This window comes from Coffea arabica, chromosome 6c (genome assembly GCF_036785885.1).
Source record: "Coffea arabica cultivar ET-39 chromosome 6c, Coffea Arabica ET-39 HiFi, whole genome shotgun sequence".
Classification (NCBI taxonomy): domain Eukaryota; kingdom Viridiplantae; phylum Streptophyta; class Magnoliopsida; order Gentianales; family Rubiaceae; genus Coffea; species Coffea arabica.
The window spans coordinates 52,058,405-52,130,493 of record NC_092320.1 but is presented as its reverse complement, the minus strand read 5'-3'; the positions used below and the strand labels follow the sequence as shown (position 1 = coordinate 52,130,493).

Sequence of the window (72,089 nt, the reverse complement as noted above, 5' to 3'; positions counted from 1 at the left end):
ACTGGAGCTACGTTTATTAGATTGGGGTACACTTTATACCATTTCGAATCTAAGACAAAGGGTTACAACTTTCATGAAAACAAGTCAACCCAGTTCACATTTGATCTAGGTCGAATTTGCAGATTATAGAACCAGAATTTCAATGTCAGTCTGATTGTCAGCACTGGATTTGAATGATAATAACTGAAACTACAAATTTCCAATTGAGGCATTTTTAGATGCGTTGGAAAGCTGAAACATAGGGCTAAAATTTTCATGTTTTGACCAAATACTGATTTGATACGGATCAAAGTGAAAAATGAAGCCAAAAATGTGAAATCTCAAAACTGTCCGCAAAACAGTACATTTGGCAGTCAAGGGTATTTTTATCTTATTACATGATACAGTGCTTAGAAAGAGCTAAAATTTTAGATGAAGCTATATAACACCATTTCCTACAACTTTCATGTTTTGACCTAAGTCTGATTCGGCCTCTAACATGGATGAATTAAACAGGTCAGAAGCAGGACAGTTTCAATCTTAAAGTTGGAAATTTGGTGAATTCAAGGTTTAAAATTCCCATTCATGTCTTGAACTACTATCCCAACTCCCTATCCAAGATTATAAACATCATATGCTATATAAACAACAAGAAATACAACTGAACAACTTAAACCCTAGTTCAAAAATCCACCACATCCATCAAAACTACTTAAATAACCATTCTTAGCCAAGAGTATGAGTTGCTAGCCAAACTTAAACAAGATTAAGGGAGAGAAATAGAAAAGACAGCCATAATACCTCACCAAGATGCTTGCAAGAGAAATCCACAACCTTTCCTTCCAAAACTTTGCCATACAAAGCTTTAATCTTCCCTAAAGAGCAACTTATATGGAGTGGTTTGCAAGATTTGTGGTTAGAGTTCAAGATTGAAGCAAGAAAGGATGGTGCAAGATGAAGTCTTTCCTCTCTTCTCTCTTCTCTATGGTTCAGCCAAGCAAGGATGAAAAATGGAGGAATTTTGGTCAAATTTTTGTTTTAGGAAAGTTAAAACAAGTTGGTCAAATTCCAACTTCCATAGGTGTCACGACACTTGTTTTTCTTCTGGACTTTTCTTTCATTTCTTTTGGTCAAATATTGTGGCTGATTTAAGAGATATTTTTAGGGTTAATTAGCTGAAATAAAATGAGAAAACTAAGGTAATAAAGTAGTGGTCAAGTGGTGTACTCACTCGGTAACAAACGGTACACTTCGATTCACATCGTTTTTCATTAATTCGCACGTACTAGGGTTTTCACTTATAAATCACTAACTTATTATTATTATTTCCAATCATATACTTTTTCTAATCTAAAACTCACTCTTAACTACCAAATTTAGTACACACTCCATACCGAATAATCACCCACCGAAAGACGTAAAAGCCCTAGTTTACCCTAACGATGAAAGTAAATGGGAAACTCTTCATTCTATTCTTTATTCCAACTATTGGGGGAGTAAATAAGTAGTAAATATATTATAAAGTCATTTAATCAAAATAAGAGGGAATTTTAAGAAAATATGTGCGAATTTTCCAGTCGTCACAAATATAGTCAATCTTACTCTATTAGGAACATTAGACACGAGGGGAGGAATTCTATCCCTCTTTCTTTTCTCTATTTTATATTTTTTTTAATGTGTTATGTGTTATTTATCAATTGAACTAACCTTTCTTTGTTTTCTCTTTTCTTACATTCGTGAGTCCTAGAAACAAGAGTCCTGGTGTAGTACTCTTTTAAGGGCCCACCTAATTAGATAGGTTATCACACGTTTAAATTATAATTTATTGCATTCGTGTCCTAATAATTACACATCATTTTTAAACGTATTCTAGCATATCAAAGGGGTTCTTTTAGGTCATATTTAATTTTTGTTATTGCATATTTACTCGTTTTGATAAACTGGCATCACGTATTAACCATAGAGGGAATGCCACTTAAGAAATCCCGTATTAGTAATAAACTATCCTTTTTTCTCGGATATATAATTCAATAAGACTTGCATGTTAATATTTTTTGTACCATCCAAAGGGATAGTGCACAAGGTAAGGTAGGAGCCTATCTTTTCTCTTGTAATGGCATTGAAAATTATAAAGCAGTTTTTGCACATTAGAATATGAGTCTCTAATATTCACTTTTTGGCCATTTTATCAAAATTGGTAAAATTTTGTACATAAAGATACTAAGTTGAAGAAATTGACAAATGAGTCATCATCATTGAGATAATGAATATATCAAAGCCAAATCTTGATTTTAGAAGACGCATAGACTAATGCATTACAATAAAAATTGTGAGGTTTGAAATAACAAATGGGTGGCCAATCCAGTCAAGTTTCGAGTAAACCATCAATTTTATCCAACCCATTTGACTAGTTTATTCTCTTTTAAGGTTTCGATCCATGTTTCATTGAAGAAACTAGTCGAGACATTGAAATCCTTTCAAGAGCAGAATTTTTTGACTTTTAACATCTTTTCATGTGCCAACTGAAGCATTCAATCCATTTGGATTTTGTCCTCATTTTGTTAGGTAATATTTCTCCTGCAATTCCAATTAGACAAATTTTCAAATTACTTTTTAGTCGAATGTCAATAAATTGATCGGATCCATTAAGTATTGTATGATGCATACCCTAGAGAATTGCATGTTTTCATCCTAAGCCAACCCTTGGTATAAAAAAGCTCCCCCATAGGACATGCATATCTAATTTGCAGTTTTACTTACTAACTTTGGGCATTTTTTTTCTTTTTCCCCCTCCCTTGCATTCATAAAAGATATTTCATTTCAATAAAACATAGATGATTTTTTTTCATATTTGACAACAATTTTGGTTTGATAAAGTTTAAAAAATTAGAAGTATTACTTGATTCTTGAATAGATCTTACAATGCAAAATATGTAGAATTTATTTACAAGCTCCAATTTAGAGCATCTAAGAGATTTCATGATGTAGTTGTTTGTCAAAAAAAAAAAAGAAACGCAAAAAAACCCTTGTCTGTTGTTTCTAACACGTTTTGTCTTAAAAGAAGAGAGAGAGAGAGAGAGAGAGAGAGAGAGAGAGAGAGAGAGAGAGAGGTGTGTGTGAAGGGGAATTTCTTAGACATTTTTCTTTTCTCATTTGTATTATAGTTGAGCAAACTTTTTGTTTCAAACATTTGCAATAATCAAGTTCTTCATATAAACTATTTTAGTTTGCAGTTTTGTATGTATTTATGTGCATTTCATTCTTTTTTCACTTATACGGATACTTCATGATGGATCTCAAGAAACAAAACTAGGTTGAATTTTCCAATTTTGTCATCTCTTGCACAAAATTCACATGTGTGTATTTAGCTTTCTAAAATCTCCACATGCACTAGATTTGTGGCCAAAACAATTCAATGAGAGTATTTGAAATCAAAATCAAAAGGGGTCAGTCGAACTTGTTAGTTTGTTTTAAGAGACCAAGTATAATGACTTTTCTGTTTAATTGGTGCTATGCACATTTTCCTAACTCTATCAAGCGTCTAGAAACAATCACCTTGATTGATAAATTTCAAAATAAAGCCATTTTTACTTTTGAAAGATCCAATGTGTTTAAACGGATTCAATCGACATCTAGTTGAAAGTAAAAATGTTCATTACACTTATTTGTTTCGAGAATTTGGGATGATACTTTGGTATTTGTTTCTCTATCTATACAGATTTTATCATTTGCACTCCCATTTGAGCCATCAAAAGTACAATTTCATTTTAAATAAGAGCCTTGGCGATCACAACCCCACAAATAGGGAAATTTTCAAACGTAAAATGGGAATAAATTCTCCTACTAAGTTATTCTTTACTTTGGTTGTCATGTAATGTAAGAATGATGCTTTAGCCATCTTTTCTACTATCTAAACACTGTTTATCTTTCGTATTTTCATTTGAACTTAAATTGGTGGTTCATTTCAATCGTACACCACACTAGGGAAGGAGATTTTCAATAATAGCAAAGATGCTAAATTTTTGGAAGAGAAGTGAAGTACTCAAAAAAAAGAAAAGGAAAAAGGGCATCTATCTTCTAAAAGTTAAGGGTTTTTTATTTTACCATTGATACTTGGATTTCAGTGTTGAGAAAAAAGAAAGAAAGAAAAAGTATGCAAAAAAAAAGAGGAAACAGAGAAAAAAAATGGAAAAGAAAAGAGAAAATTCAAAACCAAAATCCCCCCAATGATTGATGATAAAAGTCGAAATGGAATCTAAGGTCTTTGAGCCCAAACTGGAACAATAAGTGGAACATTCTTGAAAATCATATTTTAGCTATCGTTTTCAAGTCACATTACAAGTTCATAAAGTTCATTGCTGACTTATCTTTCATGACAACTTGAAGTGAGGATCAAGCTTTTAAGAGATCTACCAATCACTCAGGATCATAAGGTCATAATTTGTTTCAGTGTGTTCATCCATCTCTTCTACCTATACATTTACAAGCCCAAAGAACTTATATGTTTACTAAGTTTTCATAAGAAATAAGGGTGACAAACTATTTGCTTTCATCAACACGTAGTATTAAATGGGTTAAATGCAATCTGGGTACAAAAACAAGACAAATCCTAATATACCATCTTTAACTATCATTTCTCTTAGCCACCTGAAAATCAGGAATAATGTCCACTCGATTGGTCCTATAGGATGAATTAACGAGAAAAAGTGATCATTTTCCCTAAACACCGATCCTAAATGAGGAATAAATCTATTGCAATTTGGTCATATTTTGAGAGATTCATCATGCAGTCTTCTACATGAGTTCAAATATGACATTTTTTTCTTAGTTTAGTTTCTTTTTCATTTGAACAATGCAATTCCATTGTACACTAATGCACATTGCATGTTAACATGTGACTATTTTCTAAATTTTAGGAAGTACAATTCTCTTGTTTTATTAAATAAATGGAAAGTCGTCCAAGCAAAATTTTTGCAATTAAATGGGCTAAATTGATGCAATTTTTCTAATACATTTGTAGGGTCTGCTCAAGGGTCAAGTAGACTTCAAATCTGTTGTTCAAATTTTGATCTCGATAAGTCAACACTTTGCATTAGCATTAATTATTCATGAAAAATTTGAGTGCATATTATACTTTGACAAATCCCCTCTGTGCAGGTGTTTATGGTTGAAGACAAACAAATTCAAGTGAAAATCTTACAAATTTGAAAGTCAATCACGAATAAAAAGGGACAATAATGCTGCATTGCAAAGTGGAGGATTGGCTCATCCATTGAGAACAAGTACATACTTCAAAAAAGGGGGGGAGAAAAGGAAAAAAAAAATCGAGTTAAAATTACACTGTGGCAAATTTTGAAAATTATGATTTCAAACCCGTTATATGATTTGCTTTCAAACATTAACCTTCCTTATTACGATCTCCATTTTTTGCAATATTTTGAGGAAAATTTTTCTTAATTAAGTGGCAAATAATGTGAACACACATTCACCAGTTTTGCAAGGGAAGGATTGTCTCACTGATATCAGCAAATCTTGAAACAAATTTCTAAATTGATAGAGGTTGTCATTAAGGTTGTTCATTAGGTTAAAATCCGAAAGGGCACCTTTTCAAAAAAGAAAAGAGAGGGAAAAAAAAGAATCTTTCGCAAACAACATTTTGGGTCTTGTATTTCATTTCCTTATGGCAATCTAGGCTTTTCATTTTATCCCACCACTTTTGGAAATATTTTTGTTTTTTTTTTGTGTGAGGACCTGAATTTTTCCTACTTTAAATTCTATTTTACTAGCTTATTTAATTATTTATTCAACCATTTTTTCGAATAATTTATTTCAACCATTTTAAATCCATTTTCATGGAACAATATCTCACTTATATTTTTACCGTTAGCAAATTTAATTTTTCTGCGACTCGTCTAGTAAGGAATAGTGAAGACATGTTTTTCGAAACAATATTCGATCCGAGAGTGCAATTATCTTGGAGAATAAAGGATGATCAATAGTAGACTAAGAAAAGTTAATTGAGAGATTAGATGTGAGTTAGTTAATTATATTTTAGTTGCGTGAATTGCCCTTAAATTTCACTTTATTGCGCGCGAGTCGAAAGTTTCCATAAGTGGAGATTTGAGAAATTAATACTAGACTACTAAGAGTGAATAATTATAGTGTTAAAGGAAGTTCCTTGAAGAATTAATGCATGAGTGTATCAAAACCGAGAGAAAACGGTGGTACGAAACCCGCGCGCGACAACTATTCAAAGTTGACTTTTTGCTAAACTTAATCCTTACTTTTTCCTCCAAGCTTCCAAGACAAGCCAAAAACTATCACACACTCTCTCTCTTACCTCTCCATTCGGCCGAACACACCCAAGGAGGAAGGAGGAAGAAAACTCCATTGTTCTAGCTTCATTTCACCCACAAAACTTCCACCAAATCCCAAACTACTTGGAGTAACACTTCATCTTGGAGCAAGGAGCAATTGTGTGGTTTTTCTTGAAGAGTTGTTGGTGGAAAAATCTGGTTCCATCTAGGGTTTAGGAGGTAACCTTCATTTCCTTTAATCTTTCCAATTTCTTCAAGATTGAAGTTTAGTTTTCAAGGGTTTACAACCCTAAGCAAGAAAATAGATTAGAGGACTTGAGGAAACCATTTATTTCGCTTTAAATCATAGGCTAGGGGACTTGATGAGACCTCTAGATAGCTGACTTGGGGCTTGATTGTTTGGTTGTGGTTGTTTATGTGATATATAGCTTGATTACGGTTAGAAAGAGGAGAGAAATCAAAGGAAAACTTGGAAAGGAAGCTGGCCGAAAATTCTGTCCATGTTGTCCTGTCTTTATTTCGAAATTTTGATACTTGGTTGACTGTGAAATTTTTGTATATATGTTGTATATTGTGTGTACAAAGTGCCTTCGAAAAATCGTGTTTAATGGTTGTGCAAAACTTGTGTTTTTTGGTAGAGGTTCGAATCTGGAAAACGTATAACAGTGCACTCGGACAGTTCTTCTTTGTCCGAATGTAACTCTTTGCACAAAAGTCAAAATTGAATGCTGTTTGTGGCATTCAAAACTAAACATTTATAGCTTTCCAACGGTATCAAAATCCCCTACTGGTTCATTTTGAGTGAACCGTAGTGAGTCGGCAAATTTGGCTGTTCTGTTTTGACCGGCTGTTTGAATGAAACTGGGAAGCTGCAGTTTGTGGCTTGATTTTGTCCCACTTGTGAAAACATTTTCAAAATGATGTCTTCTAATAAATTGTAACATTTGGAACCTAGTTTCCAATGCCATCAACCATTCTCAATTTGGAGTTGTATAGAGTTAGATACGGCTTGATTTCGAAAACGCGACCAAGCTGGAAACTGGAAACTTTTCCCTTTCTTGCTGACCGAATGGTCAAATCTGTTTTGGGATATTATATTTTGAAAATTTTAGTGTCATTTAACCATCAATTGCTTATTAAATGTTTATGGAACATTGGTTTCAAAAATGGAGCGAATTGGGGCTGATTTCGTCGGACAAAACGTTTGAGAAAGGAAGAGAACTACGGATGGCAGATTAGCTTTGAAATTTTCCCAAATTTTGGTCATTTTGTTAACTGTCTTTCTGTGTGAATTTTTATCTAAATTTTGATAGAGAGGTAGTTCATGTATGGAAGTTTAAGTGTACCAAATTTGGTGTGATTTCAATACCATTTCGATATCCAAATGATGCCCCAAAGATTGCTCTTCAAATCTGGAAATTCACTGGTCAGATTACAAAAATCAACCGACTTCAAACTGTTGTATCTTGTTGCTCAAACCTCCAAATTTAGTCCCGCTTGTTGTGTTTGAAACTTTGTTTGGGACTCTTACTGTGTTATAAATTTCAGAGACTGATTTATTTTCGGTGAATTTTGCCGAATTTTCAAATATTGCCAAAAACCAAGACAGGTTCTGTCTCACCTTTTTCAATCAGCAACTTTGAGCTGAAAAATGAATGTTTTCCGTTTAGAATCTTGGAAAAGTGTTTTCTAGGAACTTCTAGTACTTTAGATCTAGTTTCCAACGGTATAATGTTTTCCATTTTTGGAATACGAAACTCAAGATCTGATTTTACCAAATTTGTCGCGCAAGCTGAAATTCTTGATTTTTTAAGAAATGAACTTTTAAGAACTTTCCATCCTCCGTTGCAATTGTTGGACGGTTTTAGGTGTAATTTCATGGTGGGATACACGGTTCCATTAGAACTTTAAACATTTATTTCAAATCTTGGTTTCCAAAGGTTAAGCCTCTCTTAATGCGTTTTCTTGGTTGTTCCACTTTCTTGATTAATGACACCTTATTTTATACTTGAACCTTGGAACCTTAGCTTTGATATTTTTTTCTATGAAATGAGTGAAATGTTGGATATGTTTGAAAAAATGTGAATACTCTTTACCTTCCAAAGTTTGGACATGAGATTTAAAGTTTTGGGAAACGAGAACCATTTACTCTTTTCTCGATTTTCGTGTTGAGAGTGAATATTGTACTTTCTTTTGGAATTGAGATTTACTTACCACGACTTGAATCAAAAAATGACTTTTGAGTTCTCTTTGAGCATTACTCCAATGTTTTAGCTAGAAAGCTTCTCTAACTTGACCTGACTTGAATGAATGCATTCTTAGATATTTTCAAATGCTACCCTCGTGGATTAAGTAGTAAGTAATATTTACATTCGATTTGAACACGTTATCTCTTGTGTGAGTGTAGCGGGAATATTACTAGAGCTTGGCTGAATACCTAGGTAATTGGTAATTATACATGTCTCAGGTGATCAAGTGGATCCTGAGGAGCTCATTTGATCTTGTCTTGGTCTTGCTTTACATATTTGATTTTGGTGAGTGTCAAGTGCATGACTTGTTGTCTAATACTTGAAATGCTTCTAGTTGAATATATGAATTTGACTTGTCGAGATGAGTGTGCACTTTATCGCACTCGCTCTCCTTACTGGACTCGTTACTTGATTTACTCGACTAGCTACTTGACTTGCTCATACTTGAAACTATACTTATGTGTGACTCAGTGTCGATTGGGGCGATGTCTCATCGACCACTCCTACTCGTGGGGGATGCCCAAACTCATCGGCTAACTTTGCGAATCGAGCCAGCATGGGTTTGGTCGAGAAGTTTTGTAAACCATGAGCAAACACGAAACTTGATCTATTGGAGAGATCTTGCTTGGCATACTCGCATAGTATTGCCACGATATACTCGAGTAATATCAAAACCTTGACGAGCGGGCCCGGTAAGGGGGTGTAACGCTGAACGGGTCTGGGGAAAGTGAAATCTCTACGGATTTGATACTTATTTGGTTGACGGAGTGTCAACATGGAATTTGATCAAGACCTTGACCCTGCTACGTGGAATTTAGCTCCTAAGAGCTACAGTATCCTTGAATTGTTTTTACTTACTTTTCCTATTTGAAATGTTAATTACTCGAACTTTACAGTTTTACTTACTGCATAAAGATTATTGCTACTTGGACTATATGTTTGCATGTGTGTTTCTTGGCCTCACTGAACATTCCCTCACCCCATTAGTTTGTTTTCCTTAACGGGAGCTCGGAATGGAAAGAATTTTGAGGAAAATCGACTTGTTTACTTTTGATTAGAATTTTGGGATGCAATCGACTAGTTGACTCATAATGGTTATGTGGCGGTCCCACTTCTCCCTAAGGCGAACCAGAAGGTTGGCGGGTCGCCTGCCCAACTCTCGCCAGGACTCACGCAAGCAAACCGACTAAAAATCCACGTATAACTTAAAACCAAAACACAATTTGTCATTCAGACATGCCAAACCTTTAAATGACTGGAATACTAAAACACATTAATTTCAGAGATAGCATTACCAATGAACATCCAACCGTTCACTCTTAAATATATCTCCGACTAGTTCAACACAAACTACAAATATACATTACCAACCACACAGTAAATTCATAAAGCTCAAATAAATTCATACAAGCCAAAACTTAGGGTTTGCACTTTTCCAACTTCAAGTGACAACCCAACACAAAGATACAAGGACAATCCGAAACAATATTTACAACAACGAAAAGACAAACTTCAAGTCTCTCAGTTTCCAGAACCTGTTAAGGAAAACAAATATCGTGTGGTGAGCTAAAGCTCAGTGGTGCCCAAAACATGTAATCATATAAACAAATAGCAAATAATAGTTCCAATCTTAAATTCACAAGTAGAAAAGCATATAACAACACAAGGTAGGATACAGGGGCTCTCAGGAGCCATTCTCCTCGCTTGATCAAAATTTATCGTAGCTGACCCTCCGTCAACTTTCACTACCTAAAGTCCATGTAGATCTTTTTATTTTTCTTATCTCCAACCAACTTATCATACCCCTGTACCGGACCCGCACGCCAAACAAGAGAGTGGTAATACTCGAGTATACCTTTATAGACTAGTCGAGGGATTCACCCAACGACGTTGCGTCCAACAAGTAGTTATCATAGACTGGTCGAGGGATTCACCCAATGACGTTGCATCCAATAAGTGGTTACCAGGTCAGGGTAAGAGGCCTTCCCACCCTAAGGTGTAGTACACTCCCCTGCCTGGTAGATTGGTTGACGAGTCCACGCTCCAGTCAACAATTGCAAGATATTCAAGAAAACATTTCAAGCAAGTCACCACTCGAAAGGCTAGTGCGATAAAGTACACACTGCCACTTCGATGGTTCAGGAAAAATCACTTTCCAACTATCACATAACAAGTCAAGAAAGCACTTTAACACGTTTATCATGGAATAAGCAGGACACTCACCAAGAGTGAAGCTCAAAAGTCAAGCTAGGAATCGAAGTCCACGTCCTCGCTAAACCCTAAAAATCCAAGTTTTAAAAATTATAAGTTTTACTAAACAAATCTTTGGTTTATATCTATAAAAGATTATCTTGTATGAAACCAGTTTAATTCCTCGAAACAAATCAATAAATCTCTTAGAATCAAGACTAGTAAAGGAATAAAATGTTTCTTGTGGTTTCTTTTAAAGATATTTCCTTTCTAGAAGCAAACTAGAACCAAAATAGTTTAAACAAGGTTTCTTGCCGAACAAGTTTTCTATGTCTTTTATTTGAAATTATTCAAATCTAGTGCTTTTAACCAATTCCCTCTAAAACAACTAGTCGAGGATAATTTTATGAAAAACTTAAAGTTTGGAAGTTAATGCAATTATTCCCTGAAGGTAATAAAACTAGTTTAAGTAAAGAAAAGAGTTAACTAGTCGGCAAGGTTTTAAAAGTCCCGGTATCTAAATTTTAATATTAACGTACTATACATAATTTTTATAACTTGATATTAAGATAAAATATTTCCACAAGGCTTGATTTAAAAATACTTGAATTCAAAAGACTAAAATGGACTTCTCGATTCCAATTCATTTGCACATTGTATTCCAAGTTGCTAATATAGCAAAAACACAATTCAAATATCAATTTCACTAGGGCTTCATCAATCATTAGCCCTAGGTCTCAACATATTCGATTCTAAACAAAATTCAATAAAGGAAGTCCAAGGTATCAAGACAATCCAAAATGCAAACCATGGACCTTCCAAGCACATTTCAGCCAACCACTTGAACAATTTACTAAAATTAAATTCTTGCAAAAACTACTCAAATGACCAAGAGCTTCATCAATCATTAGCTCTTGACGACAAACAATCATTCCTTGCAACAACCAACTAGAAATTTAACTCAAGCATAGATGATAAGTCACGGCTAGCTTGCACTCAAATAACTCTAGAAATTCAGATTTTCCTTTCTTGCTTTGGTAATCAAGAAAAATTCTAGCAAATGTCAATTCAAGATGTCTATTAAATCCTCATCTTTTACTTGCGAGATACACCAAACATATAGCTTATAATCTGTCCAAACTGAGCTAAGGTAAAAAAAATGCACGAATCCGGAAAATGAACTCACCAAAAGTCCCAACCAATTCGGCCATGATGGAAAATATTTTCCTTCAGAAATTGCTTTAGTTCATGTTCCAATACACCAGTTTTTCAAGTGTTACAATCAATAAGATAAACATGAAACTAGCACAAGATGTTATAAGACATTTTACTTAGTATTATAGCCAATTATCAAGAACATTTTCCAAAGCAATATAAGAATTTCAGCTCCTTTCTCATTCGGTCATTAACCAAGTTTTCCAGCAATAAAACTTCGACCTTTTACACTCCCAGCTTACCATGCAAATGGTCATTATTATGCTTACGAGGAATCTTAATCAACAACATGAATTTTACAGCTTGTAACATAATTTTAGAACCCAAAATTCGCAAAAGAAAACTGAAAAATTCTTTTCTTCTTCACTCGGCTACACTGGAAAAATTTCAGCAGCTTAGTCTATCATTAATCCGAATTTTCCTCTGCCAAATCACTGAATTATGCACTCAAAGCTAACATGCATGACTAATAAATGAAGTTACTATCAAATCCAGTCCAAAACAGGGTCGGTCACCAACAACATTCATCCGAAATTCCAGAATTTGTTCAACTATTTACGGATGACCTGCATGCAGCTGATTTTTGTTTCATTCAATTTCCTGATTTACACACAGCTAATTAATCTCATGCAGGGCTTAATCATCCATTATTTAATTAGCTAAACACACAACCAAGAGGGAATCACGCACTTTCCAGCAAATTACATACCAAAATGTCCATGCAACTCCTAAAATAACTCCATCGGCTAAGCTGGAAAATTGGTTTAACAGTCAAACAACTTCCAATAAAAATTTCCGACATATCAAGAGTTTCACGGCCATATAGCTTACAAGACTTAAGACACACGTATTTCAGACATTTCTAAACATCATTTCCAAAGAAAATTTCCAGAAACAAGCTGCAATACCAGTTTCACTCCCTAGGCACAATCAGAAATTTTTCCGGCACTTGGTTGGTCGTAATCCAGCTTTTTCTTACGGCCAAAACCTTGTATTTGGCATTCAAATCCAGCATGCAACTCCTTAACTAATTAATTAACGTTTCTAGTTCAAAATCAGATTCGGACAACAGCCACCTCCATCCAAAACTCTAGAAATTTGTTCAGCCCTTCTCGGCTAATCTTGCATGCAACAGAATTTATTCCATTTTTTTTATTTTTCTGGCTTAATCCGAGCTAACTAACCTCATGCAAGACTTAATCACTTAGTTATTAGTTAGCTAATCACATTCATGAGCTCAGATTACTTCAGAGAAACAAGATTAAAGCGGCAGTTCCATTTCAGCTTCTCGGCAAACCCATTCCTTTCAAAATCAGATTTTCCTCTTATTCAATTCATCATCCGAACACCTAAACTGCACATGCATGGCCATAAACAATTTAATCTACCTCTAATCAACTCATCTTAGCTCAGAGATTACCTCAAGTTGAAGCTTATACATGCGACAAGAAAGCTGTCAAATTCTCCTCCTCTCGGCTCACACAAAGACTGAAGGTGTTGGTCCTGGTTGCGGATGGTTGCCACTGTGGTTTTGATGACTGGAGCTGATGAAGGTGGTGATGATCAGCAGCTCACGCAACTGCCTCTTGCTCTCTCTCTCTCTCTCTTTCTCACTTAACTTTCTCGGACAGAACAGAAAGGTTGCAGCTCGTGCGACTTCCTTCCTTTTCTTTCCTCTCGGCTTGCAGAGTGTAGCTCTCTCTCTCTCTCTCTCTCTCTCTCACACTCCTCGTCGATGATAACAAGGCAAAGGAGAATGTTGTTGTGGGTTTGAGGTGTGGTAGTGTGGAGAGGAAATGGAGGGAAACCGTGGCGAGGTTGATGGAGTGTGTGGGTGGAGGTAAGAAATGTAATCCGGCAGAAGGGAGATGTTAGTGGTTTCAAAGGGTTGGCCAATGGATATTTGGTGGTTGCATGGTGATTTCCGAGATAGTGGGGCTATTTTAGTCTTTTCTCATTTCCTCCAAAATTTCCACTTAAATCCTCAATTCTAGTCTAATTCCAAAATTTTTCCCAAATATAATTTGAACGCCTAATAATTTACTAATCTCGCAAAGATTCAATTATCTAGATTTTAACGTCCTAAGTGTACCCAGGGTACTTGTAACGGTTTAGCTAAAATATGTCGATTTCGTCTTAATTCTAGGGTTCCCATTAACACTTAATATTATTAACGCTTAAAATTAGCTATCGGAATCAAAGAATTAAAATAAAAACAATGACACACTCAACGTCAAGAAATATTAACTTAACTTGGCAAAAACTCAAATAATCTAATAATCTAATATTTACACAATTGAATTATTCGTAGTCTAAAACAAATTATTTTTGCACACTTATTTAAGATCAAATAATAATAAAGTTTATTAAAAGTCTAAAATGCACATGCAACACGTACATACTTGTATACATGTATGTCTATACTTTTCAAGGTTCTCACAGGTTATATTTGGGGAAGATTGATGTAATTTTGAGAACTTGTGATGTAAGATTAGAAAGTTTATTTACGGGAGAGACTTTCCCTTATTTTGACTTTTATTTATTGGTCGTGTATCTTTAAGTTTGTAATTGACTTGTATCGAGTCCTGGCGAGAGTTGGGTAGACGTTCCACGGATACCCTTGCATTCGCCCTTGGGAGAAGTGGGGGCGTCACATTTTGTTCCTTCTAATCCAGTGGCATGGATGTTACAATTTTACTTTCTCAAGATTAGTAATCTGCATTTTCATATAACCTATTAGTTGTTTGGGTTTGGATCTAATCCCGGCAACTATCTAGATTTGAGATGCATTTTCGTTTCTCATATTATTTAATGAGTTCGAATTTTATCACAAAAATCTATTATTTATTGGATTCAGATTTTATCCCACCAATCTGTCATTTAATTGAATTCTAATTTTAACCCACTAATCTATCATTTAATTCAGATTTTACCCATCAATTTGTCATTTAATTGGATTCGGGTTTTATCCTACCCATGTGCCATTTAATTGGGTTCGGGTTGTATTCCATCAATCTGTCATTTAATTGGGTTAGAAGTTTATCGGATTTTATCCCATCAATTTGTTATTTTATTGGGTTCGAAGTTTATTGGATTTTATCCCATCAATTTGTTATTTAATTGGATTCGAGTTTTATCCCACCAATATATCATTTAATTGGGTTCGAGGTTTTTCTCACCAATCTATCATTTAATTGGATTCAAATTTTATCCCACCAATCTGGTGGTTGTTAGGGTTTGAGTTGACTCCGACTGATCAATCCAGTTTTGAAATAAATTTTCAAATTTTCACTAGTTGTTTGGGTTTGGATTTGATCCTACTGATCAATCTAGTTTTAGAATGATATTTCAATTTTTCGCTAGTTGTTTGGGTTTGAATTTAATCCCACTAATAATTGGCATTTGGAAGCATATTTTAGTTGATTGGGTTTGAGTTTAATCCCACCAATAGATATCAACTTGCAATTTAATACATGTATTCTCTTATTATTTACTCTGCTCATTTGCTTTCTGATTTTTCTTCGTTTCATTTTGTTTCCAACATGAATTTCATTCTACCTCATATTTAGACTACGTTTGATGCGGCGGGAGACATAAATAAATCCTTGCATATTTCTATCTTGCTTAAAATGTTCACTTTTGTTTGTTTTGATACAGTTGTAACCAAAGAAATTAGGAAAATAATTTGGTGTCTACGTCTTTATTTTAATTTTTTTCAAAACTCAGTCAAAGAGGGGTGAGTTGTAAACACTAAATTTTTTATTTTTTGTTAATTTTTATTGTATCTTTATTTTATATTATTGATTGAGTAATCATTTTTATTTTTTCGTTATTTTGTAGGAAAAAGGAGAAAAGAAAAAAAGTAGAGTTTTTTTTTTGTTTCCAAACCTATGAAAACCCTAGAAATTTTGTGTAAGTTTTGCGTGTATTATTTTTATTTTGCCATTAGAAATAATAATTGGTCGATTAAATGTCTAAATTTAAATTTTACAACAAAAATCGAGAATTATAAAATACTTTGCAATGATGTAAAAATATATATAACAAAAGTTGGGAGTTAATGTGTGAATTAATAGAAATTGCAGCCCTTGGTAAGCAATTAAGTGGATATCAAATGACCTAATTAACCTCTCATCTTAACTAATTCACCATGCGACCAGCTAGCTATCAGATTATTAGAAGCAAGAGTTGAGTGGAGAGCTTCGGTATTGTCTCCACCGACTGAAGAGGAGTGGGAGTGATCAGTTATTTAGGTAGTATCAACCGAGAGAAAAGAAATAAAGAAAACAGGGAGTGAAGCTTTCTTTCTGCTTCATACTTGGAACTGTGAGAAATAGTGAGAGTGGAGGAGCATTTCTAGTTCCTTCCCACCACAACCGAGTGAGTAAGAGAGTTGAGTGAGTGATCAGAGGAAGAGCTAACTTACAACTTCGCATATCAGCTACCATAGGGAGGAGAAACCGAAGCAAGGAGCAGGAGCAATCTGCCATTATTAAAAACTAACAGGGAAGGTAAGAATCTTGTAACCACCCTCTTATTTCTTGAATATAACTGAGAATATGGGCTGCATGTTAGTTTTAGCAAGGAATAATAAGATTTAACAGTGGGGAATTCTGATAAGGAGGAAAAAAATGGGAGCTAGGCTGAAGATGTAGGAATCGAGTGTAAGTTGCATGAGTTGCAGCCTGTGATCTTTGTAAAATGGAAACTAATGACAGGAAATGCATGTAATACGTTAGCTTTATGTATTATGGGTAGTTTAGTTGAAGAAACTTGGGAAAAGATGGAATTTTGGGTTGAGACCGTAGGAAGAAACCTGATGGAATTTTTCCAGTTTCATCCGAGAGCAAGAAACGTGAAGTACTAGTTTTCTTCTTGTGAACTGATTCTAAAATTCTGTATTAAGTTGTAGAATATTGTATAACACCTTAATTTCTTGATGCATGAAAGATTTGAACATAAACTGAAAGGATTGTTGGAGAGATTTGTGCTAAAAAGCTGAGTTGCTGCCAAAAACTGTTCCAGCATGACCGAGAGAGGGAATTAAACTTCAGATCAGCTTGGCCTTCGAATTTTGGCTGTAAATTTTTATATTGATGATCAAGATTACTCTGTGGCATGATAGCTATCTTTTACAAGTTGAGTTGGGTTGAAAACTGAAGAAAATTATGGAAAAATTACCGCATAGTAAACTGTTTATTGCCGAATGTGGTAGCTAGCTGATGTCAGATTGTTGTGCGTGGCTTTTGGGTTGAATAATTTGTTGAAACTAGATGCTCTTTGTCTTGATTTATGTTGGACTGAATGTACTTTAAATATTTAGAGCTTTAAGCAAGTGAAAGAATAGAGTTTTCGCCGAAAGCTTGAAGTAACGTTACTAGTTTTGGTTGCTGTCTGAGAAAATGAAACAGATTGTGCTTCTGACCGTCCCCTTTTGGCCTTGAAAACGCGAGAACTGGATGTCGATGTCTTCATAGGAAATGTAGGTTTAGGTCTTAGCTTCGACACACTTTAAAATTTGCCTCAATCCAATAAATGTAGCTCTAATTATGATCAAAACACCCGAGAATGGCAAAGCTGCCTTTCCTTTTGTTCCCGAATGCACTTTGCTAAGATGCTAATCATGAGGAACCAACTTTTAACCAGCATTTCCTCTAATTTTCAACTTTGTAAGCTTTCAAAAAATGATAGCTACGGTTAGTCTGAGATTTAATAGCTATATATAGCTCCACAAGTAGAGTTAAACTAAAGCAAATGACAAAAAACTCATGATAATTATGTACCTAAATTGGCTTCTAATTATTTAATATTGTCTTCACAAATATTTTAAAAACTATAAAATTTGAGGGACTGGTGTAGTGGAATAAAATTTAATTTACAAATAACCTACAGTTTAATTAATTAAAAAGGGGACCAATGGAGTACTCCTAAGCTATAATCTTAGAATCTTGAGTGGAAAGTGATTTAATATTAAAATAAATATTTTATAAATTATTAACTTGAAGAATACGTATGTTCTTGTTTTAAAATAATAAAGTTAATAAGTCTCGAAATAAATTGGGGAATAAATATTTAGTATATTTTGTATTTTAAGGTCAAACTTGATTTTAATAGTTTAAACGATAAAATAGAATAAATATTGAATAGGTTATATTTTATATTTTAAAGCCAAACCTAATTTGAATAATTTAACTAATAGGTGAACATCTACAAATTGTAAATTTACCATAGAATTATATATTTATCTCAGGAAGTAGCTGCGAGCCAGGAAACAAACCCGAGGCTGGAGAGTAAATTATTTGGATAATTGGTGAGTGTTTTCCGAATTTATGTGTTTAACTGTTTATGTGTATCTAAGTGAAATTATGTAACAAATGTGCTTATCATGAATTATTGCTAAATGATTTCTTGTGAAGTGTATCTCAATTGTCCCTCGCCTTCTAAGTCGAAAGTGTACTTTATCGCACTCGGTTTAGTTAAGCTTGAAGGTTGATAATTGACTGAATGTTACTGTAAGTTTACCATGGAATTATATGTGACGCCCCCACTTCTCCCTAAGGCGAACCAAAGGGTATCTGCGGGACGCCTGCCCAACTCTCGACAGGACTCACGCAAAACATTCAAACTTGTTACTAATCTAAATGTCATAAGTACAACAACATAAATATAATGATGCGGAAGCGTTCAAGTTAACCATGGTCATCCATTATCCACCCCGTACATCGGGTGTTCAAAATACAACCTTAAACCCAAATTTACCTCATGCCCAAGTACTACATTCCAATTACAAAAGTACAACCCAAAACCAGGAGTCATAGTCAAAAAGATGATAGAAACCCTAAACAAAAGTACATCAGGAGGGTTTCTCCAATACGTCCCCGGATCCAGTCCTGTTAAGGAAAACAAATCTACAGGGTGAGCAAAACGCTCGTGAGGCCAAGAACACACATGCAAGCACATTGTTCAAATAACAATCTCAATTTACAAGTCAAGCAATCATATTTTCGTAATTAACAATTTACTGGAAATATAACCAGAAACAATTCAAGGATACTAGAGCTCTCAGGAGCTATATTCCACTTGCACATTCAATAACCTCCACGAATTGACACTCCGTCAATCGGGTAGGTTTAGTCCGTAGAACTTCATTTAACCTGTCCCCTTTCACCTTACATACCCCTGTATCGGGCCCGCCTGTCATTTGTTAGTGGCGATACTACTCGAGTATGCCAAGCAAGACCTCTCATTAGGTCAAGCTTATATATCTCATGGCTCGCCAAGGTTCCTGACCAAGCCCATGCCGGCTCGAGTCCAAGGTCGGCCAATGAGATTTGGGCGTCCCCATATGCACTTGTGTGTCGAGGAGATTCACTCCAACGACGTATGCAGCTATAGCATACCATTACATTTCAATTATTCATTCAATGCATTTCAATCATTCATTCAATATATTTCAATCATTAAAATTTCATTTCTAATGAGAACGAGTGTGGTAAAGTACACACTCGACTCCACTTTCAAGATTTCCAATCATTAATAACAATTAAACATGTAACAAGTTTACATACACCTGGCACTCACCAAGTATTAGGTGTAAGTAAGGTCAAAGAAAGTTCAAGCGTCCACCGTGGGATCCTCTTGAAGGTCCTCGTGTGCGTCTGAGCAAATAATAGTGAATTATCATTCATATCCCAATTATCGAGAAATAATTCATTCACTAGTATTAATCTAGGGAATTCCGTGAAACTGAACCTCAATTACTCGTAAATCGAGATTCGAGTGGGGTTTGATAACATTTAAAGTTTTTAAGTCTTTATCTAGGAAATCGGGGATAAGACGTTTAGATAATATCAAAAGAATAAAGAGTTCTTGAAAAACTCTATTTCCTTGAAAGTTGGAAAATTTCAGTTTTATTATGAATCTTTGAAAAATTGTAACTCACTCGGCATAAGTCAAGAATTGGAAAACTTTATACCGTTGGAAACCTCTCAGAAAGTACTACAAGTTTTTAGAAAACACTTTTCCATGAATCGAAGTGAAAAGTGCTCAAAAATGAGCTTGAAGGTACTGACTCGGTTCACAAGGCAGAATGAAGTTGGATTTTGGCCAACTTTGAAAATTCGGCACGATTCACACGTTGCGAATCGGCCCCTGAAATTTGTAACTCAATTAGAGTTACAAGTGAGGTTTATAGCAGAGCAAGCGGATCAAGAATCGGAGTTTCGAGTACCGAAATACGGTAGCTCGAAGTTGGAGAAAATTCAAGACTGGAGAAGAATTTCCAGATTTGAACTTCCAATACTAGAAGTTTTGTTAGGTATCGAAACGAACTTGGATTGGTACCAAAATTGGCAGTATTTTACTCTTATATGAAGGGTATCTCTCTATCAAATTTTGTGGAAAAATACCTTCGGAAAGGTGGTTAACCAACCAACCAAAGTTTGGAAAAATTCTTAAGGCAATTTGCCTTTAATCCTTTTCTTCCCAAATCCAATCGTTTGGCTAAGAAAATCCTCCAATCATGGTTTATATGTGAAAGGAAAGTGTAAGGATCATTTATGGTACATTTGGTAGGTGTTTAACACCAAGAATTTCATTTAGTAAGACCACAACAAGTCTCATCTCAAATCTGTCCAAAACTAGGTTTTTCCAAAACAGAGCAGTGTTCTTGTTTTGATCACAATTTAGTCGACCTAACTCGAAATTGAGCATGGTTTACTGCGTTAGAAAATAAATTCATAGGGATAAAAATTCACAGAAGGAAACGTTCTGAAATTTGGCAAACAACCAGATCGAAATTGAGTCTCAAGTTGCTACCTCTACAAATCATTCCAGCCGGACCGAGAAACAGGACAGCTATCTTAAAACGAATGGTCCGGCTCCTACACATGGAATCAGACTACGCATTTTATACTGTTAGAAAGGTATGGATGTCTAGTTTCAAATGCCACCGACGTCACTCAATTTTAACGTCGGAGGACAAAGTTATGGTCAAAATACTACCACTGGACAGGGTTATCCGAAAACAGTTTTCCAGCTTGACTAGTTCACAAATAAATTCATTTGCCCATCCAAACGTTAATGTTTTCTAATGAAAATTTTTACACATCTAATACAACATATAAACATCAGGTCCAAGCCATTAGATCATCAAAAATTGGCCTTATTATGGCCGAACAAAGTAGGGGCAGTTTCGGAAATTTTTGTCATGACCTCTACTTTGAGTTTCCAACAATAATACTCCATAAATCTGTCATTTTAACCACTAAACTACCATTAAATCCAACATTAAACCTCTTATTAGCAACAACCCAAGAGTGGGAATTCATAGAGCCAACTTTTCAAATTCCAACAATATCAAGTCATCCATATACATGCAATTGCTTAGAGATGCACTTCTACTACCATAAACCAAGCTTAAGGTGTTGGATGATGTCATACCTCCTTAGTGCTTTAGATCAGAAATTTTCGGTCCTCAAAAGGCTCCAAGAAACCGTGAAATGCAGCCCTTTAGTTAGCTAGGTCCAATCTCCAAGTAGTTTGCTAGTTGGTCTACAAATTTGGTGAAGATTGGTTGGAGTTTTGTGGTTGATTTGGTGAAGAAATTTTTGAAACAATGGAGTTAGAGAGGGAGAAGGCTGGCCGGCTGTAGGAGAGAGAAGAAAGAGTGAAATTTGATCAAGGTTAGCTTCCAAGAGAAGATTAAAATGAGTGGTGTAAATTCACTCCAAGGTCAACTCTCATTAGGGCTCGTTTGGTGCGTTTAGGACTCGATTTTCTCTCGCGTTTGGTTCACTAGTGCACTAAACCTCTAATGCACTTATGTCCATATAAATATTATTCGCTCTTAATTGTCCCGAAATAAGGGTCTAAAGTCTCTCAAATAAAGTCGCGCGTGTGAAAACGCATACCGTCAATTTTAACGCTATAACGCGGAACCTCCGAGAAATTCTTGTAACGATAATACTATTAACTATCACTTAAGTATTTAAATCTAAAATTACCTATTTTAAAACCGTTGTACATGTCTCAAATTTTTCCGGGCTAATTGTACTATTTATTGGCAAAAATTTTTCAAACGCGTTTTCACCTTTTCACTAAACAAGTTCCTAAGAAATAAAATTTTTTTTTTTGAAACGAGACATTTTAAAAATATAACGAAACTATAAAACCATGTACTTAGGTTTAATGAGGCTAGAAAATAATAATCGGGCAAATATTTGAATAAATAATTAAATGAGCAAAAATTAGGGGTCGAAAAATAATAACAATTTTACGAGTCCTCACATCTTCTCCCCCTTAAGAAATTTCGTTCTCGAAATTTACCTTAATTGGCGAACAGGTCTGGATACTTTTCCCGAATTGCTTCTTTGACCTCCCAAGTTGTTTCCTCCAACCCATGGTTCTTGCAAAGGACTTTTACTAATGGTATCTGTTTATTCCTCAATTCCTCCACCTTTCTATCCAGAAGCTTAACCGGTTTTTCCTCATAGGTCAAAGTCTCATCAATCTCAACATTTTCCGGTTGCAAGACGTGAGAAGGGTCCAGATGATACTTCTTGAGCATAGATACATGGAACACATTATGGATTCGAGACAAATTCAGCGGTAATTCCAACTTATAGGATACACTCCCTACACGTTGGATAACCTTGTAAGGCCCTACAAATCTTGGCTGTAACTTCTTTTCTTTTCCAGACATCAAACTTGCTTTCAAAGGTGTAATCTTGAGAAACACCAAATCTCCAACAGTAAATTTCAAATCTTTTCTTCGATTATCGGCATAACTCTTTTGGCGGCTCTGAGCGGTCTGAATTCTTTGGCGTACCAACTTTATTTTCTCACTAGCTTCTTCAATCCAAGATACTGTGGTCGGATCTAAAATTTTCCGTTCACCTATTTCATCCCAACAAATTGGAGACCTACATCTCCGACCATAAAGTGCCTCATACGGAGCCATCTGAATAGAACGTGGAAACTATTATTGTAGGCAAACTCCACTAAAGTCAAAAACTTACTCCAACTCTCTCCAAAGTCCAGAACACAAGTCCGTAACATGTTCTCAAGAGTTTGAATTGTCCTCTCCGACTGTCCATCCGTTTGGGGATGATAAGTGGTACTAAAGTTCAATTTAGTCCCTAACACTTCTTGCATCTTTTGCCAGAATCTCAAAACAAATCTTGGATCTCTATCCGATACGATACTAACAGGTATTCCATGCAACCTAATGATCTCATCTAAATACAACCTGACTAACTTCTCCAATGGGTATTTCATATTAATCGGCAGAAAATGAGTTGATTTGGTCAATCTATCCACGATTACCCAAATCGCATCATGGCCTCTCTGTGTTCTTGGTAACCCCGATACAAAATCCATAGTGATATTCTCTCATTTCCACTCAGGTATTTCTAAAGGTTGCAAAAGCTTTGATGGTTTCTGATGTTCGGTTTTAATCTGTTGACAAATTAAGCATGTTTGGACAAATTGAGCAATTTTCTTCTTCATATTCTCCCACTAATAAAGACTCTTCAAGTCCTGGTACATTTTATTCCCTCCTAGATGTACTGTAAACTTTGATCGGTGTACCTCTTCTAAAATTTTCTTTCTAAGCCTTTCATCCTTTGGCACAACTACCCGATTCCGAAATCTCAATACACCATTCGGTCCCAAGTTAAAATCCGATTTGTCCCCCTTTTTAACCTTTTCCGACCATTTCTGTATTTCAGTGTCCTTTCCTTGAGATTCCTTGATACGTTCTATCAAAGGAGAATTCAATACAATATTTCCTAAAATTACTTTCCTCGGTTCCAGTCGAGGATTCCACTGACCCACTTCTTTCAACAATTCGAATTTCTTAATCATCAATCCAACCATCTGTACTTGACAACTCAAAGCATCAGCCACTAAATTAGCTTTCCCTGGATGGTATTTAATCGTACAGTCATAGTCTTCCAAAAATTCCATCCATCTACGTTGCTTCAAATTCAGTTCCTTTCGAAAAAATAAGTACTTAAGGCTTTTGTGGTCTGTAAAAATCTCAAATGTCACTCCATACAGGTAATGCCTCCATTTCTTTAAAGCAAAAATCACAGCTGCTAACTCCAAATCATGAGTCGGGTAATTCCCTTCATGCGGTTTCAATTTCCTAGAGACATATGCTATCACTCTATCATTTTGCATTAAAACATATCCCAATCCTTTCTTAGAAGCATCTGTGTAAACCACAAAACTATTCTTTCCGTTTGGCAAAGCTAACACAGGTGCCCTTGTCAGCCGTCCTTTCAATTCCTGAAAACATTTCTCACACTTAGGATTCCATATAAACTTCCCATTTTTCTTGGTCAATTCAGTCATGGGTCCAGTAATTTTCAAAAAATCTTGAATGAATCTCCGATAATACCCTACTAATCCAATAAAACTTCGAACCTTGGTAGAATTTTCCGGTCGTTTTCATTTCGAAACAGTTTCAACTTTAGCTGGATCCACTTTAATCCCATTCTCAGAAATTATGTGTCCCAAGAAAGTCACTTCTTTTAACCAAAACTCACACTTACTAAATTTAGCATATAGTTGATGTTTCCTTAAAATTTGCAAAACAATCCTCAAATGCTTCTCATGATCCTTCACATTCTTAGAATACATCAGAATATCATCAATGAACACTACTACAAATTGGTCCAAATAGTGCTTAAAAATCTTATGCATTAAATCCATAAAAGTAGCAGGAGCATTTGTTAACCCAAATGGCATCACGGCAAACTCAAAATGCCCATATCTCGAGTTAAAAGCAGTTTTGGGTATGTCTTTCTCCAAAATCCTCAACTGGTAATAACCCTGTCTCAAATCCAATTTCGAGAATACTACAACTCCTTGTAATTGGTCAAACAACTCGTCAATGTGGGGCAGTGGGTATTTATTCTTAATGGTGATGTCATTCAAACCTCTATAGTCTATACACAGTCTCAAACTCCCATCCTTTTTCTTAACAAATAAAACTGGGGCTCCCCATGGAGAATCACTCTCTTTTATAAATCCCCTTTCCAACAGGTCCTGCAGTTGTAATTTCAACTCTTTCAATTTCGCTGGTGCCATCCGATATGGTGTTCTAGAAATAGGTGCCACTCCCGAAATCACATCGATCTTAAAAGCTATTTCCCGTTTCAGGAGTAGAGACTCCAATTCTTCAGGAAAAATATCTGGAAAATCCTTTACTACCGGTGTGTCTTCCAAATTCACCTTATCACTAGGAGTGTTAATAAGAAAAGCCAAATACCCTTGAGCTCATTTACTTAATAATTTTCTAACCCGAATTCCTGAAATAAGTGCAGACGAAACTAATCTACCCCTTACATCCAGTTTCAGGGTTGCTTCTCCTGGAATACGCAACTCTACAATCTTTGTCCTACAGTTTAATTGAGCATTATAACGGGCTAACCAATCCATCCCCAAGATTACATCGTATCCCTTAATCGTCAATCCCATCAAATCAGCTAATAATTTTCGTTCCCCAATCAAAACTTCACAATCTTGATACACCAAATTAGCAGTTAGACTTTGATCCCCAGTAGGCATTTTAACCTCTAAATCATATGGTAACTTAATTGGTTTCAAATCTATCCCACTCATGAAATTTGGATTTACAAAAGAATGTGTAGCACTTGGATCAATTAAAACCCTAACTAAACGGTGAAAGATTGGGATTGTACCTTCTACCACCTCAGTTGCCTCAGGAACTTGTTGATAATCCAGTGCATAAACCCTGGCCGGTACTTTTGGTCGACTCCCTCCGGCACTGGTCTGCTTAGAAGTTGACTTTTCTGGCCTTTGAGCATTTCCCCCTGTCTTTGGTGTTTTTGGACAATTGGCGACTTGATGTTCAGTACTACCACAAAATAAACATTTCCCCGACTTTCTCCAACAATCGTTCTCAGAATGGTTGGATTTACCACAGTATCCACATGTAACTTGAGGAGTCACAGCCGATCCAGTAGGAGGTGCTCCCCTTACTTGAGTTGTCCCACTACGGCCCCCTCTAGTTAGAGCTCCCCTAGAAGCTCCAACAGACTTCACTCCTCCTACTCCTCTTCCCATCTTGGAAAGTTGTGCACTCTTACTTGCTTGACCAGAGGTATGAGTAGGAAAGTTTCTTTTTCTACTGTGAAAGTCTCTCATTTGCATCCTTGCATTTTCTACCCTCTGAGCTTTCTCTAGTGCCTCCATGAATGTAGAGATTTGGGTTGCAGCCAAGCCTTCTTGTATCTCCACATTAAGTCCCTGAATAAACCGTCTAATTCTCTTTCGTTCATTGACCACTAGCTCAGGGGCATACTTGAAAAGTTTAGTGAATTTTCCCTCGTATTCTGCTACGGTAAGGGTTCCTTGTTTCAACTTAATAAATTCATCCTCCCTCTTCTCTTGGATTAAGGGCGGAAGAAACTTTTCATTAAACTCTCTTGTGAAATTCTCCCAAGTCTGAGGGGTTTGAACCCTCTCCCATTTTCCTTTTATTAGATCCCACCAAGTACAGGCTACACCCTCAAATTGGAAACCAGCGAAGTTCACTCGCCTATCCTCAGTGTAATCTAAAGCAGCGAATATGTTGGTCATCCTTTCTAACCAATTCTCCGCTACCTCAGGATCAGCTTTGCCAAGGAACTTAGGCGGGTTAAATTTTAGGAATCTCTCTAGAGCTCTATCCTCTCCTCTTTCCTGACCCCTAGGCTGGTTGAACGGTCCTGGTCCTTGTCTATCAGTTAAGCGCTCTAGAATATCAGTCATCCTGTTAATTGCAGCAGCCACTTGATTACCCTCTATATTTTTCTGGCCCTGGGTCGGTCCAGTTGCCGATCCCTGGTCATTCCCTTGAGGTTGGGTTGGTCTAGTCCCTCGACCACGGCCTTAACCCCTTCTTAGCCCTTCCATAACTTAGGCGTGCCTAATGCAAGAAATAAATAAATAAATTATGCGGTGCAAAGTAAAGAACAGGAATCGATCAAGAAAATATTGGAATTAACAATAATTTATATTCATTAGTATATCAAGTTCATACAATTAGCAAGTCATGGGATAGTCACAAAAATATAGCACACAGGTGCCACAGAAGTACTTTTAGTCATAGAAGACTAAAGTAAGAGCAAGTGTTTCAAAAATAAGCCACACAGTCATGCAAAATACAATGGCCTCTGCGCTTAGCATCTCCCCAGCTAATTCTAGCTATACTGGTCAAAAGAGTCAAAAGAGTGGTCAAACTGCCTAGACCTAGTCCATAGTAGGACTATCAGGAGGAACCTCCTCCTCAAGATCCTCCTCCGGATCCTCCTCAGAATCCTGGGCTACCCCCATAGCCTCATCGACTAGCCTAGTGGCATCAACTACAATATCGGAAGCCCGACTACGGACCTCCTTTCTCAGCCTAGTAAGCTGAGCCCTAGTGCTCCGGAGCTCCTCATTAACCATAACAAATGTGGCAACCTCGCCCTCAATCACCTCCTGAAGTTCGGCGACCCTCTCGCCCTGAGCGCTCACCATCTGTCAAAACTCGTCCACCTCAGCCTGTAAGTCTAAGTTGGCAGTCACCAACTGACGACGCTCGTCGTCCAAGGCCAGTACAACATAGTTTGGGTAAGCAAAAATCACTCTACAAGCACATCGGGGGTATCGAGGATCAGGCGAGTAGCGTACACGAGCTTCCCCAACTAAAGCTCGGTAATAGATAGGCCTTGGAGGCACTACATGACCATTCGCATGGCCATCCCCGTTAGCTGCCGGAACTCCATTTCCGTTTAGCTGCCGGAACTCCATTTCCGTTTTCCATCCCTGCAAAATAATAGCACTTTTCGGGTTAGAAATTTAAATCACTATCTAGTTCGAATGTCGTTTATGCATGCCTAACCTGATCACTAGTATGTCTTAAATACCCTTTAAAGTATAACTTAATTATCCGGTTTCAGGTCTTAAGGGTAGAGTATCCAATATGTCTCCCATATAGATCTCTAACCTAGCGCTAACCCAGCGCTCTGATACCAACTGTGACGCCCCCACTTCTCCCTAAGGCGAATCAAAGGGTATCTGCGGAACGCCTGCCCAACTCTCGCCAGGACTCACGCAAAACATTCAAACTTGTTACTAATCTAAATGTCATAAGTACAATAACATAAATATAATGATGCGGAAGCGTTCAAGTTAACCATGGTCATCCATTATCCACCCCGTACATCGGGTGTTCAAAATACAACCTTAAATTCAAATTTACCTCATGCCCAAGTACTACATTCCAATTACAAAAGTATAACCCAAAACCAGAAATCATAGTCAAAAAGATGATAGAAACCCTAAACAAAAATACATCAGGAGGGTTTCTCCAATACGTCCCCGGATCCAGTCCTGTTGAGGAAAATAAATTTACAGGGTGAGCAAAACGCTCGTGAGGCCAAGAACACACATGCAAGCACATTGCTCAAATAACAATCTCAATTTACAAGTCAAGCAATCATATTTTCGTAATTAACAATTTACTGGAAATATAACCAGAAACAATTCAAGGATACTAGAACTCTCAGGAGTTATATTCCACTTGCACATTCAATAACCTCCATGAATTGACACTCCGTCAATCGGGTAGGTTTAGTCCGTAGAACTTCACTTAACTTGTCCCCTTTCACCTTACATACCCCTGTATCGGGCCCGCCTGTTATTTGTTTGTGGCGATACTACTCGAGTATGCCAAGCAAGACCTCTCATTAGGTCAAGCTTATATATCTCATGGCTCGCCAAGGTTCCCGACCAAGTCCATGCCAGCTCGAATCCAAGGTCGGCCAATGAGATTTGGGCGTCCCCATATGCATTTGTGTGTCGAGGAGATTCACTCCAACGACGTATGCAGCTATAGCATACCATTACATTTCATTCATTCATTCATTACATTTCAATTATTCATTCAATGCATTTCAATCATTCATTCAATATATTTCAATCATTAAAATTTCATTTCTAATGAGAACGAGTGCGGTAAAGTACACACTCGACTCCACTTTCAAGATTTCCAATCATTAATAACAATTAAACATGTAACAAGTTTACATACACCTGGCACTCACCAAGTATTAGGTGTAAGTAAGGTCAAAGAAAATTCAAGCGTCCACCGTGGGATCGTCTTGAAGGTTCTCGTATGCGCCTGAGCAAATAATAGTGAATTATCATTCATATCCCAATTATCGAGGAATAATTCATTCACTAGTATTAATCTAGGGAATTCCATGAAAATGAACCTCAATTACTCGTAAATCGAGATTCGAGTGGGGTTTGATAACATTCAAAAGTATTTAAGTCTTTATCTAGGAAATCGGGAATAAGACGTTTAGATAATATCAAAAGAATAAAGAGTTCTTGAAAAACTCTATTTCCTTGAAAGTTGAAAAATTTCAATTTTGTTATGAATCTTTGAAAAATTGTAACTCACTCGACATAAGTCGAGAATTGGAAACCTTTATACCGTTGGAAACCTCTCAGAAAGTACTACAAGTTCCTAGAAGACACTTTTCCATGAATCGAAGTGAAAAGTGCTCAAAAATGAGCTTGAAGGTACTGACTCGGTTCACAAGGCAGAATTAAGTTGGATTTTGGCCAACTTTGAAAATTCGGCACGATTCACACGTTGCGAATCGGCCCCTGAAATTTGTAACTCAATTAGAGTTGCAAGTGAGGTTTATAGCAGAGCAAGCAGATCAAGAATCGGAGTTTCGAGTACCGAAATACGCTAGCTTGAAGTTGGAGAAAATTCAAGACTGGAGAAGAATTTTCAGATTTGAACTTCCAATAGTAGAAGTTTTGTTAGGTATCGAAACGAACTTGAATTGGTACCAAAATTGGCAGTATTTTACTCTTATATGAAGGGTATCTCTCTATCAAATTTCGTGGAAAAATACCTTCGGAAAGGTGGTTAACCAGCCAACCACAGTTTGGAAAAATTCTTAAGGCAATCTGCCTTTAATCCTTTTCTTCCCAAATCCAATCGTTTGGCTAAGAAAATCCTCCAATCATGGTTTATATTTGAAAGGAAAGTGTAAGGATCATTTATGGTACATTTGGTAGGTGTTTAACACCAAGAATTTCATTTAGTAAGACCACAACAAGTCTCATCTCAAATCTGTCCAAAACTAGGTTTTTCCAAAACAGAGCAGTGTTCTTGTTTTGATCACAATTTAGTCGACCTAACTCGAAATTGAGCATGGTTTACAGAGTTGGAAAATACATTCATAGGGCTAAAAATTCACAGAAGGAAACGTTTTGAAATTTGGCAAACAACCAGCTCGAAATTGAGCCTCAAGTTGCTGCCTCTACAAATCATTCCAGCAGGACAGAGAAACAGGACAGCTATCTTAAAACGAATGGTCCGGCTCCTACACATGGAATCAGACTACGTATTTTATACTGTTGGAAAGGTATGGATGTCTAGTTTCAAATGCCACTGACGGCACTCAATTTCAACATCGGAGGACAAAGTTATGGTCAAAATGCTACCGCTGGACAGGGTTATCCGAAAACAGTTTTCCAGCTTGACTAGTTCACAAATAAATTCATTTGCCCATCCAAGCGTTAATGTTTTCCAATGAAAATTTTTACACATCTAATACAACATATAAACATCAGGTCCAAGCCATTAGATCATCAAAAATTGGCCTTATCATGACCGAACAAAGCAGGGGCAGTTTCAGAAATTTTTGTCATGACCTCCACTTTGAGTTTCCAACAATAATACTCCATAAATCTGTCATTTTAACCACTAAACTACCATTAAATCCAACATTAAACCTCTTATCAACCCAAGAGTGGGAATTCATAGAGCCCACTTTTCAAATTCCAACAATATCAAGTCATCCATATACATGCAATTGCTTAGAGATGCACTTCTACTACCATAAACCAAGCTTAAGGTGTTGGATGATGTCATACCTCCTTAGTGCTTTAGATCAGAAATTTTCGGTCCTCAAAAGGCTCCAAGAAACCGTGAAATGCAGCCCTTTAGTTAGCTAGGTCCAACCTCCAAGTAGTTTGCTAGTTGGTCTACAAATTTGGTGAAGATTGGTTGGAGTTTTGTGGTTGATTTGGTGAAGAAATTTTTGAAACAATGGAGTTAGAGAGGGAGAAGGCTGGCCGGCTGTAGGAGAGAGAAGAAAGAGTGAAATTTGATCAAGGTTAGCTTCCAAGAGAAGATTAAAATGAGTGGTGTAAATTCACTCCAAGGTCAACTCTCATTAGGGTTCGTTTGATGCGTTTAGGGCTCGATTTTCTCTCGCGTTTGGTTCACTAGTGCACTAAACCTCTAATGCACTTATGTCCATATAAATATTATTCGCTCTTAATTGTCCCGAAATAAGGGTTTAAAGTCTCTCAAATAAAGTCGCGCGTGTGAAAACGCATACCGTCAATTTTAACGCTATAACGCGGAACCTCCGAGAAATTCTTGTAACGATAATACTATTAACTATCACTTAAGTATTTAAATCTAAAATTACTTATTTTAAAACCGTTGTACATGTCTCAAATTTTTCCGGGCTAATTGTACTCTTTATTGGCAAAAATTTTCCAAACGCGTTTTCACCTTTTCACTAAACAAGCTCCTAAGAAATAATAATTTTTTTTTGAAACGAGACACTTTAAAAATATAACGAAACTATAAAATCATGTACTTAAGTCTAATGAGGTTAGAAAATAATAATCGGGGCAAATATTTGAATAAATAATTAAATGAGCAAAAATTAGGGGTCGAAAAATAATAATAATTTTACGAGTCCTCACATTATATATTTATCTCAAGAAGTAGCTGCGAGTCAGGAAACAAACCCGAGGCTCGAGAGTAAATTATTTAGATAATTGGTGAGTGTTTTCCGAATTTATGTGTTTAACTGTTTATGTGTATCTAAGTGAAATTATGTGACAAATACTACAATAAATTTGGCCTTTTGTGACAACATTCTCTGCAATAAGAGAGAAAGTTGTCACAATTGAAAACTTTAGTGACGACTTTTAATGTCGTCATACTTGATCGTGGGTTCACCCATCAACAGTGACAACATGGGATAAGTCGTCACAATATGGATGGCGCGCAACTATCCAGTGTGGCGGGAGATCACCATTGTGACGATTGGAAAACATGTTGTCACTGAAACTTGTCCTATAATGACAACTTAAAATATCGTCACAATATGGTTGTCAGTTCTAAATTAGTGACAACAACTAGTCGTCACTGTCCAAAGCATTTATTCCCATCTCACTTTCACTAATTCTACTATGTCACCGTAATATTTTCAATATGGCCCATATGTTGTAAATAAGTTTTATTAATTCTACTATGACACCCTAACTTTTACGTTTTGACCCCGTATACCACCTTAATTTTTTCAATATGACCCATGTGTTGTAAATAAATTTTATTAATTTTGCTATGACACCATAACTTTTACATTTTAACCCCATATACCACCTTAATTTTTTCAATATGGCCCATGTGTTGTAAATAAATTTTATTAATTCTACTATGACACCCTAACTTTTACATTTTGACCCCATATACCACCTTAATTTTTTCAATATGGACCATGTGTTGTAAATAAATTTTATTAATTCTATTATGACACCCTAACTTTTACATTTTAACCCCATATACCACCCTAATTTTTTCTATATGGCCCATACACTACAAGTAAATTTAATTAATTATGTTATGACACCCGAACTTTTACACTTTAGCCCCGTATTTGGTAAACTAATCTCATTAACCCTACCATGACATCTTATCTTTTGCAATTTAGCCTCATATGTGATAAAGAAACGTTTTATTAATTCTATTATGGCACCCTATGCTTTTACACTTTAGGTTGTGTTTATCATTAGCAAAATGAGGAATGTATTGTAAAAAACAATGTTTACCTATTTTTTAATTATTCCAAACATAGCTAATACCTTGTTATAAAGTTAAAAAATATCATGAATTCTTTATTTAGTTCTCTTGACAACATATGGAAAATTATTGATTAACATAGTGTGAAAATAATGGAAGAGAATAATAAAATTTAATATGAAATTAAGTAAAAATATTGGCAATTCCATGACTGGAGTTTGTTATGTATTACAATTTACAATAATCAAATTGTTTATGGTTTATGAATCAGTACATGTATCAAATAGATTTAGTGTTTCATGCATGTATTAGTAAACTATTTTGGTTATTTGATCAACTAAACAAATTGTTTGGTCTTGTCAGACCACAATTCGTGCATAATTGATAAAATTATTAAATTGATACAAAAAATATTTGCATTAAAATACCTTTTTTTGAATCATAAACATATTTTTAAAGTACTTGTTCTTAACTCACTTTCATTATTTCTACTATGCCACCCTAATTTTTTCAATGTGGCTTATACGTGATAAATAAATTTTATTAATCTTATTATGACACCCTAAATTTTACATTTTAGCCCCATATGTAATAAACCGATTCCATTAACTCAATCATGACACCTTATCTTTTACAATTTAGTCTCGTATGTGATAAAGCGATTTCATTAATTCTATTATGGCACCCTATCCTTTACACTTTAGTTGATGTTTTTCATTAGCAAAATGAGAAAGATATTTAATAAAATATATATACATATTTTTATAATTGTTCCAAACTTAGCTAATAACTTGTACCGAACTTAGCTAAGGTCAAAAAAATATCATGGATTCCCTATCTAATTGTCTTGACAACACATGAAAAATTATTGACTAGCATAGTGTGAAAATAATGGCAAAGAACAATAAAATTCAACATGAAATTAAGTAAAATCTTGACAATCGCATGGCTGGAGTTTATTATTAATTACAATAGTCACATTATTTATGGTTTATAAATCGGTACTTGTACCAAATACATGTAGTGTTTTATGCATGTATTAGCAAACTATTTTGGTTAATTGATCAACTAAATAGCTTGTTAGGTCTTGTCAGACCACAATTTCGTACATAATTAATAAAATTATTAAATTAATACCAAAAATATTTCCATTAAAAGATTTTTTTGAATCATAAACATATTATTAATAAGACACTAAATATTCCAAAAACACTAATTTTCAAAAACACTAAATTTTCCAAAAATTATCCAACAACACTAAATTTTCAATGTTTTAATGTAACAAATAAAGTTTCAGATACAACTTGTGAAGTAAAAAAGTTCAAAATAATAACTTTATTGTTGCGATTTTTTTTCAAACAATAATTTGATCAATTAGCCGTACAAAAGAGGATGAATGTGTTATTTTTTGGTCTTAGCTAAAATGGAAGCGGGAAGCTGAAAATTGAAGAAGTACATGTGGCTGAACAAAAGAAACAGAAACGACATCGTTTTTTGTCTTTTCTCATATTTTCCCTCCACTCTGCCTGCCTTCTTCACTCACAGACTCCCAATCCCCTCACTCTCTCACTATTTCTTCTCTCTCTAGGGTCTCTCTCTATGGCGTCGACCACTGGGGTTTTCGGAAACCGCTGCAGAGCACTCATGGCAGCCGCTAAGAGCTCCGTCGCCTCCACCACTTCTGGATCCGCCGCTGCCAAAACTTCTGGCCGCAGAAATGGCATCCTGAAAAAGCAGCCTGTCTCCCCTACTCTCCGCCAGTTCGTCGGCGCACCTTGCAAAGTAAGGATATCATAAATGTTTTGGCTGATTTTATTCGTATTTTTCTGAGCACTTGCTCAACCATCGTGATTTCTACTAAAAGATCACGCACTGACTACGAATACCATATTTTCTCATGGTGTCAATTTCTCACTTTCCCAAAGTACAACAATTCATTTCACGGATATATGTTTGGCACTTTAGGACGGGTCAGGGTCGGGCCTTCATTCCAACCCCACCCCTTGGCCTATTTGGCATCGGAATCGCAGCCGTTATAACTCACTCACGCGTCCGCTCCCCATTGAGAATCTCAGAGCCAGAGACCAGGGCAGAGACTCCATTCAATAAGAAAAAATTGGTAAGTACGAACAATTCAATAAGTCTCATTTAGGTTCAATTAAATTTAAACCCCCATAAAAATAAATTATTTTTACCCATAAATAATGCACCATTATTCAATAACCTCCCGTGATTAAAAATTAATGTAGTACTACTAATCTAATGCCTTCCTTGTTAGATTAGGTCTCTGTTGTCATTGGACCACTTCATAAACCCATACCCACTCCACCGAGAAAAAGAAAAACAAATGCCATAACAATTTTTAATAAATATAGAGAGAGAAAATAGATTGTTACAAAGGGCAAAAGAAAAAAAAAGGTTTTTATCGTGACAAAAAAAAAAGGATAATCAGGAGATTGCAAAGTAAGGATTTTTATTCTTGTCATAAGGCAAAGATATAATTTGCTTGTTCTTGGCATCTTAGATTCTCTATGAATTCCTTGCATTTGTATATTGAAGCGCTAATCTATAAATATTGAGTAGTTGATTTCTAGATATCAGATGTGATTTTTGAATTCTTCAATCTGATTATGAGAATAATCGGATAAGTTTTCTAGTATTATGCTTTCTCTTGTGTACTTAGATTATAATTTGCCCTGGTGAGTTGCTTGTAGTCATGTTAATGCAATTGTAGGAATGGTATTTTTGGCATGGACTAATGAATGTTCTGCTTTCTTTGGGTTACTTACTTGAATGTATTAACTATTAAGAGGGGAACAGAAAGAAGATTCTAACTTTTTATCTCAAACTTAGGATTAGTTATACAATACTTAAGAATGGATATCCGATGGAACCTTGCTTTCTTCAAACTTGTGGACAAGAAGGTTGCCTATTTCATTTCCTGACATCTTCCTCTTCCCTTTGTAGTGACTCCAATTTTTTGTGCATGAACTATAATGAGGGCATGGAAATACTGCCCTGTTCCCTTTTTTTTCTTGTTTGTTGTGAACAACAAGTGTTTTGATGAAATTTTGTTGCTAGGTTGCCAGCTTGTGTCCGTTCATTTTTTTGGCTAGCTTTTGCCTACTACTGCCCTGCTATTAATCCTTTTTGTCCTGTTTGTAACTAATCTTTGAGAAAGCAAGAAGAGAAAAACTGTAAATGGAAGTGAGTTAGCAAGCAAACAAGAGGATGGACATCATACTTTTATTTTCAAATCAAGTAGATGTAATCAAGTAGAGTGGTTAAGGACATTGCTGCAAGAACATTGAGGGTATATTGCAATTCGTTGCAAATTCAATTATGTGCTACATGTGAAGATCACATAATTTAATGGCCATTTGTGCTCAAGTTGTAGTTATGCTTGACTATTTTCATTTTAACAAGTCATTGCATTCAAAAACACAATAAAATCATCAAGTGACGTGGTAACTGAGGGGAAAAATTTTTTTGGTACCTTGATGTGAAGCAATGAGTAACTTTTTAAGTGTGCTCAATATTTGTACTATTACAGAGTGGAGTAGATTGCTAAAGTACCGGGGTAATTCTTTGTATGTTTCATATTCTGCAGAATTTGGAGTGAAACAGTCTACCATTACTTGGCCTTCTAATAAATTCTTGCTCTAGCTTCTTCTGGTGCAAGTTTTATACGTCACAGAGATTAGTAAAGCATTTTCAATGTATTGAGTTTCCTAGCTTGTATCTTCTCCATCTCAATCTTGTGAATTGGATTTTCAGATGGATGTCACACAACGACTTGAAAAAGCTAGCCCTTTTCGGTTGCCCTTCTCTTGGCAAGAAGATTGTCTTTTCCTCTAAAGATTGCGTAGATTCTTGAAAATTCAAGAGAACACTGTGAGTCGATTCCCTATCTTTTGCTATTCGTTTTGTAAATCATTTAAATTTTGTAAATGGTTGGTTTAGAACTGAAGCTAGAAAAATGTTAGTTTAGTTGTTCTCTTGTGCAGCTATTAAATTAGAAGGGATGTTTTTGATTGAAAGCATTTTCAAAACTACATAAGATATATCTGTTTTCCACATGATATATCACCTGGGACTTCAAAGGGTCGTGGGCTATGCAATTTGGAGGTTAAATGTTAAATGTTACTAAACTTTGCACCTTTGAGTTTTGAACATGGCAGCATTGGCTAGTTAAATTCTTGATGAGATGCCGCATCCTTTTCAACTACATTTTGAGATGGAGAAAATTTATAACATTCCTGCAAAACTTTTTAGAACGAATTTGTTGTATGTAGTTGTGTTCATAACTGTGAAAAATAAATTATTGGTGTGGCTTTATTTGAATTGTTCAAAGTGATCATGTAATTGTCTTTTTCACTGCTACTGTCTTAAATTATCTCAATCATCCCACTTTTATCTATTTCAACAAATGAAATTACCTGGCACAAAGTCCCAATTTGAGTTTCCATGTAATTGTCATGTTGGATATGAATTTGAAGAGTGTATTAGTGATTTTTTTCTGGCCAATATGCAAAAGAGGAATGGCAAAAGTTGTGCTTTTCGAACCTGTTCTCAGAATAAACTTGAATATGTTGATTATGCTGTTAAAAGTGCTAACCTGTTTGTAGCATATGTTGATTATTCATTCAAATTCAATGGTGTATGGTTGTAATAGCATATTTTCTGATTAAAGTATACTCTAATGCATTTAATAGTTTATTTTCAATGCAGTCCAGCTTCATATTGATCATGAGAAGACTATTGGATATGCTGATAGAGATGATTGAAATCTGACATTGGTGCTGTAATCTATGCTTTAGTTTAGAAATCTAGTACTCTATCTCTTGGGAAGTATATGTATTGGTTATTATTATTTGAACTGATTATGTGGGATTTGGGCCCCAACATTTGTGATTCACTTTTATTTTGATTAATTTAAAGATATGTTATGATCATATATATGAATTTGCGGCATATCTTTTATGTTGATTTTATTTTTTGTCAAATTGAATGTTTTACTATAATTGTTGAAAATACCATGGCAATACTATATTTGTAATGGTCAATGTCAACTCTTGAAGACAAAACTCAGTGACAACTTTCAAAGGAAGGTTGTCACTAGCATGCAAGTTCACCAAGCCTTTTTGTCAAATTGAGTTTTGCTATAATTGTCGCAAATGCCGTGACAATGATGAACAATTGCAGCTTGCTAAGATAAAGTTCAGTGACAACCTTTATGCAAGTTCACTAAGTGACGATTATTTCTGTCACCGAATACTAGGACTGATAGTGACAAGTTCAAGTCGTCACTGTGGACTTCAAATTTGTGACGACTTTTGCTCCATTTATGACAAAATATATGTGAAATAGTGACAAGAAAATTGTCACAGAATGATAACCATTAGTGACGACTTTGTCCTCGTCATTAAATAACAAGATTTAGTGACGACTTTCAAAGGGTTGTCACACGTATCCATTTGTGACATAGAATTAGTGACAACGATGTGACAATGGAAAAAGTCATCACTATACTCATATAATGACGACTTTTTGATTTTTAGTGATGACTTTTTGTTGTCACAAAAGGCCAAATTTCTTGTAGTGAAATGTGCTTATCTTGAATTATTGCTAAATGATTTCTTGTGAAGTGTATTTCAATTGTCCCTCGCCTTCTAAGTCGAGAGTGTACTTTATCGCACTCGGCTTAGTTAAGCTTGAAGGTCGATAATTGACTGAATGTTACTGTAAGTGTGTATGAATGTAAGCCGTATGTGTGCCTCGCCGCATCGGCTGAACGAGGCCCCAAAGCCCTCTATTCAACGGACTATTCGAGCTAGCAAAGGGTTTGGTCGGGTAGGATGGTAACTTTGGGTAAATGTTTTGGTATACTCGAGTATTACCATGAGGTTGGGAGATTATTGAATTGATTATTAAATGTAGGGGATTGTTTATTGTTTTGGAGGACATAAGGAGGTGAAGTGGCGGAATGTGCAATGATATTGAAATGAATATACAATGACAGTGAAATGAGTGTCTCTTGACACTGAAATGAATGCTCAATGATATTGAAATGGCTCTAATGCGAGTACCGTATCCTTTTAAAAGTGATTGTTTAGTGAAGTGTTTCCTCAATTGCTTAATGAAAATGATTGTACAGTGAAATGTGCACTACTTGCTTAATTGTACTAATTTAAATATTTATTAAATGTTACTTGCTCGGCAAACCTTACTGAACTTTAACTCAAACCTTTTAGCTTTGTTTTCCTTACAGGAGATTGGTGGTCAGGGATCGATCGAGAGATGTAGGTAGATAGCAAGAAAACTTTTTGTGATTGTACATCTTTTAGTATCTTATTAAGGTTGAAATTTTGTGTCGAACTTGGTATTGTAAAAGATTTGAGCGTTTGGATTTAGTTTATCAAATGTTATCTCTGAAATTAATGTAAGTGAGTAAGTCCTGGCGAGAATTAGGCAGGCGATCCGCTAACTTTTAGGGTATGCCCTAGGAGAAAGTGGGGTCATCACAAAACCCAATCAAATTCCCCCAAATCCCCCCAAAACTCCATAAAATCCAAGCCAAAACACCAAAAAGCCCAAGCCAAAACCCCAACAAAGTTTGGAAAAGAAAGAAAAGAAAAGGGGTCCATCGGCCCATTTCCCTTTCTTTTCAAAAAAAAATTTCCAGCTTCATGAACGAAGCCAGCAAGTACGTGAAACCAGAAAAGGCCAGCTAGTTTTCTTTGGCTCTTCAGATTCGTTTTTTGCTTCCCATTTTCTTTCCCCCCAAGTTTAGCAAGTACTAGTACACATCATCACCAGAAAACAGTTGGCTTTTTCTGGTTCCACATAGTTGCTAGCTTCGTTCATGAAGTTGGAAATTTTTTTTTGAGTCTCATCTTTCGCATCTTCGTGACCTCTTCAAGGGATCATTTGTGGATTTCACAATTAATGTGATTTGCACCAATTAAATTTTGAAGAGACATTTCATTCCTCTTGACACCCTCTAGGTCTAGGTTTGCATCCATATAGAAGCATCCAAATTCGATAAGTTTTATAAGTTAGATTAGAAAAATTTTGACTAAATCTTGCAACTAGTTTTGGTTAGGTTGAAAAAGTGTTTTAGATCAATCTTTGCCTTCTTTTTCTTCAACCATGACTGCTAAATTCATTTTCTCTCATTTTCAAAGATGTGGAGTCGTTTAAAAGGGTTTTATTTGTTTTTTTTTTTTAAAAATATTTTTTGAGTGACTTGATATACTTAAATTCGATACCAAGTGAAAACTCTATTTTTAAAAAAAAATCCTTTTAGACTATTATTTTGGACCCAAACCGTCGCATTTTCTATGTCCTATTTTAGGCCATTTTTCTTTATCAAATACTCATTTTAAATACCCTTCTCTTTTATTTTCAAAAATAGGGAGCGACAGTCATTAACTTAACTACTTCACCTCATTTTTTAAGTAGGTTTTATTAATGAATAATCCACCATTTTAGATTGTGGTAGATCCACAAAAGATGGTTTGATAATAAAAAGCCATATAATCAAATAATATGAGAGATGGAAGAGGTTTACCTATTTCAAGTGTTTCATAGATATTACCTTATAGGAACACCACTTGACAATTGTCCAAAGGAACGTCCGCATATCCGTCTTGGGTAATGACATCCTTACAACTTACTTCTTCAAAATACTCCTCAAGAGGAGTTAATTGTGAATCATTCATGCTCATCTCTTGAGGTTCAACATTATAGTTCCAAAGACACAATTATGTAAAATGGATATTTCCTCATTAGAGCACAAATTGATCAAAATGCAATCCACTTTCGCATACAACATTCTCACTATTCACAATAGTTTCGATTTGCATATAATTAGAAGAAATAATTTCACACAAATCACACAATTGATTTTGAATTCTACCTATGTGAGAAGTTAATTCATCTAATATATTCTTAATGTTATCAAAACTGTCGGAAGTAACATTAGCTAGCATTTCAATTGCTAATTTTCAAGACAAAGGTGCATTAGCTAACCTTTCATTGACTAATTCCCAAAATGGCTTTGATTCAAGTAAGACAAATTCGGATTGATAATCATAAAAACACGGAGAATCATTATATCTACAATTATTATTCCAATTATAAGCATAAGAATTAACCCAATTAGAACCATATTGATCAAAATAAGGGTTAAAATGCTCAAATTCGTCATAATAATCTATATTTTGTACTTGTCTACATGTATGAGTAGTATGATATCCTCCATACAAGTCACAAATCACATGATTAGAATTGAAAGCATTAACATTCCTCTTTCGTTCGATCATATATGTAATGATGTCCAATTGAAATTTTAATATTATAAAATCAAATTTAACCTTTAAGGTTCTTCAGCCATTTTTGAAAGACAAACCTTCGGACATTCTTTGATTACCTCCATAGTTGTAGTTTTGAAAATCACAGTCTATTGCCGAATTTCTTTCTCTCAAGCTTGTATCCACTTTCATTTACCATCCTCCTTAGAATCTAAAAACACTTTCAAGCAATTTCAAAAGCAAGATTAGTCAAGAAGAATAGCGTAAAAGATATAAACCAAAAACAAGACTCTAAACACAAAACAAAAACTCAACAAGACACTAAATATAACAAATAAGACACTTGAAACAACAAAAACAAGAAAAGCAAGTAAAAATGTGTAAACTAATAAAGTTGTTTTTAGCACCAATGTTGAACCAAATCTTCCCAAATAACGGAGCCAAAAACTTGATGAGATTCTACCATACATCAAATTTTAATAAAACCTAAATACCCCATTTTTTGCAAGTATGCAGATCGTTTATCAAGTACAGGGATGTTAGGTGTCGATCCCACATGGCAGATTATAAATTGTCAATGGTTTTTGAATTCCTTTATTATTTAGATGATCACAAATGCAAGAAATTAAATCTACACTACAAACATGAAATAAATGTAGTAAAAATAATAATAATAATCTTTTAGGATTATGGAATTCCTCACTATTTTTACAAGTGAAATTATTGGTTAACTAAATGTTATTATTTTGACTAGTTATGACATAATTTTCTAATGTATGTGAAATCTACTCTTGTAGTGAAATCAACTATACTTGTAACTAAGCCATAGTTACTCTCGTGATTATGAAATTAATTACAAGTTTATTTCTTCTATGAAATTACATGGAACAAGCCACTAAAGCCACAACCATGCTCATCTACTTTCATGAGTGAACTCTCTAGGTTTAACACTTCTTTAAATTAGTGTCAAATCCTAATTCTTATTGCAAACTTAACTCTTAAAATTATCATAATTAATGCCCAGTTAATCATGATTAGAAAAGTAAAAGTGCTAAATAATTTGTTCAAAATAATATCATCAAATAACCAATTAAACATCACTAATAAGAAATAGAAAGTTATCCTTAACTAGTATAAACTTTAGCTAAACATGAAAACAAACATCAAGCTTGTATTATAGCCAAACATAAGAATTAATGCAAGAAACAAAGTGGTAGGATAGAAGTCACTTTTGTCACATGAGTTCCAAGCATCTTCATCTTCATCCTCTATCTCATCCAAGTTTGGCTAGTATAAGAATAGATGGAAACTATACTACTCTATACCAAACTAGTGAATTAAGAATAACTAGTGAAAAATACATTTTTAGTAGTGTCTCTAGCTTTCCAAAGTTATGAAAATATGTTTTCAAACCTCCTATTTATAGAGGAATTCAATCTCTAAATGAGTTGGTAAAGTTGATGTAAAATACTTCTTAATATTCCCAAAATATTCTTCTACAAGTCTCCATGCTCTTCTTTATAGTTGTAGCCGAAATTCTTGTTTGAAATAAGCTGAAAAAACTGTGAGAATGCAGAACAAATTGCTGTGCAAGTTGCACACACATTTACAAAATATGCAGCCTTAAGGTCACTTATTGAGGGTGTGTATTGTCTGCCTTGTATTTTTTTTTTTTTTTTGTCTTTTTCTGCTCCAACTAAAACAAAAAGGTAAAACGTTGGTTCCCTAGCATATTTGTGACGACCACACCTTCTCCTAGGGCATACCCTAAAAGTTAGCGGATTGCCTGCCTGACTCTCTCCAGAGCTCACTCACTTACAATATCACTTGATCAATTATCAACCTTCAAACTCAACTAAGTCGAGTGCGATAAAATACACTACCGACTTAGAAGGTGAGGGACAATTGAGATACACTTTGCAATAAATCACTTAGCAATATTTCATAATAAGTACCTTTGTCACATAATTTCACTCAAGTGCACACAAACAGTTAAACACATAAAATCGGAAATACTCACCAAATACCCAAATAAATTACTCTCAAGTCTCGGGTTTGTTTCCTAGCTCGCAGCTACTTCCTGAGACAAGTTCATAATTCCAAAGTAAATATATATAATTTATAGATGTTCACCTATTATTTATTATTCTATTATTTAAACTATTAAAATCAAGTTTGACTTTAAAATATAAAATATACTCAATATTTATTCCACATTTTATTTCGGGACTTATTGACTTTATTATCCTACATCAAAAAATATACGTATTTTCCAAGTTAATAATTTATAAAATATTTACATTAGGATTAAATCATTTTCCACTCAAGATTCTGAGATTAAGACTTAGGAGGACTCCATTGGTTCCCTTTTAATTAATTAAACTCTAGGTTATTTGAAAATTAAATTTTATTCCACTATACCAGCCCTTCAAATTTTATAGTCTTTAAAATATTCGTGAAGACAAGATTAAGTGATTAGAAGCCAATTTATATATATAACTATAATAAGTTGCTTTAGGGTTTCAAAATATTATAGGGGTTCATTTTACTGCTATGTTATCTGTTAAATCAAGTTTTAGCAATATACACAGTTCGGCATTCATTGTCTCCCCTAAATCCTTTCTTCCAATCTCATGTTCCAACTAGACAAATTAACTACATTTATAAAGCTACAAAGTAGCCTTATACAGATCGTGGAAAGTTTTGCTTTCGGCTAGCATCATAGCAGAATGCATCTGGAAACAAAAGAAAGTCAACAAGAAACAATAAAGATGGAAGCTTTGCCATCCTTTGGTGTTTTGATCACAACTGAAGCTACACTTATCAGATTAAGACAAATTTTATAGCGGTTCGAAGCTAAGACATAGATCTACATTTCCTATGAAGACATGGACACCCAGTTCTCGCATTTTCAGGGTAAAAAATGGACGGTCAGAAGCACATTTTGCTTCATTCTCTCGGCCAACCAACCTGCGGTCCATCGAGTTCATTAGCTCTGCTATACTCACTTTAGTTTCTGCTTGTTTCTGTCTTACTTGTTGAGGTTAAGGGACTTAAGATATGTCACAGCTTGCTATACTAGTTTAGAAAGTTGTAGAGGATCGCCAAAGTTTCTTTCTTTTTCTCTCTCGGTTGCAGTCACAAAGTTTCCAGCAAGACCACAGTTTATCATTTGACATTTTCTTACCTTCACTTCCTCAGTTTTTGGTCTCAATCATTCATGCAGAGGATACTTAATCTACTGCAGGTTATCCTAAGCAAAGCATAGAGGTTTATGACTAGAATTCAAAAGGACAACTGGATTAAGTCTCAGGTCTGTGCAAGGTTGCAAATTCTGACGCATAGCAGCCTGCACCAGGTTTCTTTCCTCAGTCAGTTCTCTACTCAAACACTATATGCAGCGTATTCATTCATTCATTTTTACCGAGTCAGCATGAAGTTATTGCAGATTCTTAACATTATCATCCTAAGAAATATTAAGAACAGTTATAAGTTCCAGTTTCTGCAATTTTCACAGTTTCTGCATAACATTTCTCGCACCAGAAACTAAGTTCTTAGCTAGCTCTACCTGCAGCTCAAGTTTAGCTAATTATACTATCTAATCAGCGAGTTACATCCCTAAGGTTTCTTGTCGCATACTGCTAGAATTGCTATTCCAACTCCTCAGGTCCTATCCCTCGACTTCCCAGTTCCCTTGCCTTCGTTTGTATAATTTTCTTGGTTAGCTGATGGTGAAGCTCGCAAATTCTTTTCCTCGCACTCCGTCTCACTCACTCGATTCTGTTTTAGAAAGAAAGCAAGAAAGGAAGACAGCTTTTGTTTTGCTCTTAGCCACCACCAGTTTTGTTTCTTTAAGCTGCTCACTTTCGGCCACTGCTTACTTAGCAGACTTGGTAGTATAATCCTTCCTGACAGCTGTCTTACTAAGAGCTACTCACCGCCCCAATCTCTGCTAAGTCCTACACTTCGACCGCTTAGTCTAACTGGTGCTTGTATTCGGTTCCAAGCAAATGCATTCTTCTCTCGGTCTGGGTTTTTGAATTCTGATAGTTTATGTCTTGGCCGCATGGTAGCTAGTCTAATATTTAAGGGTAGTTTGGTCTTTTAGTTGTAGTTTATTTGCTCACTAAGGCCTAAAATTTTATGATTTCATGCATGAACTCCTAACCTCATTTGTATTTTTGGGGAAAATTTCTTACGTTGTTCTAATCGATTTTGACATATTTAGCTTTAAGAAAAACTTATTAAACTTGTACTTACCGAACTTCCAGTATATATATTACGTGTCTACTAATATTTGCAAATAACATGAATTACGATATGCACGCCATAATTTATTTAATTCATAAAATTTTTCTATACCATTCTAGGATATTTCCCAAATTCTCAATTTTATAGGGATTCAATTAGGCATTTAATTTAACTGTTTATTCATTATATATAATATTTCTAATATCAAAGTAATTAAAATGAAATAAATTCAGGGCATACATATAATTTTCTCGGGTTCTCACAATATTGATGTTGCATTTCTTGCTCAGAAAATTGAACTTGTTCATTTTGTCATCTACAAATCATTCTCGAATCACATCTAATGCTATTGCATGAATTCTTCTTGATCTGAAATGATCATTAATCTTCAAATCCTACAAATGCAATACATTTTGCACATTAGACTACTCAAATACAAGTTTTGACTATAAAATAAAGCTTGTAAAAATAGAGGTTCAAAGAGCAAATTTCATTCTTAAAAACTGTAAAATCATACCAAAAATAATCAAATAAACACACTTAAAATATGCAAAATAATCAATTACCAGTATGTATGTTCTCAGTTGGAGTCTATAATAGATGTTTAGCATAATTGTCTTCTATGGTGATGAGAAGGACTCCACTACCATCGAACTGTTCTATTTCAAATTGAAGTCTATGAATATGTAGGTGAATGCAGATAATAAGTTCAATCAAATGTGTCATTTTATTAATATAGGTATCATGTTTGGGTCTTATATAAAGTTCAGAATTAAAAACATTTTGTAGGAGAAAAATATAATATCCATATAAAAGTGATAATAGATATTGTATTTAGTTACCTTGGAAGTGATTTTGGATGTATAATATGGCAGTATTGACAATTGAAATGTCTATTTGATGCTGCACCAGAAGTCTTTAAAATAGCTAGATTTGGACAAGACAAAAGTAGAAGCGATAATTTGTTTGTGGTAGTTGTATTTGTACTTTGATCCAACAGGAATTGTTCTTGTATAAAATGCATAGATATTATATAGGAAATTCAAAATATGCATGAATTATTGTTTGGAGTGAATAAAGATTTTTGAATATTTGGTAGTTAGGAGATGAAATGTCAATTTTCTATCAAAATTGGGGCAGAGTTGGAGGCTTGATGTCTTGGTGCTCCTTTTCATACAATGTTTCGTGTATGATTCTTTGCATATATGCATTGTTCTATTTGATACTATAGAATTCTACTAGGTCTAAGTTGTTTCAATAATAATGTAAGAGAAGAAAAGATTTATCTTACCGGTTCTTGAATATTGTGGTTTGTGGTAATTCAAGATTGAAGAGGATAATAGAAGTTGGTTGGGTCACAACCTTTTTTTTAAATAAAATTTTCAACTTTTATTCTCTTAAAGGAGAGACAGAGTCGAAGGGGGACATAGACCTTACCTCCCAGGAGTACAACGCATACATTAAGCTACTTGGATGGGGATGGGAGTTCTACTCCCAGCAACAAGGAACCCTAGCACTTTTGAAGGGAGGGGAGACCAATCCTGTCCAGCCTAAAGGCCCCTCGAGCTTCAGTAGGGCGTTCTGAGAGCTGATGATAGGTTATGGTACAGCCTTCATCACAGCCAATATTAGATAAGCCATCCGCCACTTGATTACCTTCCCGAAAGCAAAGGGAGATGCTAACAACATGGGGTGACAGCTGAAGGAGGGACCGGACTTCCGTGTCAATACTCCACGGGCAACGAGTTGCTCGCTGCAGGACTTGAACGAGCACCAAAGAGTCCACTTCAAGTTGCACTCTCACATAGCCACCTGAAATGCACAAGTTAACCCCGAAGAGAAGGGCATTCGCCTCAGCTTGGATGCTAGTACAATGTCGAAAGAACGTGGAGAAAGCGAACAGGAGCCTCCCCTCACTATTACGCAACACACCACTTGCTCCAGCCCGTCCGAGGTTGCCGCTAGAGCAGCCATTCGTGTTGAGTTTAAGATCACCCAGTATCGGTCTCAACCACTTCACCAACCTGAACGAATCCAGCTTGCGAAGAGAGATGAGAGAAGCATAAAATGCGGGCCATGTCGGGAAGGCCCAAGAATATCCCGGGAACTTCAGACTGAAAAGATGCCGTACATCATCAAGAATAAACCCACAGATAGCGTTTGGAGCGTAAACTTTGTCATCAAAACGCGCCTTGTTCCTAGCCTTCCAAATGTTCCAGCAATCAGGGAAGGGATAATCTGGTGGGCAAACTGCAGAAATGCATTTGTACACGAGATAAACCACAAACTAGCCATGTGACCCCATACAGAGGCACCCACATACAAGACCCCTGCTAGAGAGCCAAAAAATTTCCATGCCGCAACGGCTACCTCACCCCCACAGAAAATATGGTCTAGAGTCTCACCCGTAGCCTCAGTACAACAAAAGCACTTCGAGGGGCCAGATATACCAAACTTACATACCGTAGAGTCCAATGGCAACCGGTTTTGTAGTGGCCCAAGAATGAAGAAGGAGATTTTCAGCGGAATGAGGGGGTACCACACCCTAGAGAAGATAAAAGACCGCGGCACATGATCACGCACTAACTCGAAAGCCGTGCACAGTGTGAAGATCCCAAACTGAGAGGGTGCCCAAACCATAACATCCTCCTCGTCCTCAATCCTCGGGAGAGCAAATTGGGTAATCTCGGCGACTGTGTCGGCAGGCACCCATGCCGCCAGCAATTGAGAATTCCATCCGTCACTCGTAAAGAAATCAGAGACCCTATGATCCAAAACACTTCCTAAACGCGAGGACAAAGGCCCAGAACCTAGCCAGTTGTCGAACCAGAAATGTGAGCTCCCAGAGCGAATAACAAAAGTGATGTGTCGCTCGGCCAAGTCCCGCACTTGGAGCATCCTACGCGACGTGTTTGAAGCCCCCACTAAGGCCCCTGCCATACCTAGATGCGCATGAGCAACATACTTAGCCACCATGAATTTAGCCCAAAGAGTCGAGTTCTGCCGAAATCTCTACCACAACTTCACGGAGAAAACCTTAACAACATCAGTCATAGAGTGTAACCCCACCCCACCCTCCTCCTTAGCAGCACAAAGGTCCCTCCAGCGAATCCAATGATATTTGGCCACACCCTCATCGAAGCCCCAAAGGAAGTTTGCGAAGAGCCTCTCAATTGTAACCAATATCGATTTCGAGGGAGACACCACATCCAATAAGTGAAGCGGGATAGAGGCCAACACATGTTTTATAAGAACAATCTTGCCTCCAGGCGACAAGAGTCTATTCTTCCAGGAGCTGATCTTAGAGAGCACCGAATTGTTTAAATCCTGGAAGAAACCCTACCTCTGCCGCTCCACAAAAAGTGGACAACCAAGATAGCGTACTGGGAACTCCTTTTGAGAGAAACCCGTGATGCACTGAATTATACCCCGCCTGCCCCGAGACAATGTCAAGTGAACCATAAAACCTCTTTTTGCTGCATTTATACTTTGTCCTGAGACACTTTAATATCTTGCCAATGTCCATGAGCAACTTCAAGGGCGACGTCGAAGCACTAGAGAAGATAAGTATATCGTCCACAAACCCGAAGTGAGAAATAGGTGGACAAGACCTAAGAATCTTGAACCCACAAAAACCAAGCCGCAACAGGAGTTGGTTCAACATACGAGAGAGGACCTCAACTCCTAGAATGAACAAGGAGGGGGATAGAGGATCCCCTTGCCGGAGCCCTCACGACGCTGGGAAGAAACCACAAGGCATACCATTAATAAGCACTAAGAACCACGGATTGGATACCAGGAGCCAAACCATATCGATCCACCTTTCACCAAACCTAAATGCATGCAGGACGTTAACCAGGAAGATCCAAGGCACCCTGTCATAAGCTTTTGTCATGTCCAATTTCAATGCAACATTCCTTCCCCTATTTTTCCGTCCAATACCCGAGATTACCTCCTGAGCAAGTAAAAAGTTATCGAAAATTTGACGACCACGGGTAAAACCACTTTGATTAGGAGATATAAAGCAGGGCAGCAGTGGGGCCAGCCTCTCCGTGAGGATTCGGGAGAGCACATTGTTGAGGAAGTTGCACAGACTTATAGGCCAAAACTACGCAAAAGAGCATGGGTTCTGCACCTTGGAAATTAACACAATCAATGTCGCTGTGACTCTCCTCGGCACCTCCACTCCACAGAAAAAACTAACAACCGCATTATAAATATCTTGAGCACTGATTTCCCAAGCAAACGTAAAGAATTTTCTGGAATACCCATCAGGGCTAGCAGCACTGTCTCCATCCATAACGTGAACCACACGCTGCACCTCCTCCAGCGAAGGGACCTTTTTCGACATATCATTATCAGAAGACTGGATTAGCTTGGGGATAATGGGAGACAGAGCCCAAGAAAAGGTAGGCTCAGCCAAGAAAAGCGAGAAGAAATACCGAACCACCTTTGCACCTATTCCATCTTCCGATGTGATCCAATTGCCCTGCTCATCTTGAACCCGGTGAACAATTGATTGCAATCTCCTCTACTTAACTACCAAGTGAAAAAACTTAGTGCTCTTGTCCCCCAACTCTAACCATCGGACTCTCACTTTCTGCTTCCAAAAATTCTCCTCCACTAGCAAATGCCGCCGCCGCTCTACATTGGCGCGCTGTAATGTCTCCTGAGCTTCACTTGAGCCATCCTCCTCTACCCGCTTCTCCGCCGCAAGCACGGCCTCCTCGGCCCTCCCTGTATTGCTGAAAATGTTCCCGAAACTCTGCTTATTCCAAACTCTAATATTCGTTTTTAAGCGGGACAACTTAATGCAAACTATTTGGAAAGGGGAGCTGGTACACTCTTGTTGCCAGGAGGCCTTAACGACATCTCTGAAGCCAGAATGGGACATCCACATATTTATAAATCGAAAAGAATGGGGCTTCCTATCAACCCGCGTAGAGACCGAAAACAAGAGGGTAAAGTGATCATACAGGTCCCTTGCTAGGTGAGACACCGATACCACAAAACCAGTGTCATAGCATGAGTGATTGAGTAAGAGCCGATCCAATCGTTTCCAAATTCACGCCCGACCCAAGCGATTATTATACCACGTAAAAAAGGAGCCAGAAAAGTCGGCGTCAAACAACTCCGCGGACGATAGAAACTCCAGGAAGTCAAGTGCCTCAAAAAGGTGGAAAGGCAGGCCTCTTTTCTTTTCCCCTGTGTCCACCACAACATTAAAGTCCCTATCCACAAGCCACGGTCCATGTAAAGGTTTGTCCTGTCGTAGGGCACTCCACAATGCTCGTCTCTCCTCTCTCGTGCATGCAGCATGGACAATGGAAATAGTCAAAGGGACTGGAAGTCTATTATGGGAAACTAGAAACAAAGCATGCTGCTCCCCCTCACCCACCAACACCAGATGAAAAGGCCCATTATAGAACAACCATAAGGAACCAAAAGTATTACATACTACATTATCGAAACAGAGCCTATGCTTAAAAGCATCCATAAGCATACTACTAACACAAGTTTCACAAACTGCCAGAAGCTGAATGTGATTTTTTGAAATAATTTTCTTAAGCCATCTAAAATGAGAAGGTTTAGACAAACCTCTTATAAATCCAGAAGAGAGAGTTAATCATCAGACAACGCTTGGAAGGAATTCTGCGATTAGGGTATTGAAGAGCGCAAAGTTCTATCTGAAGGGGCGATTGAGCGATAGCCCTTATGCCGACGAACCATCTGGAGAGAGTCATCCCGCACACACAAAGCATCGTTGGAAACGCATGGCAGCACCACCTCTATAACTGGCTGACCTCTTGGGGAGAGGTTCCCTGCTGATGAAGGCAGCCCCACCACTCTCCCTTCTGCCCCTGGTTCACTCGATTCAACCCCGACGAAGGCAGGCCGACACCCCTCCTCCATCTCCGCTGAGCCACTCACTTCGCCAGCCCCCAACCCAGACACAACAGCTACCGCATCAGCAAAAGGTGGAGGAGAAGACACAACCACCACAGCCGCCGTGAAAGTACCATGTTGCCCCGTCGTCACCTCCAAAGAGACAGCCTCCCTAGCGGCAATAGACGTTGCCGCATCAGATCCAGCAGAGAGCCTCTCGCGGCCACGCACCATAGGTGGGAGCCCGTCTTGGTCAATAGCCTGCCCATCTTCAACACAGGCAGCGGTCGCTCCACCCATCAGTAGCAGTTCACTGTGAGGGTCATGTAACAGTTATGACAATCAAAAAAGTTTTCCGGTTAGATAGATTGCATGTTGTGGTAATGGTTTACTTTCACTCTTGTGACAATCATTGTTGGTATTGAGGAATCATCGACTTTAACGTTGCTCCTTCAACAAGTATAAATTCATCCTATATTGAAAATCTGAGTGGTTGTTTTCTGTATGGATAATATTTTTTATTAATATAGGGTAAGGTAAAATAAGAAATTTTATGTAAAGAGAGAATAAGAAACCTACTCTTCATTAACAATAGCAAATTATTGAATTAATGATGATCAATTCCCTCGTACAATAGTGCATTAGGGAAGTGCTTGAAGAACGGCACAGAGTATATCTATGAAGAAAAGAAATGATTCTATTAGTATAACTGAAGTGTATGTTTGGACTGATGATTTATTCATAGTTGATTAAATGAGACTTAGGATGAATTTACTTATCTTTTCAGAGTTATCTCCAATATGTGCATCAAGATCTGCAAATGCTAGAAAGCTATAAATTTGATCAAAGGCAATACATTTTCTGGAAGAACTAGTTTGACAAAAGTTCTTTTTGAGATTGACAATTGATAGTGTGATATTCCTTGGTAGAAAGGTATTGTAATTTTTGTGACCCATGCATTTCCAACGTAATATGTATAGTGTAACTATAGTTTTGGATCAAGAGCTTCGAAATCACAATCATAGATGCCTGGATCATGTTATTCTAGACCAGAAAGTTAATTGTAAGCATTAGGTTCGTCAGTAATCATAAATGAAATAATTAGTATAGGGAAGATATGATAATTTATTCTAAAAGAATATATTTTTCAGAAATTTCTTACAATTACATCAGTAAAAACTAATCAAATATAGGGTATATCATCTTGTTTGCCACACTGAATTGGAGTTTTTTTTTTTTCTAAAATGAGCAGTTTTGCAAACCAATCTGGTTCGTATTTGTGATCTCTAGAATGAGGACACATTTTTCTTCCATGTTGTTGTTATATTAAGTATAAACAAAGCATAAATACAAATTACTCATAAATGAGTGTATACAATGAGTAAGTGATTTATAATTTAAATGCAGGGCTAAAAGGAATATTTTTTTATTTAATACTAATGCATTTGTATAAGCATAAAATGAGAAAGATTGGACAGGAAGATATTGTGCTAATAAGAACCATAATAATATATAGAATTATACACAAGCTTTTGAGCTCTTAGAATATTTTGATTACTGTAATAACACAAGCGTGAATTAAAATTACATTGATAATATGGATAACAATATTTTGAATAGTGTAATATCAGAAGCATGAATTAAGATGACATTGATAATATGGATAATAGTAATGATTATTCATGAATGAAAGAGTTAGATATATGAAAAATGCATGTTGGACTGTTAGAAACAAGAAAAAGTTAGTCATGTTTAGCAAGTAAAAAAACTTCTTTGTAAACAATATTCTTTATGAAATTCTTTTGTTTGGAGAATATAGTTAAAGGTCAAATAAGAGCTTTAACATTTTTAATGCTATAACATATAATTGTCCATGCGAGAAAATAGGTTCCTTCAAGTATAAATCAACAAAATCTAAGATTTGTCCTTAGGCTTTATTAATAGTCATTGCAAAGTAGAGACTTAATGGAAATTGTGTTCTTTGAAAGGGACAGAGCAAATTCATCATCTAAGCATTCTAATGGAAAGTCAAGGGATAAAGAGACATTTTCCTACAAAGAGTCACAAATTAATTCTGCGTGTATCAAATTTCTTTAAAAATCTTGCATAGGAGTTGAATACCATTCAACAATCCTTCTGCTGGATTGATATTTCTTATAAGCAGGATTGGATAGTTTGATTTTAGCCTGAATTCATGTGAAGGTAATGCTCTTAGTGTGTGTGCTGAAGAGGTCTGCATTGCTTGACCTATGTGATGCATCAAACGCTTCATCAAAACTAAAATACTTTTTTTCAATCCCTAGGAATTTCTCAAGCAATTTCATATTAATACCATGCACATAGTCATTTTTCATTGTGAGAATGCTCGATTCACAATTGATGCTGCATCATTTAAGAAATTGTTCATATCAGAAAATATTGCATTGACCAATGCTTTAAGAGCTAAATTAACTAAATTGGCATTAGTAGTGCCTTCCTTTTGACCTTTAGTAACAATTGGTAGTGTTTGCCGAAAGTCACCTCTAAGAACACTAATTTTGCTATCAAATAATGCATCAGAAGCAATCAAATATTTTAGTATTGCATTGAATTTTTTGATTGATTTGCATTTTTCCATGCTTGCCTCATCCCAAATAATCAACTTTACATCACGGATCAGTTGTGCAATGGCACTTTGCTCACTAATAGTGCAAGTTGTCGAGTCATCATCATTTAGTGAAATTTTAAATCTTGAATGAGCAATGCGTCAACCTAGTAGGATTGAAGTAGCTACGCCCGAAGAAGCTGTTTCAAGAGCAATATGTCCTTGTGATCTAATTTTTGTAAGTATAGATTTATAGGGAGAAGTCTTTTTAGTCCCTCTTGATCCATCAATAAAGAATGCTTGTGCATGGTTATTCATAACAACAAATAATATTCTGTTAAAAGCTGTTTTTTTATCCTCATTTAAGGAATCAATGGCTAAAATATCATCATCAGATACAATTATATTTCTTTCTACTTTAATCTCTTTGGTTACTAATGCTTATTGGCTTCTGTAGCATAAATAGTTGTCAATGATTTGTAAAACTTTCATCTGAACTGCACCTTCTCTAAATGATCTATGTTGTCAGATATCCTTTGATAATAAATCTTCAAATTTAAGCCATAATTCTTGAGGTAATTTTTAGATTATTGTATATTAAGATTGTTGTGATAGAGGATGGCATTTGATATACTACTGCTTCTTCAAGACATAGTTCAGCTACATTATCTGATTATAAAAGATTTCACATATTTGTAACATCTCTACGGGTTAAGCAAGTGAATCCATTTATAGTTCTTAAGTCTTTGGATGAGGTTAGTTTCCTAATATGCATTAATAATATCCTAATACAGTATCCTTCACCTTTTGATGGATGAACACTAAGAATTCTACCAATTGTTTCCTTATGTTGATGATGGTGCCAGCTTTTTGTTTGAACACTCCATGTGAAATGCTCAGGAAACTCAATATATAAACAATTAAGCATCTTAACATGATCTAATGTGCATTCCTAGTAAAAGATTTCGTTAGCATGATTCTTGACATACTTAGATTAATGATAGTAATCTATTCTCTAGAAATGCTATAGGTTATATGTTCTCTAAATAAACTTGAAATATCATCACAAAGGGATGAATTTGATTCAGATCGAAGGCAAAGATTTGACACATAGCTTCAGGAACAGAAACACATCTTGCACGGACAAAATTATTGATTTCATCTACAATCTGATTACTTTTTGTAGCATCAAGTTGATAGAGAATGTTAAAATAAAAGCCAAAAGTTCTAGAATTACTATTAGTGCCCAAGAAGATGAAGGATATTTTAACTTGAGCATTTGAGAATTTAACCAAGTAGCCCTTCCCTTTTTATGAATAAACTAAAGAAATAAATGGTCTCTAGATATTAGATTTTAAATAACTAGACACATTTGGAATGGTTTAAATGAAAAAAAAGGAAGGTCCATTGATAAAATGTGAGTCCTAAAACTTTATCACGACATTAAGAAGGCTCAATTTATGGGGTGTCACATTTGATATGTGCTTAAAATATTTATATAATAATAAATGGCATTTTTATTATATTTATTGCTTATATTTTAATATTTGTACGATAAAATCTTTAGAATAAATTTAATCAATGAAATTGGGAATTATTATGGTAAGGTTGATTTGATCATACCTAGAGTTTATTTTTAAAAATCTTTAGTCAAATTATTAATAATATGAAACATTATTAATACGATTAAACTAGCATATAGTATAATTTTACTATGTGAGAAGTAGTAGACCTCATTTATTATGATATAAGATATCTAAACTAGTATATGAGTTCTTGATAAAGTGATCAAATTCAATAAAATCATCTGCGTCGAGATATTTTTAAAGTGTTAAAGGATTAATCTCTAAATGAAGTTTGCGTAAGTGATCCTTAGACTTAATGTTTTCATAATAACTTAAGTATGAATTACTATACTTTGACTCTATATATTTAATTGCTTTTTGACAGGTGTCAAATCTGTGTAATAATAAAATCCTACTCAAAAAAATGTATAATTGAGTACAATGGTAAGTAGGGTCATCTCCATAAGGATTGGGGGAAATTTGTTTCCTTCCAAGCAAGAATTAAGTAGGGGATTTGAAAATTAAAATAAATAATCAACTTAAGTAAAATCAATCAAATGAAAGAAAATTAAAATTAAATCAATAATAAGCAAGCTCTGCCAAGGAGGAGACTTCAGAAGTGGTTCACACAACTGGCCATTGATATAATGATAATTTCATTTAATTATTAATAAATAAATTATAATTCTCAAACAAGCGATGACAATCAACTTTTCCTTACCATGTCGATAGTTAAGATACGTCCATTAACTATTTCTCTAACCAATAAATAACCCTAGGTATGACCATCAGATTTAATTTCCTAATTGCATTAAAAACTAAAAAAGTCATTCAAATCAATAAACACGCTACAAGAGTTTATTTAGATTACGTTGTATATTTTCCTAACATGAAACCAATCATGCTAGTTATCACTAATTTAAAATAATTAAATAATTAAATCTATCTCAATTAGCATTAGATTATTAGGTTGAATTAAATATCAGACCATTGATATTCAAACAACAAAATAACCATAAGAAATTGAATAAAAAATATACGAATATTAATAAATAAAAGAAACAAATAACCAGGGGGAGGGTTGGATTGGGTGGTACGGGAGGAGGGAGTGTAAGCAAGAGGTCTCGGGTTTGAGTCCTCCTGCTTACACTAAAAAAAAAAAAAGAAACAAATAACAACAATTCAATCTCACAATTGTAATTGAATCAAATCCTTAGTTATCTCTTGACTAGAATAAGAAAATTAGTTGTTTCTCAATGGGAACAATCCACGCAAATTCCTTGATAAAATTTGCATGCTCCATTCCTCAATAAGAGAACAAAAGAAAAGAGAAGTTTGCTACTTAAGTGCGAATATAGATGGCTGACTAAAAGCAAGAGACATCCGCCCCAATCTTCCTTGCATTTCTACTTATCAATCTTTTAAAAGGAAATAGAGTCCTACTTCTTCCAGGAAAAGAATATGATCTTTCCTAATCTTTCCCAACTAGTTAGCAATACAAATTGATAAGGACACGAGTCTGCCCACTCTAGCCAAGTGCCCAATTATAAGTAGGGTTGGGCGCGGGTTGGGTACCCCTCCCATGTCAGGCCCCGGGGAATCAAGGAAGAATTAACAGAATGGCTGGTAGGAAGATGAACCAAGAAGAAAAAGAAACTGAGAGAGAGAGAGAGAGAGAGAGGGAGGGAGGGAAAAGAAAGAATATTGGATTTTGGAAGAATGATTGCATAAATTTTCTTATCAGATCTCTACACATTTTGGAGTTTTATACACTCAATAAGTCGGTGCCAGTAGCAGTAGTATACTGCATGCAACTAACTAACTAACTTTTCCAAATTCTGTTACAACTTCCTCTAACTACTTTTGGCTCCACGCGGTAATTGTACTAATAGCCCCTAGCAGTTTTATAGTTTTTCAAGTAAACCCCTACTCCTGACAATATCCCCCCGTTAAAGAGCAGCCTTGTCCTCAAGGTTGGAAGTCTGGAAATTAGCTGTTGATGAAAGATTGATCTTCCCAAGAGGCTTCCTCTTCTCCTAACTGTTGCCATTTGATGAGGTACTGGATAACAGGAGTAGAATTCCTCATGATGACTCTCCTTTGTAAGATTGCAACAGGTTTCAAAACGCATTGATCATGACAGTCAAACTCTAGTAGTGTAGGATTAGTAGCCTGATGAGGTCCCAACTTAGGTTTAAGGAGGGAAACATGAAACACTGGATGTATTTTAGCTTCTGCTGGAAATTGGAGCTTGTAGGCTACAGCACTGACCTTCTCTATGATCTGAAAGGGGCCAAAAAATTTAGCAGCCAGCTTCAAATTCTTCCTGATTGCTATAGATTGCTGGCAATATCGATGTAGCTTAAGGAAAACCCAATCCCCCATCTCAAACTGTCTCTTTGTCCTGTACTTGTTAGCAAAGACCTTCATCCTGTTCTGTACTTGATACAAATGCTCCTTGATTCTTTGGAGCATCTAACCTTTGGTCCGTAGCATGCTGCTGGCTGCAGGTGTTACTGTGTCATGATAAGGGCCTATAGGCAAGGACAGTGGTTTATAACCATAAAGAGCCTCGAATGGAGTAACTCCTAAGCTAGTGTGATAAGAAGTGTTGTACCACAGTTCTGCTAGGCTTAGCCATTGACTCCACTGAGTTGGAGCTTCCCCTGTCATGCACCTCAAGTAAGTTTCTAGGCATTGATTTAGCCTTTCACTCTGGCCATCAGTCTTAGGGTGGTAGGAGGAGCTATAGTGCAACTCAGTCCCAGCCATCCTAAATAACTCTTGCCAGAACTTGCTGGTAAAGATTTTGTCCCTATCTGTTATAATAGACTCAGGCAGACCATGGAGTTTATAAATGTGATCCAAGAAAATCTAAACCACCTGTGTAGCTGAGAAGGGATGTGAAAGAGCCACAAAATGACCAAATTTTGTGAGTCTGTCTATAACTACCAAGGTAGTGTCAAATCCTTTGGAACAAGGTAGCTTCTCTATAAAATCCATGGTAATGTGTGACCAAGCTTGGGTTGGTACGGGAAGAGGCTGTAGCAGTCCTGGGTATGGTACATGTTCACGCTTATTCCTCTAGCAGACTTCACACTAGGAGTGTCAAAGAATCGAATCGAGCTCGAATAGTAGGTTGATCGAGTGCGAGTTCGACAAAGTGTCTAAAGCTCGAGATCGACGAATATCAATTTTTCATGCTCGAATTCGATTCGTAAGAAAATCGTGAGGCTCGGGCTCATGCTCGAAATTGCTCGAATATGTGTTCGAGCTCGAATTCGAACTCGGGCTCGATTTAGAACTCGAGCTCGAGTTCGAATTCGAGCTCGATTAAATACTGTGCTCATTTATAAAAGTCTAAACTGAACCAAACAATCTGCTATTCTTAGCAAGCAAAATTTGCTCTTTCATTCAGTCTTTTCATCTGTCATTTGCATTCGATAATTCAAGCATTCCCACAGAAATTTACAAAATAAAAAATTTCAAAATCCAAACTCATCCATATGATAAACTGGTTTGAGACAAACCAATTTTAAGTACCAATTTAAAGTCCAAAGCATCAATCAAATTGTCAACACTTTTCAACCATTATGCCAACCAATATCCAAATTCATCCGTATTTTAACATCAAATCTAACATCCAAATTCAAAGATAAGTCACACAACCAACATCCACCAAGTCACACAAACAGGAAAAACAAAGCCAAAGTGTCAACATTCAAATTAAAAATGTGAAACAAATTTTGCAATTAAAGACAGTAGCATGTTGTCCATTCCACAATAATCTTTTCCAGCTTTTGCTTATGGATTCCAAATTTTCAACTCCAGGCCCTACATAAAATAAATAATTTAGGTAATTAAATAGTAGCGGTAAAATCTAAAATAAGATGTTTGAAGAAGAATCAAAATATTAAATACAAACAATATACCTTTCCAATTATCACATTCATTTTATGGGAAGTAGAATCTCTTTTGCTGCCTTCACTTTCTGCAAAATAATAATAATAATAATAATAATAAGTTAGAACATAACCATTTCATCACCATCTTATCATTGTACATCCCTATCAACATATATTTGATCTTTCAAAAAATTGAGTACGCAATTATATATAGACCTCTAGATTTACGCTAGTTGCAAAATATACAAGTTACTGAATTGTTGGATGCCTCATTCTGCTGGAAACAAAGCTTCGGCGCAAGTTTTTTGAAGGGAACATATTTTAGATTTAAATACTTGGACCCTTACAGCATGTTACAAGTGTTTTAATACACATAATGATTATTAAAAAAAAAAGTCTTCTACTCACATAAATTGATAAATTACTTGTTAAATCTTCTTGAATCCTTCCAAGAAATTTATTCATGTTTCAAATGGTATAATAAATCATTTTAGAAATTAATTCCAAATAAATATATTCATCCTTCAATCATTATAATTTAAATCATTGAAAACACCAAATTCTGAATTCAGCCATTGCAAATTCTTCCCACAACTTAATTAACATGATATTCAAATTAACTGTATGGTTGCAGCCACTGATCACCATAGATGAAAGAAATATTCAGAAAAGGTGTAGCTTGTGTATCATTGAGCTTTTGGGCATAAGGCACCCTTAGTCTTACAACCAACTACGTTTCGGTATTTTTAGCCCCAATAGTCATCAAAGAAATGCAGAAGGGAAGAGAAAAACTCAAGATCCAAGCTTCAAGAAATACCTGCTGCACGCCTGCACCTGCTTCAAGATCCAAGCTTCCGCACGCCGCACGGCTGCACCGGCTGCACAATCCAAATGGGTTTGATTTGACAACAAATGGGTGGAGTTGGCAACAGCAAAATGAAACGGCTGGACTGCTAGAGTTAGCAACCCAAATGGGTTTGATTTGAAATTGGAATTAGGGATTGAGGTGAGGAATGGGGATTAAGGAACAGGGACTGAGCCACTGAGGTGAGGAAGCTCTCGATTTGTTGAAAGAAAGAAGACGGCGGACAAGAATTGAAGCTGCTTGACCTAATTAGAGTCTAATATGTGAATTTCTTTTTTTTTTAGAATTATTTGGAAAGACAAGAATACCCCTAATATATTTTGAATTTTAATAGGTACAACATGTAATTAAGCTTACAACTATATATATTTAAGTAATTTTATAAATATAAAATTATATATATTTAAATATACCTTAAGCTCGAAAAGCTCGCGAGCTTGTCGAACATAACATTTTTAAGCTCGAATTCGATTCGTTGGAATATTCGAATAGTTCGAGATCGACTCAAGTTCGATTTGACCGAGCTCGAGCCGATCATTTGAACGAGCTGCTCGAGAACTATTCGCGAGCAGCTCGATTCGTTGACACCCCTACTTCACACCCTTGCACAAATTGGATGATGTCCTTCTTCATTCCTGGCCAATAACATATACTTTGCACCCTCTGTACACATGCCCTTTGGCCAGAATAACCTCCAATAGGGGACTCATGCAGTGTCCTGATTATTTTATGTTTGATCCCTTGACTGTTCCCCACATACAGCCTCCCTTTATACCTAAGTATCCCCTGGTTGAGTCGAAAATCAGAACCTTGTGGCTCTGGATCCAACAATAACTGGCTCAATTAGTCTTGGCACTGTTTATCTTCAAAATAACTGTCTTGTAATTCCTGCATCCATACAGGCTGAGCTGTAGTTAGTGCCATGAGTTGTTGCTGCTCAGGTATGGACTCAGGAACAGCCCTCCTGGATAAAAACATTAGCAACTGTGTTTTCTGAGCCCTTCTTATACTAGATTTTATAGTCTAATCCCAACAGTTCTGTTAGCCATTTGTATTGAGCAGTAGTGGTTAATCTTTGCTCTAACAAGAACTTCAGTGATTTATGGTCTGTTTTGATAATGAAGTGATTTCTTACCAAATAATGCTTCCATTTAGTGACTGCAAAAACCAATGCCATCAGTTCTTTCTCATAGACAGACAACCCCATGTTCCTAAGAGAAAAAGCTTTGCTGATAAATGTTATAGGGTGTCCCTCCTGCAATAGTACAGCCCCCATGCCTTGTCCACTGGCATCAGTTTCTACTACAAAAGGGATATCAAAGTTAGGTAGCCTCAGCACAGGAACACTGCTGATAGCTTGTTTAAGGTGATCAAAAGCCTTTTGAGCTTCTGCACCCCAATTGTAAGCATCCTTCCTGAGTAAGTTTGTTAGTGGCTTGCTGATTACTCCATATCCTTTTATGAAATGTCTATAGTATCTTGTAAGTCCCAAGAATCCTCTAAGCTCTTTAACAGACTTAGGAGTAGGCCAGGACAAAATACATTATACCTTGTTCATGTCCATGCTTACCCCTTTGCTGGAGACTACATGCCCCAAATATTCCACCTCCTACTGAGCAAAAGAGCACTTAGAGAGCTTGGCATAAAGTTGATGATGTTTGAGCACTTCCAACACCTGATGCAGATGCTTTTTATGAAGTTCCAAACTAGTGCTGTAGACCAAAATATCATCAAAGAACACCAAAACAAACTTCCTCAGGAAAGGTTCAAACACCTGGTTCATTAAGGCTTGAAATGTTGCAAGTGCATTTGTTAATCCGAAAGGCATCACCAAGAATTCATAATGACCTTGGTGAGTTTGAAAAGCAGTCTTGTGTGTGTCTTCCAATTTTACTCTGATTTGATGGTATCCTAATCTCAGATCAATTTTTGAGAAGAATTTGGCCCCATACAATTCATCTAAGAGCTCATCAATGTTGGGTATGGGGTACCTATCCTTGATTGTCAAATCATTAAGGTGCCTATAGTCTACATAGAAACGCCAAGTGTTGTCTTTCTTTTTAACTAGCAGCACTGCAAATACATAAGGGTTGTTACTTGGCTTAATGATTCCAGACTTCAACATGTCAGGTATCTATCTCTCAATTTCTATTTTTTGTGAACTAAAGTACCTGTATGGTTTCATTTTGAATGCCTGTGCCCCAGGTTTTAGAGGAATTTGATGATCCAAGCTCCTGCTAAGGGGCAACTGAGCAGGCTCCTGAAAGACCTCTGGAAATTGGTCCAACACTGCTGTGATTAACTCTGGTGTCCCCTCTATAATTACCTTTCCAACTTGTGCTGAAGTGGCACAACACGACCTTTAGCTTGCAAGAATCCCCTGAGGTCCTTTCTTCTGACCAATTCCATAGTTGCATCATTCACTGCTCCATGTAAGGTGACAACCTCCCCTTGGTGGAACATGGACCCATAGGTCCCAGTTACCTAAAACAAGGTAACTTTGGTCCTAAAACAAAACACTACTCCTAAAACAAGGTCCCAGTTACCTAATTCCATAATTCTGAGGTGAGAACAGAACCCATAATTCTGGACATTCCATAGGACTTTTGGGCATTGAGCTCCACTGGTTACCAAACTCCTATCCCCCATTGTGACAGTGAAAGGTTTAACATACTCAAATGGAATCCCCTGTGCAGATACAAGTTTGTGATGGATGTAACTATCACTGCTCCCTATGTCTACCAAGATTTTAATATTGTCTCCTGCTAATTGTTCTTGCAATAAGATTGTATTCATATGAGGGAATCTGAGAGGGCATTCAGGGATATTTCTACTGGCTCCCCTGGGTTGCCAGTTAACTCATCCTATTCTCCCAAGGCAACTTGGAACTTTGTATCATCATCTTCTTCATAAAGCATGAAGTTCAAGTGTTTCATCCTGCACTGATATCCAACTCCAAACTTCTCTCCACATTTAAAGCATAACCATTATTCCTTCAATATTGCACTTCCTGTGGGGACAACCTCTTAATCTTAGGTTTCTTGATTTCTAGTTTTGGTGTATTGTTCTGGGGTAGTTTGTAAGTGCTGACCCCTCCCCATTCACAGCTATAGGGTGCCTGTGCATCCCAAACCTTGGTTCTGCTATCACTTTATTACCTTCTTTCACTGTCTTCTCCTACAACTTAAGGGCTTACTCTTGCAGATGAGCTATCTCTATAACTCTAGAAAGGGTGTTTGGCTTAAGCATTTTTACCATAGGCTTAATTTCCTCCTTGAGGCCACTTGTAAAGCTGGAAATGAAGTACTCCTCACTCAGGTTGGGATTCTGAATCAGCATCAATGTCTTTAATTCTTCAAACTTTTCCTGGTAAACCTCTACTGTGCTTGTCTGCTACAATTTATTGAACTCCTCCACAATGTCCCTACAATAAGTCCCCTTGAACCTCTGGCAAAGTAATTCCTCAAATTCGCCCTATGTCAGTCTCGGTTTCTCCAACTTAATCCCCTGGAACCATACATCAGCCTTCCCTTCTAGAAATATTTCCACCACCAGTAACTTATGGTCCTCTTGGATCCTATGCAACATGAAGTATTTGTTGCATTTCCTGATCCATTCATGTGGATTCTCTCCACGGAACATGTGCAATTCATGTTTAAGGAGAGAGTGGCCTGAGATCTTACCCAAGAATTTGCAGCCCCTTGCTTCAGTTTCTGCTCCCAAATCCAACCTCTAATGGCTGGGAGGTGTTGGCAGTAATGGTGTTCGATCTCTCCTAGCCTTATCCTCTCCATTCACACTCTTTTCCTTGACCAGCAATGTCTTCATCATTGAACTGAGTGCCTTGAATTTCTGCTCCATTCCAATAACGATCAAATCCATCCGTTGATCCCTTCCTGCCATTTCCTCTTTCACTTGCAGCTGTATACTTTTGACATCATCCATCACTTCTTGCAACTTGAGCTCTTGCTTCTTGCGATGATCCTCCAGTGTTTTGAAGCGAGTGCTCTCTACCATTGCAATTCCAAGAGCAGTCCAAGGTTCGGTCAGCTCTGATACTAATTGTCAGGCCCTGGGGAATCAAGGAAGAATTAACAGAAATGGCTGGCAGGAAGATGAACCAAGAAGAAAAAGAAACTAAGAGAGAGAGAGAGCGAGAGAGAGAGAGAAAGGGACGGAATAGACAGAATATTGGATTTTGGAAGAATGATTGCATAAATTTTCTTATCAGATATCTACACATTTTGGAGTTTTATACACTCAATAAGTCGGTGCCAGTAGCAGTAGTATAATGCATGCAACTAACTAACTAACTTTTCCAAATTCTGTTACAACTTCCTCTAACTACTTTTGGCTCCACGCGGTAATTGCACTAATAGCCCCTAGCAGTTTTATAGTTTTTCAAGTAAACCCCTACTCCTGACATTCACCATTTGGCTGACTCGACTTGCACCTTGCAAGTCAGCTATTTTCTGACCCTTACCCACCCCGCATATCAACTAGTACCCGGTTATAAGGTACCCGCTAAGATAGAATTGGGTCAATGGGTACCCGCCCCGCCCCGTATCATTTATCATTTAATTTTTTAAAAAAATGATTTATACTAATTTATTTTTATATTTTATACATTCATCTAAAATTTAATAAAGATTTTTTCTCAAAAAAAAGTCCCTCACCAAAAACCAAGCATGCGAAGAGAATACAAGATAAAGGAAAAAAATTAAAAGAATTCAAAATTAATAAAAGTTTGAAATAAGTAGCATACTTTTTAAAATATATGTTCCACATTAATTAAATTCTTTTCTATAAAATATAAGATTATGATCTCTACAAATGAATCTTGTAAATAAACTATAGTCTCTCATATTTGTAATGCAATTTGTTCAATAAAATTACTTAGTTAGCTCTAAATTATTATTTTATAGTATGTGTATAAAAATAAAAAAAATAAAAAACATATATATGTGTGGGGCGAGTCGGGTACTCGTGAATTTTTAATTATATGACCCTAACCCGCCTTGCATCTTAGCGGATACTCGACCCTTTTTTGACCCGATCAAATAATACAAATCGAATATCCTAATTTTCGAATCAGATTGAATCGGATATGACGGATTTTCGGGTTAACGGATAATTTTGCCCATCCCTAATTATTAGTTGATTTAAGTCAAAAACTCCTTTGTCGGTTAGAATCCCGAACTTCCGGACTCGGACACTTGACTTAGGCGGGCCCACACTGATCATGCCAGGAGTCTTTCTACTGAAAAGTTTCTTCACAACCTCCTTTACCCTTTTTCGCTCCAAAATTCTACAATCAACACCAATTGCCAAATACAAGTAGAATCAATCCAATGATACTATATTTGGCCAAAATCACAAGAAAATATTCACAATTTCGCTAGCTAATATGCACCTATCACTCTTGGCAAATGATTTGCTCAAATTATTAGTGATTAGATAAAGTACGAAATATATAAAGATGATAAATAACCTATGAAAATTTACCACCTCTTATGACAGACGAGTTATCTCATTATTAGCCACTTGTAGTATAACTTAAAAAATCTTAGTATAAGCGCATAAATCTTATAAAGGTATTTCTAAGTGCTTTTTTATTAGAATATAATATTAGTCTTAATGAAATAGGCATATATTCCATATGCTAAGACTAATATGAGATAAATATGATAGACGATATTAGTTATTGGGAAACATTCAATGAAAAGTGAAATGTAGTCAAGATGCATTGTTAGATGCCTGTTTTGATCTATAAGAATAAATTATTGATTAGTTGAGTTAATGATAAATTAAAAGGTGTTTTAATTTGTCTAATTCTTATTTAGAATTATAACTTATTGTCAACATATATGAGAACCTACTAGTTCACACATATTAAGAACTTCATTAGTTAGATTAGAAGAAATTCAAATGGAAATTTTGAAGATAATTTTTTATAACATATAGTTTAATTTATAAAATGAATTAAAGTTAAGGGATTTATGGTGTAAATAAGGTTAAGCCTTCTAATATAAGAATTGTATTAGAATAAGAAAGCTGAATATGAAAGGAAACAATTTTTTATTTCCATATATATACAATTAAACTTTTTGTGTATATATACCTTCACAATTTATGCTACCAAGACTAATCAATGCATTAGTTGAATTGTGAGATTTTTGAAAGAATTCTAGTAAAGAAAGCTACAGAATTTTGGTCAAAGAAGAGAGAGAAATCCTCCTACTTTTCTTTTCTTTTTCTTTGAATTCTCCCAATTAGAGAACCAGAGTTCTTCATCTTCTCGACAACTTGTGTGTTGAGGTATTAGCTATAAGTTAGCACTTTTCTAGTTTAAGTAACTTCGACCTTGGAGGTTCAAACTAAAAGAGAGTGCATAGATCACTGTTAGAGGTTGAGCACATTCATACCTTGATTGGATTGTTTGGGGTTCGCCTACATCAAATTTTTGTAAAAGCAGATTGCTTGGACTGCGTCAGCATCAAATCTCCTACAGTTTGAGAAGTTTTTTATAGTTTGAGACAGTCTTCTTAAACTAACTTATACCTATATAGAATAAATCAAAGAATATTTTTTCACTGTGTTACTGCATATTTCCTTACAAGCATTGCAATCCTGTGAGCTCCCACCTTCTACAAGTGAGATGCATCTGTCTAGGTCCACCACATTTGATCCCCCATAGATGTGTGTCACTTTAGATTTCTTTTCATTGAAGAATCTGGCAATATCAGTAGTAACTTCAATTTTGGCTTTTTTAAGCTTTTTTTTTGTTGAGTTTTTGGGCAAATGGCCTCATTCCTCTTCTTTATCCATTCGTTCTTGGTCCAGAGCCTTTCCAAGAGATATAATCTGATGTTTTAAAGCAAGCCAAGAATTGATTTTTTACTAGCATCTAGTATTACTAAGTTGAGGCTTTCACATAGGTTGTTTAGCATAATATCACACTTAGATTTTGTTCTAAAGTGTGATCTTGACTAGTGGTGTGGATGTGTATTGTCAATAAGCCACTTGTGTGCATTCTGATCATATTCTCTTAAAACCTCTATCTCATTCAAACAACAAAAATTAGTTTATGATTACTTGTTACTTTTACAAGTAAGCAAGTATTTTACACTTGTAAAAGACAAACTTTGTCAATTTGCTAAAAACTATATTTGTCTATCACTAACAAGTCGCATTTCAAGAATTCGATGAAAAACTTCCAAGAACTCTTATTTTCAATCTTGACTACATCATATGCAACATGATAGATGCAATCATTTGCATCAATCCCTACTGCTATTAATGGAACTTCCAAATGTGGACCCCCTTAAATGGTTGTCATCTACTGCAATTATGCGTCTATAATTTGTGTTGAAACCTTTCTTCAATGGTTCAAAATATATGTACAATCTTTTAAATCTTTCCTTACCACTAATATCATCAATACATCTCTATATATGCATCATTTAGCAAGGACAATAACTTAGCAACTCTTCTCGATCGTTCCATAACTTTGTCTATATATTGTTGTTTTTAACTTCCATGGTTTAAAAGCTTGGCTTTCAAGAAAATCTTCTAAATCTGGTGTTTTGTAATGTTGACATTTAACTCTAAGTGCATTTTTCTTGTGAAATCTACAAGAGTCACCCTATTGTTCAGCCTAAGAAAGTCCATCATTCTTCTCCAGAAACCTAAATTGCACGCTTGTTATAAAAAGTCCTACCACGTTAGTATAGTGGTCCCATGATCCTGATAACAAATGCCTCACTATCTTTCTCTTTGGGATAATTTCAAAAACCTCCCCTGAGATTTCTAAAATATCATAAACCTCCCTTATTAGGTCATTGGGGACCAATTGTCACATCAATCATCGAGAAATGACTTAATTACGCACACAACTTAAGAGATATTTCCAATTATGTTCACATGATTAGTTAAATTGTTATTAACTAGATTTAATAGAAATAATGACAATTTATAAGTTCTTTTTAGAAATTTCTAATATGCCATTATACAAAGGGTGCCAAATATGGGCGGCTTTCTATGATTGATAATTGATGTGCGTGAGTAGAAGCAATGATTCGGACTTTAGTGGTTTTTGTGGAATAAGAGAAATAGAGCTCTTTTAGGCATATCTACGGATTTAGGAGACTTGAAAAGGAAATTTGTTCTCAAAATTTTGATGATTGTGAAAATCTTAAGGTCAGCCTCTAAGATTTTTCTGCTTTTAAATTTTGGAAATTTTTATTATTTGATTGTAGATGTTAAGGTAATTCTTGATGGTTATGCTTAATATGACCCTACAAGTGGAAAAGAATACCTTGGATCAAACAAAAAATGGAAACTATGGCATTATGTAGTTTGTCTTATGTTCTGTATGATCTGCTCCATTTGATGATTGGTATTCTTTTTTTTTTTCGAAATGATAAGTGATTTTATAGATAAACAAACACTTTTACAATTTCAAGTAAAGACTTGAGGGGACTGTACAATCAATGCTAACTATCACTGAGGAATCCAAAATTCCTGATCTTCAAAAAAGTCTAACGCATAAGTGCTAATTCTATAACTAATATGGTTAAGATTCCTATTAACTAAGCAAAAGAAGCACACGCGAAACAGGTACTTTAGGTTGTGTATATCCTCCAGCAATGTAGTCAATCGCATCTCCTGAGATTTCCTCTGCTTAATGAGATGAAGCGTCGGCTTATTCTAGACCTGAACTTCTATCTTATCCAAATTCTGAACTGCAGCTTTACTCATCAGGAGTTTGATGGCTGTTAGCTCATCAATTAGCTTGTTACCAGAACATCTTTCCTGTAAAGCCCATCCTCTCATCAGGTATTGGTTGTCCGTAGAGACAGTGACTCCAATCCCAAGTTGAGGACTGTCTTTGCTCTTTTTTGTAGCAAAACTTAATCTCAAAATGCCTTCTGTTTCTTCCTGTTGCTGAGGGGATCTCATCTGATTTCCTGTTTCTTCTGTGCTCATCCTTGAAGTTTTTATCATAGCTTCATCATATTCCAGCCATTCCTCCTGCGCTCTCTGCACTGTTCTGAGTGGGGGATGCTGTTTTCCATTGAATTCCTTCTCGTTTCTGCTCTTCCAGATTTGCCAAAGAATGTTAGCAGCTAGAGAGATGTGTTTATAACCCTCTCTTCTCAAAGTGGCCTCCATCACCATAGTCCACCACCTGCTGAAACTACCTTGCTGGTTTAGAATTCCCTCCCATTGGATAGGTGCCATTCTCCACACCAGTTTGACATGATTGCAGTTGAGCAACACATGTTCACTTGTCTCGTTTTCCTTACCACACACTCTACATGTAGGATCACCTTGTTTGATCCTGTTATGAATGAGTTTTCTTACTGGTAATGCATGGTTCAAGCATTTCCATAAGAAAATCTTCACTTTGTGCTTGATATTCAATTTCCATAGGTGCTTCCAATTTCTCTGACTTTGTTTGCTCCAGCTTGTGCTAGCTAGCCCCCTGGACTCCTGCTCATGTTCCTTCAGTCCTTCAGTTTGTACCCTATAGGCTGAGCTAACTGAATAATTCCCATTTGTGCTATAAATCCAGAAGTTGCTATCCTCTTTATTTGCTAAGCTTATAGGGATGCTTAGTATTCCTTCTGCCTCCATGGAGCTAAAGTTCCTGAAGATTAGGTGCTTGTTCCATCTTTTTTGGTCTATCAAATCTGCTACCTTTACCAGGTTGCATCCTTGTGGCTTCTGTGTGGTTACCTTTCCATGGTGTGTAACTGGAATCCATCTGTCCTCCCATATGTAGGTGCTCTTTCCATTGCCAATCCTTCTTCTAATCCCTTCCTCTATCAGCTGCCTAGATCCCATCAGGCCTTTCCAAATCCAGGATGCATTCCCAGCTACTTGCACTTGAGGAGTGATTCCTTTGGATGATATCTAGCCTTTAGCACTCTACTGACCAGCAGGTTTGGTTGTGTGAGTAATCTCCAGACCTGCTTTCCCAGTAAGGCTAAATTGAATGCCTCCAAATCCTTGAATCCCAATCCACCAGCTTTCTTGTCCAGTGACATCTTACTCCAAGCTTTCCAGTGCATTTTGTTCTTCTCATTCGCCTCACCCCACCAATAGTTTGCCATTGTGGAGTTAATCTCTTTGCACAATTTTTTAGCTAACTTGAAGCATAACATTGTGTATGTTGGCATTGCCAATGCCACAGACTTGAGCATCACCTCCTTGCCTGCTGCACTTAACAGCTTATTTTTCCACTTCTTAAGCCTCTGTTGAATACTGTCTTTAATGTATCCAAATAGCTGCTGTTTGGATCTTGTTACCACCATTGGGAGACTCAAATATTTACCTTGATTGACCACTTGAATATTTCCTAGTGCTTGACTAATTTCCACGTTGGCTTCCTGCTCCATGTTGTTGCTGAAGATGACTGAGGATTTTTCTAAGTTGATCAGCTGGCCTGTTCCTCTTTTGTATACTTTAAGTATTCTTTTGAGCTCTTCTACATTATGGGAGTCAGCTTTACAAAAGATCAAAGAATCATCTGCAAAAAATAAGTGGGTTAGTCTAGGTCCCTACCTACTAATTTTCATGGCTTCAACTTTTTTCTCAACTGCTGCTTTTTGGAGGAGGTTGGAAAAGCCTTCAGAGCATAAGAGGAATAGGTAAGGTGATAGTGGATCACCCTGTCTAATTCCCCTCTGTGGTATCACATACTCCTTGACCTCTCCATTAACAATGTAAGGTGATAGTATTTTATATTTTTTTTATCCGAATTGTTACTTTTATTGTCATCGAAAATAGGTGTTGGTGTTGTCTGAAATATAGGTAAAGATTGTTTGTTGTATGCTATTAAATTGAAAAGCCTTTTAATTATGACAATTGTTTTTCTTATTTGTGATTATTCAACAAATGGTCTTTTTTCAATCGAAATGTTGGCTGTGGTAGGGTTTACATGTTTTGTTTCTCTTGTAGTAGATTATGCAACTGATATGTTATAATAGATGTAATAGTATGATATTACAAGTGCAATATGTAGATAAGACTTTGAGTTGCTAAACTTGTTGTAGAGTTAGAAATCTGATCTTTTGTTTACTCTCTATTAAAGCGGTAACAGTTAAACTACCTCACATTTGATAAAGTTAAAATAGATGTATATTGTTCGTAGTAAATTAACTATTTAATGCAAAACTTGAGGGTAGTTATGGAATTAAATTATTTTCTCTCTCCTGATGCCAATTTTATATTATTTTTGTATTTGAATTTGGTTGATTTGTTACTAGTTAATTAGTTTTAGGGGAGGTTTTCAAAATATTGAAAACCTCAGGGGAGGACAGTGAGAGTGTTAGAAACCTTAGGGGAGATTTTTGAAATTATCCCTTCCTCTTTTGTGGCATAAATGTGGTAGCCTCAAGTTTCAGTCTTGCATTTTATCGTCATTTTGCCAATATCATTCTTCACCTAGTAATCAAATGCTCTCTTAAAAAACTGTTTATCATGAAACAACATGCCAACGTAGAATTTTGGATCTTTCATGTCAAAATTGGCTTGAAGCTGACAAAATTGGCTTCTTCCTCCTTGAATACCTTCATGAAGGTTCATACCTGCTATTTAGCTCTTTTGAGCTCATTGAATCTGATTCTTCATGTACTAAAATCTGGTCTCCATCATACATGTTGAAATTATCATCACCGACTTCAAACATATTTTGTCTTGCCAATCATGCTTGTCTTCTTGTTGTTTATAGTTCATCATTGTTAGGCCCAATTTTCCCTCCAACAGCAGCTGTTCCCCTCTTTCCTTCAGAGCTTCAAATTCCTAATCAGAATAAGCAACAAAATTCTTGAAGATCACATCATCTTCATCTTTATTGAAG

The 72,089-nt window shown here is 36.1% G+C and overlaps 2 protein-coding genes and 2 long non-coding RNA genes across 4 annotated transcripts; 1 reads left to right on the top strand and 3 right to left on the bottom strand.

The window, feature by feature from the left end:
- The first annotated feature begins 34,336 nt into the window (after window positions 1-34,336).
- Window positions 34,337-37,809, top strand: LOC113692513 (uncharacterized). The gene is made up of 4 exons (XR_003448967.2): window positions 34,337-34,634; window positions 34,818-34,971; window positions 36,630-36,746; window positions 37,584-37,809. It is a non-coding gene; the product is annotated as an uncharacterized lncRNA (long non-coding RNA).
- Window positions 37,810-49,526: 11,717 nt separating this feature from the next.
- LOC140008788 (uncharacterized) lies at window positions 49,527-50,318 on the bottom strand. The gene is made up of 2 exons (XM_072053666.1): window positions 50,016-50,318; window positions 49,527-49,907 (listed from the first exon to the last, which is right to left on the bottom strand). Exons 1-2 carry the CDS (start codon window positions 50,316-50,318, stop codon window positions 49,527-49,529), a joined length of 684 nt encoding a protein of 227 aa, XP_071909767.1.
- A 7,124-nt stretch (window positions 50,319-57,442) lies between these two features.
- On the bottom strand, window positions 57,443-57,883 carry LOC140008787 (uncharacterized). Its single transcript, XM_072053665.1, has one exon. It carries the CDS (start codon window positions 57,881-57,883, stop codon window positions 57,443-57,445), a length of 441 nt encoding a protein of 146 aa, XP_071909766.1.
- A 1,193-nt stretch (window positions 57,884-59,076) lies between these two features.
- LOC113691981 (uncharacterized) lies at window positions 59,077-60,433 on the bottom strand. The gene is made up of 3 exons (XR_003448834.2): window positions 60,176-60,433; window positions 59,386-59,444; window positions 59,077-59,287 (listed from the first exon to the last, which is right to left on the bottom strand). It is a non-coding gene; the product is annotated as an uncharacterized lncRNA (long non-coding RNA).
- Between the last annotated feature and the right edge of the window lie 11,656 nt (window positions 60,434-72,089).

Coding starts and splice junctions, on each gene's coding strand:
- LOC140008787 (XM_072053665.1), bottom strand. CDS start 57,883: ATGAAGGTCTTTGCTAACAAGTACAGGACAAAGAGACAGTTTGAGATG.
- LOC140008788 (XM_072053666.1), bottom strand. CDS start 50,318: ATGTGGATGTCCCATTCTGGCTTCAGAGATGTCGTTAAGGCCTCCTGG. Junction 49,908..50,015: donor AGAATTTTTGGAAGCAGAAA/GTGAGAGTCCGA, acceptor CAAGATGAGCAG/GGCAATTGGATCACATCGGA.